The 72,089-nt window shown below is 50.2% G+C and overlaps 1 protein-coding gene across 1 annotated transcript; it reads left to right on the top strand.

Moving 5' to 3' along the window:
- The first annotated feature begins 42,154 nt into the window (after positions 1–42,154).
- Positions 42,155–71,758, top strand: MXRA5 (matrix remodeling associated 5). Its single transcript, XM_052663183.1, has 7 exons — positions 42,155–42,201; positions 45,634–45,852; positions 48,870–48,999; positions 49,858–50,248; positions 51,527–56,521; positions 61,015–61,915; positions 69,749–71,758. The coding sequence occupies exons 1-7, from the start codon at positions 42,155–42,157 to the stop codon at positions 71,655–71,657; spliced, it is 8,592 nt and encodes a 2,863-aa protein (XP_052519143.1). The 3' UTR covers positions 71,658–71,758.
- The last annotated feature ends 331 nt before the right edge of the window (positions 71,759–72,089 follow it).

Genomic DNA, 72,089 nt, shown 5'->3' with positions numbered 1-72,089 from the left:
TTGGACTCTGGGCTTCCACTGCATTGAACGTGGGTTCAGGCCCTGGTCAGGGAACTAAGATCCCACACGCTATGTGTCACCGCCGGAAAGAAAGAAAGCAGTGCTAACTGGAGTACATTTTTCTTACAAGGAAATGTATATCATTCAATTGCTTCTCTAAGAAAAGTGATTTGGAAATAGAATTTCAGAGACTGGAAAAATACATGGGGGAACTTCTGACCTGTTAAATTGAGTTTGTTCAAGTATTCTGTGCTGGGAATCAAAATGGATACACTGCAATTTTCTGTAGACTCCTTTGCAGCTTTTTAGACTTAGGATGAGGAATTTTAGAGGTCAGCAGAAATTTCGGAGAAGGGATATAAGTTTCCAGAATTTGACTGAACGGCCTCTGACTTAGAATCAACCAAAATAATACGAAACCTGGTCTTAATTTACCAGCAGATATTTTACGTAAGAGTTATTTTTTTGTTTTTAGCTCAAAGAAGGAGCCCGGAGCGTTTTTATCTTCTGCTCAACTACAGTGGTTTTCTAATTGCTCATCATGTGTGTAACTTTGAGGCAATTGAGTAGAACTGTGAAGGAAGAAAGCCTTGTTTTGGTTTACTTGGCAGAAGATGGATACGGTTTAATTTTATGATTATGTCTAAGCCCAAGTAAAGAAAGCTGGAGCAAAAAAAAAAAAAAAGAACTTTCCCCAAAAGGGGGCACGGTTATAGAACGAGGGAAAGAGAGCAGAACAGAAGAGCAAAATTCACTTGAGTTACAGAGTTGTTTGTTTTGTAATTTATTTGTTTGAATCAGAGGCTAATTACTTTACAATATGGTAGTGTTTTTTGCCATAGACTGACATGAATCAGCCATGGTTATAGATGTGTGTCATTGATTTACAAAGTTTTAAGGCAGGCACATGGGGCGTCCCGAAAGAAAAGAACTAGAGAGATTGGATCTTGCCAGTGGCTAGTTGGAAGTCACCTTGACACGCATCGCTTGATCTTCTGCCAAAGATGACGACGAAACAGCTCAGAGAGCAAGCTGCTCTGGCCGAATGTGACTAATATTCTTTTCCAGTAAGCATACTCAGCCTCCACCGGAGACCATGAGCTGGATTTCAGGGAACAACCCGAGAATATTCCACATTTCTCCTAGGATATTCCCAGCAGAGCACATTCCCAGGTCTGGAAGCACTTAACCATCTCTCGCTTACTTGAGAAAAGTCAGAAAGGATTATGAAAACAGATTGGAATGTTGAACCGAACTTGTCACTGTTGCTGAGCGGTGTTTGTGAACCGAAGAGAAAAAAAAAAAAAAAAGACGCTGAAACAGGAGAAACAGTGATCCTGGGAACATAGCTGAGAAAGCAGTTCCCCGCTCCCACAGGGGAAAGGAGTTGTGAGTATTTCAGAAAACAGAATACGTTGGCCGCTGACAACCAAGAAAATACGAGAGAGAAGTTGTCCAAAGAAAATACAGTTAACTTTCTCCTTGTCTTCATTGTTCAGTTGCTGAGTCGTGTCCGACCCTTTGCAACCCCACGGACTGCAGCACACACCAGGCTTCCCTGCCCTTCACCATCTCTCAGAGTTTGCGCAAACTCATGTGCGTTGAGTCGCTCAAACTCATGTGCATTGAGTCGGTGATGCCATCCAACCACCTCATCCTCTGTCGTCCCCTTCTCTTCCTACCTTCAGCTTTTCCCAAGATGAGCAGCGGTTCCATTGAGTTTGGAGGGCTAGGAAAAAAAAAAAAAGATGGGAAAAAAAATGAAACTGAGAACTCTTACTGTTATTGATGTCCGCTCCTTGGGTGAATGTGAAGTGGATTCATTCATCACATAAGACAGGGCTTGGAATTCAGCACATCAGTTGCACAAATACCGTTTGATCACCTCGGGCATACAGGACAATGTACTGCTTGTGGGCAGCAGTTGAGTAAAAATGGAAACGAGATCTCAAGGGGTTCCCAGATGGCGTTAGTGGTAAAGAACCCACCTGCCGGTGCAGAGAGCGTCAAGAGACACAGCTTCTTCTGTCCCTGGGTTGGGAAGATCCCCTGGAGAAGGCAGTGAGAACCCACTCCAGTGTTCTTGCCTGGGAGACCCCGTGGACAGAGGAGCCTGGCGGGCTACAGAGTCTGTGGGGTTGCAAAGAGTCGGACAGGACTGAGCACACACAGCACTTCTGTAGGAAACAGGAACATCCCGTGGATGCTTGAACCGTGTTGAGAGTAGGACACGTTCTGCTTCGGGAAAGGAGACAGCCCTCAGGTGAGGTGGTGGTTCATTTCTTGGACACAGTCCTGCAGGGGCCATCTCAAGTCAGGTGGTCGATCAGATAGCCCCTCGGTTCTGCCCATGCAGACTTGACATGGTATGGTTTTTTAAATTATTAATTTATTTATTTTGCCTGTTGCTAGGTCTTCACTGCTGTGTGCGGGGAGCTTTCTCTGGTTTCGCTGTGCAGGCTTCTCTTTGCGGTGGTCTCTGTTGCTGTGGAGCTTGGACTGTAGCTCCAAGTTGCCACTCCCAGGCCCCAGAGCCGAGGCTGAACAGTTGCGCTGCACGGATTCAGTTGCTCCGAGGCAGGTGGGATCTTCCTGGACCAGGGATCGAACCTGTATCTTGCTATCTTATCTACTGAGCCACCAGGGAAGCCCACATTACCTGATGAAGATTAGTATTCCACCTGTAGGGAACACTCTAGAGGTGGGGTGGGCTTCCCTGGTGGCTCAGCTGGTAAAGAATCTGCGTGCAATGCGGGAGGCCCTGGTTCAGTTCCTGGGTTGGGAAGATCCCCTGGAGAAGGGAAAGGCTGCCCGCTCCAGTATTCTTGGGTTTCCCTGGTGGCTCAGCTGGTATAGAATCCACCTGCAATGTGTGAGACCTGGGTTCCATCCCTGGGTTGGGAAGATCCCCTGGAGAAGGGAATGGCTAACCACTCCAGTATTCTTGGGTTTCCCTGGTGCCTCAGCTCGTAAAGAATCTGTGTGCAATGAGGGAGACCCTGGTTTAATTCCTGGGTTGGGAAGATCCCCTGGAGATGGGAAAGGCTGCCTGCTCCAGTATTCTTGGGTTTCCCTGGCTGCTCAGCTGGTAAAGAATCCCCCTGCAATGTGTGAGACCTGGGTTCCATCCCTGGGTTGGGAAGATCCCCTGGAGAAGGGAAAGGCTACCCACTCCAGTATTCTTGGGCTTCCGTGGTGGCTCAGCTGGTAAAAAATCTGCCTGCAATGTGGGAGACCTGGGTTCGATCCCTGGGTAGGGAAGACCCCATGGAGAAGGGAAAGGCTACCCATTCCAGTATCCTTGCCTGGAGGATTCCATGGACTGTATAGTCCACGGGGTTGCAAACATGCAGACGCGACTGAGTGACTTGTGCTCCACATCACTTCACTAGAGGTGGAAGATTTGAATTCCTGCTGCAGCGAAGCGCATCACAACTTTTCGGATGCAACTGGACAGGGAGAAATTAGGAAATAAGACGTGACGATCTCACATTCAGAGGTTACTCAGTGCAGTGCAGTTCAGTCGCTCAGTTGTGTCCAACTCTTTGCCACCCCATGGGCTGCAGAACGTCAGGCTTCCCTGTCCATCACCAACTCCCAGAGTTTACCCAAACTCATGTCCATTGAGCCTGTGATGCCATAGTAAGGACAAAATTGGGGGTAGACTCAGTTAAGGTCTGGCAGGAACGCTTTATTCGTGAAAGCCTGGAGACCCCTCTTTATGGGAAGTCCAAGGGTCCCCAGACGAACCCTGCTAGCTCAGTGTCAACTCAAAAATTCTAGTGTCCAACGAGGAACTTCCAAGAAAAATTTCACGTAGGGAAAGAAAGTGCACATCAGAAAAGAGGGGTTTTCTTGGAAATCTTTCTGTTAGGAAAACACTCAGATGCAGATTCGCAAAAGTAAAACTAGGTACTTTTTTTTTTTTTGTATCCTGAATCAAAAGTTATTTTCCTAGACAATAAAAAGTGTGGTTCTCAACTCACTCCTGTCAGGGAACTTTAAAGCACTTTTATTCTAAAGTCACTCCCGTGCTCCCAGGGAAATTCTAAAGCTGAGTTTCCTTCCTGCAATTGTCAGAGAAATTACATTAGGTGGGTATGAATCAGAAGTCGTGACAATCAGGTATTGTTTCTCCATAACTCTTAGATGTATATTTTAACTTTTTTTTTTTTTCCCTGCATACATTGGTTTAAATATAGTTGTTTGTTCCAAAGATGGTGGTAGCTTGAAGATGTAAATCACAGGCTTGTCGCCTCCTGCAAGGGAAGCGGTCGTTTCCTGCACACGCAGGGAAGGTCATTCTTTTCCTGGCCCCTGGGTCCTGAATGGCGCTCCAGGTGTGTGTCACAGACAAATGGAATGCGAAAAGCAGCTGGAGATTGAGGGAGGCGTGTCCGCATCAGATATGTTGCGTTGTACTTAGCTTCATGCATTTCTTGCATACGTACTAAGTCGTGTCTGACTCTTTTGCGGCCCCAGGGGCTGTAGCCCACCAGCCTCCTCTGTCCATGGGATTCTCCAGGCAAGAATCCTGGAATTGGTTGCCATTTCCTCCTCCAGGAGATCTTCCCGACCCAGGGATGGAACCCACACCTCCTACATCGGCATTGGATTCTTTACCACTGAGGCACCAGGGAAGTCTTCAGGTTGATGCATACCGATGACCAGATGGTTCATGAGGATATTAGGCTGTACAGTGGTCACTGCAGTTTCAGAAAACTCAGGCCAGATCCAGCTGGGGGCATCACAGCCATTGGGTGTCCCCATTCCGAAAAGGAAGGCCGTGGGCTTGCATGTCCCGTCCCCTTCCTATGCTGTGCTCAGTTGCTCAGATGTATCTGCCTCTTTGCGACCCCGTGGACTGTAGCCCGCCAGGCTCCTCTGTCCATGGGATTCTCCAGGCCAGAATACTGGAGTGGGTTGCCATTTCCTTCTCCAGGGCCTCTTCCTGTACACCTGGGAAATTCTTTAGGGTTGACCTCCACTATTCTTTGAAGTTGTGTGTAACTCACACTACAGAGTGCTTAACCAAAATGGAACCTGTGTATGTGAGAGCTCCAGTTGACAACATACTGAAGCCATTTCCACAGCAGTTATGATACATGACCAACAGGTGGATGGGCAGATGAGAGATTAGCTGAGTAGGTGATAGATGAATGACAGATGCTAGATAGATGGTGCTGAAACAGTGAAAGCGAATGTCGCTCAGTCGTGTCCGACTCTTTGCGGCCCCGTGGACCATACAGTCCATGGAATTCTCCAGGCCAGAATACTGCAGTGGGTAGCCTTTCCCTTCTCCAGGGGATCTTCCCAACCCAGGGATCAAACCCGGGTCTCCCACGTTGCAGGTGGATTCTTTACCAGCAGAGCCGCAAGGGAAGCCCAAGAATATGGAGTGGGTAGCCCATCCCTTCTCCAGTGGACCTTCCCGACCCAGGAATCAAACTGGGGTCTCCTGCACTGCAGGCGGTTTCTTTACCAACTGACCTAGCAGGGAAACCCAGATATATGATAAATCCTTAATAGATGATAAATAATGAAAAGATGATATCTGAGACAGATGATGGACAAAGAAGTATATAGATGATAGATATAGGTAGATGATAAAATAGAGAGATAGTTGATACATACATGTTAGAATAGCTAAACAGAGAAGCAGAAAGATAATGGAGATGATAAGTAGGTAGATGATATTAATAGATAGGTAGGTATTGATGGATAGATGGATGAATAGATAGGTGAATACATGGATATATGAACGGGTGGAGAAAGAGGTGAAGCATGGATAGATACATAGATACGGATGAGTGGACAGATAGATAAATGGATGAAAAACAGATTAATGGATGGATGAAGGGATAGATTATATGGAGAGAGAAAGCAGGTAAATAGATCAAGGTAGCTAGGTGGATACTGAGATGATAGATATCTATACATCATTTACCTATTATCCATCCATCATCTAAGTATGTATCTACCTACCCTGATTTATGTACCTATCTTCTCTCTCTCTCTCCATGTAATCTATCCATCCATCCATAGGTACATAGATACATGGACATGATAGATAGGTAAGCAGATAGAAAGACAGACACATAGATAGATGTCATAGGTAGGCAGATAGAAAGATACAGAGATGGATAGATTGTCGTAGGTAGGTAGGTAAGATCCATAGATAGATGTGATAGGCAGGTAGGTAGATGGAAAGGTAGATACGATAGGTAGATAGGTAGATAGACATAGATAGATGTCATACGTAGGTAGGTAGAAGGATGGATACATACATCAGTTCAATTCAGTTGCTCAGTCGTGTCGACTCTTTGCGACCCTATGGACTGCAGCACACCAGGCCTCCCCCCAACTCCCAGAGCTTGCTCAAACTCATGTCCATCAAGATGGTGATGCCATCGAACCATCTCATCCTCTGTCGCCCTCTTCTCCTCCCGCCTTCAGTCTTTCCCAGCATCAGGGTCTTTTCCAATGAGTCAGCTCTTCACATCAGGTGACCAAAGTATTGGAGTTTCAGCTTCAGCATCAGTCCTTCCAATGCATGTTCAGGACTCATTTTCTTTAGGACAGACTGGTTGAATCTCCTTGCAGTCCATGGGACTCTCAAGAGTCTTCTTCAACACCACAGTTCAAAAGCATCAGTTTTTCACTGCTCACCTTTATGGTCCAACTCTCACATCCATGCATGACCACTGGAAAAACCACAGCCTTGACTAGACGGACCTTTGTCTGCAAAGTAATGTCTCTGCTTTTTAATATGCTGTCTAGGTTGGTCATAGCTTTTCTTCCAAAGAGTAAGCATCTTTTCATTTCATGGCTGCAATCACCATCTGCACTGATTTTGAAGTCGAAAAAGATAAAGTCTGACACTGTTTCCACTGTTTCCCCATCTCTTTGCCATGAAGTGATGGGACCAGATGCCATAATCTTCGTTTTGTGAATGTTGAGCTTTAGGCCAACTTTTTCACTCTCCTCTTTCACTTTCATCAAGAGGCTCTTTAGTTCCTCTTCACTTTGTGCCAGAAGGGTGGTGTCATCTGCGTATCTGAGGTTATTGGCAATCTTGATTCCAGCTTGTGTTTCATCCAGCCCGGCATTTCTCATGATGTAATCTGCATACAGGTTAAACAAGCAGGGCGACAATATTACAACCTTGACGTCCTCCTTTCCTGATTTGGATCCAGTCTGTTGTTCCATGTACATACATAGATAGGTGTCATAGGTACGTAGGTAGAAAGATAAGATACTTAGATAGGTGTGATAGGTAGGTACGTATGATCGGTAGGTAGATAGATGTCATAGGTAGGTAGGTAAATAGAAGGACAGATAGATATGACAGGTAGGTAGATAGATACTTAGGTAGGTAGGTAGATAGGTAAGTAAGTAGCTAGGTAGAGAGATTAGATCAGTAGGTAGGTAGATATTATTGGTAGGTAGGTAGATTGATAGGTAGGTAGGTAGATATGATCAGTAGGTACTTAGAACGATAGATAGATACAGATAGATAGTAAGTATTTTCTAGGTCTCTCTCGTGCTGCTGGGTTACTTCCTTTGGAGCCAGGCACGCATTATATATTGAAGCCATGCTCATTAAAATTTGAAACGTGAAAACGCGAAGTTCATGCAAAGTCCCAGCAGGTCCGTTACACGTAGGGTTACGTTCGTCCAGAACTACAACTCCAGCACAGCATGGCAGCCGCACAGGGTCCCTGAGCCCTTTCTCTCTGTGACGCTGTCCTCTTGCGCCATTAATCTTTCAAATGTCAACTCTGGGAGCACCCGATTAGAGGATCCCCTCCCACCGTGAACACAGCACGGCGCTCACACCCGCCAGAGCAGCGGGTCAAAGCCTGACGGGGTCTAGGCAGGTGGAATTAATTGCAGAATGTCACCCACCCCAGCACCCACACAAAAGAAACCAGTGAGACACACATTCACTGGTCCTCTGGGCAAAAGCAAACGCTGAAGAATGAAGAAACACAGCCTACACATGTTGCTGGGAGCTTTCCCTTGCTCCTGGGGGTGGGGCCAGAAGCCCACCCCAAACATCGTAGTCAGGGACACTCAGAGTCTCCGCAAAGCCTCCCTGCCAAGCTAGTAAAAGGTGAAGTGTTAGTCACTCAGTCGTGTCCGACTCTTTGCGACCCCACTGTGGACTGTAGCCCGCCACGCTCCTCTGTCCGTGGGATTCTCCAGGCAAGAACACTGGAGTGGGTTATCATTCTCTCCTCCAGGCGATTGTCCTGACCCAGGGATTGAACCCAGGTCTTCTGTTTTGCAGGCTGCAGCCTGCTTGTCTCCTGGTTCTTTGTTCCAGGCGGTGCCAGCCGCGGGCCCCTTCTGCCACATCCCCCATCTGGTTCTGACCTGGGTACTGTCTTTCACCTTGGTGTGCCTGGTTGTGTGTGTGTGTATGTATGTGTGTGCACATGTATTTGTGTGCGTGTGTGTTTGCATGCATGTGTTCCGTTTGTGTGTAAACGTGTGTACACGCATCAGTGTGCATCTGTAGACGTGCGTGTGTTTCTGGATGTTTCTGAGTGAATGCATGCCTGTACATGTACCGGTGTGTCAGTAAGCATGCGTGTCACGGCATGACATTATCCATGTATGTGTTCATGAACATGTGTACGTTTACCTGTCTCGTGTATCCTCGAAAACAGTGCCGTGTCTCCTGAAGGAGAAATATGGTATGACATCCTTTATATATGGAATCTAAAATGACATGATGCTAAGTAACTTACCAAACAGAAACAGACTCACAGATTTAGAGAGTGAACTTGTGGTTTCTGGGGGAAGGATGGGGGAAGGGATAGTCAGGGAGTCTGGGATGGACATGGACACACTGCTGTATTTAACACGGAGAACCAGCAAGGACCTGCTGGACAGCACAGGGGACTCTGCTCAGTACTCTGTAATAACCTTATGGTTCCCGGGGGAAAGGGTGGGAGAAGGGTTGGGGGAGGGATAGATAGGGAGTTTAGGAAGGACATGGACACACTGCTGTATTTAACATGGAGAACCAGCAAGGACCTGCTGGACAGCACAGGGGACTCTGCTCAATACTCTGTGATAACCTATGGTCACCAGGGGGAAGGATGGGGGGAGAGAGAGTCAGGGAGTCTGGAATGGACATGGACACACTGCTGCATTTAACACGGAGAACCAGCAAGGACCTGCTAGACAGCACAGGGAACTCTGCTCAGTACTCTGTAATAACCTAATGGTTCCCGGGGGAAAGGGTGGGAGAAGGGTCGGGGGAGGGATAGATAGGGAGTTTAGGAAGGACATGGACACACTGCTGGATTTCACATGGAGAACCAGCGAGGACCTGCTGTCCAGCACAGGGAACTCTGCTCAATACTCTGTGATAACTTTATGGTTCCCAGAGGGAAGGATGAGGGGAAGGGATAGTCAGGGAGTTTGGGATGGACACACTGCTGGATTTAACATGGAGAACCAGCAAGGACCTGCAGGGAACTCTGCTCCATGTCACATGGCAGCCTGGATGGGAGGGGAGTTTGGGGGAGAATGGATACTTGTATATGGACTACTTAGACCCTTGACTGCCCACCTGAAACAATCACAACATTGTCAATCAGCTGTACCCCAATACGAGATAAAACGTTTTCAAAAAGCAGCCTCCTTCTCACCTCCATTTATCCTGCATGCTTTTCCACTCCCCAAATGCCATTCCAGATAACAAGGAAAAGAACAAGCTCATTAAAATGTCCCTCTGTGAAGCTCACAGCACATCTCAGCAGCATTTGCTTTTACGTTGAGAATAGACACTTTTGAAAGGACGCCGTGAAACATTTATGTTAAATCCTGAGTTACTCCACACCTTCAAATATATTTCCAAGAGGGAAAAAAAAAAAATGTTTATGCAGATAAATGTCTGACAGATAAATGAAAACTTTACTTCAGTGCCTGGAGATCGTATCTGAAACTTCAGGCAGTAAACACATCCACAAGCAATGGGTGTCATCAAAAATATTATGAGATTGGTATTGCCAACGGGTTTCTCTTCACGGCATTAAGAAGACATTGGATATCTCACGTGCATGCTGGTTAATCTCGTCTAAAATGAACACTGTCTCATAAACACACAGAGATACAGAGAATGTTGAGGCCCAAATTCATCGCTTCTATCGACCATCCTCCTGTAGCTCACAGTGACCTCTGAGAAAGATGAGGAACAGATTCTATGCCCTTCCAAATGTAACATGTGGTTAAACTCAGGGCCAGGAGATCCATGGTGCGAAATGGAATATTTCCTGCCGTATCACTAAAGAAAGGGTGTCACAGTCATCAGAATTGATGCTTTTGAACTGTGGTGTTGGAGAAGACTCTTGAGAGTCCCTTGGACTGCAAGGAGATCCAACCAGTCCATCCTAAAGGAGATCAGTCCTGAATATTCATTGGAAGGACTGATGCTGAGGCTGAAACTCCAGTGCTTTGGCCACCTGATGAGAAGAGCTGACTCACTGAAAAAGACCCTGATGTTGGGAAAGATTAAGGGCAGGAGGAGAAGGGGACGACCGAGGATGAGATGGTTGGATGGCATCACCGACTCAATGGACATGAGTTTGGGTGAACTCGGGGCATTGGTGATGGACAGGGAGGCCTGGCGTGCTGCAGTCCATGGGGTCACAAAGAGTCGGACACGACTGAGCGACTGAACTGAGCTGAGTCATTAGCTCTTGCAGCCACCGTGGACGGTGAGCCAGTGAGCCCTGAGGAAGCTCAGGATTCGAAGACACAGGATACTGGCCCCACGTAGCTGTGTACTCAGTCGTGTCTTACTCTCTGTCACCCCAGGGACTGCAGCCCACCAGGCTCCTCTGTCCATGGGATTCTCCAGGCAAGAACACTGGAGTGGGTTGCCATTTCCTCCTCCAGCGGATCTTCTGGACCCAGGGACCGAACCCGTGTCTCTTGTGTCTCCTGCACTGGCAGGCGGACTCTTTACCTCTGAGCCACCTGGAGGCTCCTCGGCAGCTGTGGTACAGATCGAAGGAATGATTCCAGCGAGCCTAGACCCTTACATCTTCCTGTAAACAGAAACACACTGCATCCCCTAACGAGATATCTGATCTTCCTTCAGTTAAAAATAATCGTTTGATGTTCAGACTACCTACCCTTTCTTGCAAAACTTCTCTACCATCGGATTCCTCCCCTTGCCTCCTTGGAGCAGTGCACTCAGGGCCATTTGAGATGCCGCCTCTCAGGCTTAAAGTCCTAAAAATTCCCGCCAAATGAAGCATTAGCTCTCAACTCTTACATTGTGAATGTTTGTTAAGTCCTCAGTGGGTAGCTCTGTCTCACTGCTCACACAGCTTTGCATCAGGGCTTCCCTGCTGTCTCAGTTGGTGAGAAATCAGCCTGCCGTGCAGGAGACCCAGGTTCAGTTCCTGGGTTGGGAAGATCCCCTGGAGAAGGAAATGGCAACCCACTCCAGTATTCTTGCCTGGAGAATCCCATGGACAGAGGAGCCTGGTGGGTTGCAGTCCATGGGGTCGCAAGAGTTGGACACAACTGAGAAACAAAACCAGCTCCTGGCAGAGGTATATTTGGGGCGGGGGTGGGGTTGGGGAATGCAATTCAGATCCAAAGGAAAAGCTGCATCACGACGACCATTATTTTGCATGTAGGTCCTAGTCAGTTACGGCTACCGTGCACAGCTGTGTTAGAGTTCCCCGTGTCAGCTGCAAACTGACACCTCTACAAAGATTAAATCAAGCGCTGCTGCCGCTGCTGACCTTCAACATCCCCTGAAAGGAGTTGAGGCTGGGTGGCGGGAATAAGGCATTTGTGCTCCCGGAAAACCTGGCATGAGAGGTTTTCAGATATTTAGATGTTTTTCAGGAGCTAATTTCATGAGCCCAATTCTTGTATCTCATCACATCTAGAAAAAAACACTAAAATCCTTCATGGTGATGATTCCTCCTTGTGACTAGCACAAATTTCAGAAGACCCACAAAAACTTTCTACAAAAGTTGTTATTGCGTGAACTTCCCCCTTGGCCAAAATCATACATGTATTGACCTTCCTCCCCTGCCTCTTTGGAGCGGTCTCAGAACTGTGTGAGGTGCTGTCTCAGCCCTCATTTTGCCCCTCACACCTGATGGCAAAGAACCAACTCACTGGAGAAGACCCTGATGCTGGGAAAGATGAAAGGCAAGAGAAGAGGGTTGGCAGAGGATGAGATGGTTGAATGGCATCACCGACTTGATAGACAAAAGAGTTTGTGCCAACTCTGGGAGGAAGTGAAGGACTGGGAAGCCTGGCGTGCTACAGTCCATGGGGTCGCAAAGGGTCGGACACGAGTGAGCAACTGAACAACGCCAACAGTAAAAACTGAACTTGCAACTCTTGCCTTTTTTAAGTCACCCCCGCCTCCATCTCCACAGAAACACAGTCCTTGAAAGTCACGAGGCAGGAATGAGTTCTTGCCTGGGACGGATGGTGCCGGCAGACAGCTCAGGTATCAGACACAGTAAGCTTGGAGATTTATCATCTTGGAGGTTTGCACTCTGCTCTGTGCCTCTGGGCAGACAGCTGCGTCCCAGCCCTTCCAGGGGAGGTGACGTAACTGGGTCTGGAAAAGGCAGGCACAGCACTGCTAAGACTGAAGCCTGTGGTGTCTGCAGAGAGTTGGGAGGAGATCTTACACCCTTTATCGCTCTTATCTACCGCCTTTGTAGCAAAAACCCTCCCTGGGGGCGTTCATATTGTCCTTGTAAAATCTCCAAATATCACCAGCTTTGTGAAGGGGGGTGGGGGGCGGGCATGGGGAGGGGATACGTAGCCTGTCGGAAAATGTTTTTGCAAAAGCATCCTCTTTTAAGATAACGCGTTGGAGCGACAGAGGGTCTCCCTGGCAGTCCAGACTTACTCATTTCTCTGGAAAAAGAAAAAACTTGGAAAGATAAAAAAAAAAAAAAAAAAACACAGAGAAGTTTCCCAAACTGACGCCGGGAGCATCTGTCATGCTTGGCCGATGGGAAGTGCAGCGGAGCTATTGTTAGAAGGCCTCCTGTCAAGTCATTTCCTGGGGAGTGAAGGAAGGGTCTATGGTGACCGCCTGTACTTCTGCCAAAATCGGCGGGTCTTGCTGCGTCCCGGGGAACGCTGTTTTCTTGGCGATGAGCTGTAGCACAGCTAAGGAAGGGGCAACTGTGCTTAGATGTCTGGGCAGTTGATCGGACTCAGGGATTCCTGGGGAGAGAGACCAGAGCTTACGTTTTCCACCCTGGGTGCATGTTAAGCTCAGTTCAGTTCAGTTGCTCAATCAAGTCTGACTCTGCAACCCCATGGACCTCAACACACCAGGCCTCCCTGTCCACCACCAACTGCTGAAGCTTACTCAAACTCATGTCCATCGAGTCGGTGATGCCATCCAACCATCTCATCCTCTGTCATCCCCTTCTCCTCCTGCCTTCAATCTTTCCCCAGCATCAGGGTCTTTTCCAGTGAGTCCGTTCTTCACACATTAGCTTTCATTAAAAAAAAAAAAAAGAAGAAACATTTTCAAACACTTAACGATAATTTCTGGCTATGACACTAATGCTAGGTACGCGTCAGTCGCTCAGTCATGTCCAACTCTTTGCAACCCCCTGGACTGTACCCTGCCTGGCTCCTCTGTCCATCAGGATTCTCCAGGCAAGAATACTGGGGTGGTAGCCATTCCCAAGGCTTTTCACTGTCATGCATTGGAGAAGGAAATGGCCACCCACTCCCGTGTTCTTGCCTGGAGAATCCCAGGGACGGCGGAGCCTGGTGGGCTGCTGTCTGTGGGGTCGCACAGAGTCGGATACGACTGAAGCGACTTAGCAGCAGCAGCAGCAGCAGCCATTCCCTTCTCCAGGGGATCTTCCCCACCCAGGGATCAAACCGGAGCCTCCTGCATTGCAGGCAGATTCTTTACCATCTGAGCCACCTGGAAACCCCATGACCCTGACATAAAGGCAACAGAAGAAAAATAAAGAAGTAAATGGGACTGCACCCCAGCTAGAAACTGGTGTGCATCAAAAGGCACTCAGGAGGGAGAAAGACAACTCCCAGAATTGGGGCAAAATATTTGCACACTGTGGATCTAATTAGAGATTCATATCTACGATATGTAAAGAACTTCTCCAAGGGAACAACAACAGCTAAACAAAAGCAACCCAATTTTTAAAAATGGGCAAAGGAGTCCAATAAGTGTTTTTGCAAAGGTGTATGAACGGTCGATGAATCTGTGAAAGTGAAGTCGCTCAGTCGTGTCCGACTCTTTGCGACCCCGTGGACTGTAGCCCACCAGGCTCCTCCATCCACGGGATTCTCCAGGCAGGAGTCCTGGAGTGGGGTTGCCATTTCCTCTTCCAGGGGATCTTCCCGACCCAGGGGTGGAACCCGGGTCTCCTGCTCTGCAGGCAGACGCTTTACCGTCTGAACCACCAGGGAAGCCCCCAAACACGTGAGAAGATGTTCAGCAGCCGTAGGCGTTAGACCAAGCAGATAAAAAAGCACGGTGAGGTACCACTTCACACAAAACCGAACAAAAAAGAGTGGGAGATCAGAGTTGTCGATGAATACGGTACAGATGAACCTGCCTTCAAAGCAGAAATAGAGACGCTCTATAGAGAACAGACGTTACGGAGCCCAAGGCGGGAACGGGGTGCGTGGGGTCCACTGGGGGACTGGAATGGACACACACACGCTATGGATGCTGTGGATAAAACAGGTGAGTAATGAGAACCGGCAGTTCAGCACAGGGCGCTCTACCCAATGCTGTGTGGGGGCCTCACGGGAAAGGAAATCCAAAATAAGAGGCGATGTGTGTATATATGTGAAGCTGATTCACGTCGCGCCACAGGAGACGCTAACCCAGTGTGGTCAAAGAACTCTACTCCAATAAAATAATTTTAAAAAAAAAACAACACAATGGAGTATTACTCAGCCATTAAAAAGAATGCATTTGAATCAGTTCTAATGAGGTGGATGAAACTGGAGCCGATTATACAGAGTGAAGTAAGCCAGAAAGAAAAACACCAATACAGTATACTAACACATATATATGGAATTTAGAAAGATGGCAATGATAACCCTGTATGCTCAGTCACTTCCGTCGTGTCCGACTCTGTGTGACCCCATAGATGGCAGCCCACCAGGCTCCGCCATCCCTGGGATTCTCCAGGCAAGAACACGGGAGTGGGTTGCCATTTGCTTCTCCAGTGCATGAAAGCGAAAACTGAAAGTGGAGCCACTCAGTCTTGTCTGACCCTCAGCGACCCCATGGACTGCAGCCCACCAGGCTCCTCTGTCCATAGGATTTCCCAGGCAAGAGTACTGGAGTGGGGTGCCATTGCCTTCTCCCAATAGCCCTGTATGCGAGACAGCAAAAGAGACACAGATGTGTAGAGTGGACTTTTGGACTCAGAGGGAGAGGGAGAGGGTGGGATGATGTGGGAGAACGGCATTGAAACACGTATACTATCATGTAAGAAACGAATCGCCAGTCTAGGTTCGATGCAGGATACAGGATGCTTGGGGCTGGTGCACGGGGATGACCCAGAGGGATGGTATGGGGAGGGAGGTGGGAGGGGGGTTCAGGATTGGGAACTCATGTACACCCGTGGCGGATTCATGTTGACGTGTGGTAAAACCAATACAGTATTGTAAAGTCATGATCCTCCAATTAAAAAAGAAATATCGAATATTTCTGCATCTGTATGGAATCTGAGAGCCAGGTGTGGGCAGGGCCGGACTCTCTCCTGGGCGTGTAGACGGCCGTCTGCTCCCTGGGTCCTCAACATGCTTGTTCTTAACGTGTGTCTTGTCTCCTCACCTCTTATAAGGACCCCAGCCCTATGGGGTCAGGACCCACCCCTGTGACCTCATTTGACCTTCATCCCCTCCCCCGCCGCCCGTTTAAAGACCCCCATCTCCAAATACAGTCACATCCTTAGGTCCCTGGGGGGCGGGAATCAGGATTTCAACCCAGGAATTTGGCGCAAAACCTCAGTTCAACCCACCCGTCTCCACGGGGAGTTGGGGTTTGTACAGACCCACTGGAGTCAGCACTTTTTCAATTCTGGTCTCCCGTCAAAGAATGCAACCCTCCCCTCTGGTGATCGTTCCGGGGGCCGGAGAAGAATTTACTTGACGCTTGCCAGAGGAAGCCGAAACTGTGCTCGCATGTTTTTTCGTCCTCTGCACTTCCCTCCCAAGAGTGTGTTCTTGAGTCTGCCGGGGATCCCGGGAAAGACAGGGACGGAGGGAAAAGCTGGGGTGAGGGCAGCTCTCACTCCTCCTGGCTCAGGGGTGCGTCTCTTCCTGTGGTTATTGTCCCATCGAGAGACGTCACCTAGCACCTGCCGTCCCAGGCTGTGAGGGACTTGGGGACACGTTGTCATCTCACACGAGTAGCTCGTTCCTAAGACAGAACGTATTGGAAGGTCAGCGATGGAGACGCAGACAGGGAACACAGTTGCAGGCCTAGATGGGGAAGGGGAGGGCAAGATGAATTAAGAGAGAGCCGCGTGCAAACATACACATCGCGACTCGTAAAACAGATGGCCAGGGGGAATTTAAGGCTTCCCTGGCGGCTCAGACGATGAACCATCTGCCTGAAACGCAGGAGACCCAGGTTTGATGCTCTGGTCTTTTTTTTTTTTTTTTTTTAAGAGTTGGTTTCTTTTTATTCTGCAATAACTAGGCCTACTTTCCTTAATGTGGAAGATGACCCGTGAATGTTAAGAATCCGTACTCAACCCTGTAGCTTGCTTTTAGTTACAAAACTGTTAGAATTTCTTTTCCTAAAATGTTCACAGCTGAGGTATTCGTTTCACTTCTAGTTACTGCCGGGGTTACAGGGATTTTTGTGTGAGGAATGGACCCCATGGGTATTATGAACCCAACACGGAGATCTGGAATTGGGATAGAACGTGGCTTGTGGCCATATCTTGCAAAGTGCTGAAAGCTCAGCCTAGGACCTTACAGAAAACTAAAATCGTGACTGCCGGACTGGGTCACATTATAAACCACGGTTCCTACTCCCTCCTCCCCCAACACCAATTAGCCTTCTTGTGAAGACAATATAAGAAATGGTCTTCGACCCCACAGACAGCAATGTAGGCGTTCTAAACAGGGAGGAAACCTCAAGGTCTGGTTTTGACGGGGGAATAGTGAACGAGTTCCAAGTTACACAAGACTCCAAAAACTCAGGAAGAAGCTGATCTGAAAGGGAAGAAGCTACGTAGCTGGTATTTTGTGGTTGTCGCTAAGTTGTATCCGACTCTTTGTGACCGCACGGACCGGAGCCCACCAGACTCCTCCTCCGTCTATGGGATTTCTCCAGGCAAGAATACTGGAGTGGGTTGCCATTTCCTTCTCCAGATACCCGGGCCTTTGACCGTCCCTTTTTCTCATGAAACACGACCCAGGTTTTACTCTGAAATAAGCCCACGTGTAAGATTTCCACTTAGCATCATTAAGTGGGTGGCTCGTTAAGTCTGTACTTGACCGTACAGGAACAGAGATTATGATACATTCTCATTCTACTTTGGGAAAAGGTACAATTATTTTTACATGCTGTGTGCTGTGCTAAGTTGCCTCAGTCGCGTCTGGCTCTCTGTGACCCTGTGGACTGTAGCCCACCAGGCCTTTCTGTCTGTGGGATTCTCCAGGCAAGCGTCCTGGAGTGGGTTGCCATGCCCTCCTCCTCCAGTGGATCTTCCCAACCCAGGGATCAAACCCAGGTCTCATATCTCCTGCCGCCTGCCAAAGCAGGCGGGTTCTTTAGCACTACCAGTGAAGTCGCTCACTCGTGTCTGACTCTTTGCAACCCCACGGACTGCAGCACGCCAGGCCTCCCTGTCCTTCACCATCTCCCGGAGCTCGCTCAAACACCACCTGGCCGTCTCAGCCTCTGTCGTCCCCTTCTCCTTCTGCCTTCGGTCTTTCCCAGCGTCAGGGTCTTTTCCAAGCACTCGACTCTTTGCATCAGGTGGCCAAAGTGTTGTGGCTTCAGCTTCAGCGTCAGTTCTTCCGAGGAATATTCAGGGTACATTTGCTTTAGAATTGACTGGCTTGATTTCCGTGCGGCCCAGGGGACTCCCATGTATTCTGTACAGAATGCAGTAAGTTGAGAAGCACATCGCAGACACAGGCCAGAACAGGAACCATAGAAAGTAACGGAATTTGTATATCCATCTTACCAAATTCATCTGGACATCACCTCAGAAGAAACGGTAATGAAAGACGGCGCGTTTTGGGTCTTAACCTCCAGCATCAAAATCCCACCATTTACAAAATCTATCCACTGCACGCCTAGGAATGAGGTGTTTTCTCCAAAAAATGACTCTTTTTATTACCGTAACCCATATATACATTTGTCCTGATTCTTACAAATACTTTTGAATAGGAAAAACTATTTCTGTTTATACCTGAGGACATTTTTAAAAAAAATAATGGTTTTAACAGATATGGATTGCCTAGAATAGCTCATTTATTCACAGTATCGGGAAAGGATTTCAATGGAAGCTGCAAAATAGGATTTTTGTTCTAAACACAGTATTTGGTGCTTGTGGTATCAGAGCTTCGATCACTGAAGGTATTTTATTACAGTTTCAGGGGTAAATTGAACAGCAATCCATTTTACTATCCTTTTAACATCTCTGAGAGTCCCTTGGAGTGCAAGGAGATCCAACCAGTCCATCCTAAAGGAAATCAGTCCTGGGTGTTTGTTGGAGGGACCGATGCTAAAGCTGAAACTCCAAGACTTTGGCCACCTGATGCGAAGAGCTGACTCATTGGAAAAGACCCTGATGCTGGGAAAGATTGAAGGTGGGAGGAGAAGGGGACGACAGAGGATGAGATGGTTGGATGGCGTCACCGACTCAACGGACATGAGTTTATGCAGGCTCTGGGAGTTGGTGATGCACAGGGAGGCCTGGCGTGCTGCAGCCCACGGGGTCACAAAGGGTCAGACACGACTGAGCGACTGAACTGAACTGAACACCTCTTCATTTTACTGTTTCGTGTTTTTGCAGTCGCTCCGTGAGGCAAATAAGCCGATGACAGGCATGCAGAATGTGAAACTTGCTTGAGACTAATGGAAGTCGAATTCCATTCCAAGAGCACGTTCCTAGGTGCACTTTGTTCATAAGTGCAACAAAGTTGCCTGCATACCCAAAGTAATAGGAGACGGAGGGCAATCTGTGATGTCACTCATTCCTGACTTTGAGGAAGTGCATGTTTGAATCTTTGAAAGTTCGCAACTTGAAGGTTCATGTGTAGGGGACTTCCTGTATTTCAGAATTGAGTCTTGGGCTTGGCATTAGAACATAGCTACCCATCTTCTTCTGGAGAAGACTCTTGAGACTGCCTTGAACTGCAAGGAGATCCAACTTGTCCATTCTAAAGGAAATCAGTCCTGAATGTTCATGGGAAGGACTGATGCTGAAGCGGAAGCTCCAATCCTTTGGCCACCTGATAAGAAGAACTAACTCGTTGGAAAAGACCCTGATGCTGGAAAAGATTGAAGGCGGGAGGAGAAGGGGACGACAGAGGATGAGATGGTTGGATGGCATCACAGATTCAATGGACATGACTTTGAACAAACTCAGGGAGACAGTCAAGGACAGGGAAGCCTGGCGTGCTGCAGTCCACGGGGTCATGAAGAGTCAGATATGACTTACCCACTGAACAACAGCAACAACACCTCCCGAATCAGAACACAAGCTCTGTGTGTATTTGAAGGTGATATAGAAGAAATGACACCTGTGAAAGCTTTGAATTGAAGGCGGTAAACAGCAACTTACGTGAAAGCTTTGAACTGAAGGCGGTAAACAGCAACTTATTTTCGCACAGTAAAAAAAAAATACTTTCCAAAAGATAAAAGTTAAAAACTATATGGCAAATCTCTCTCTCTCTTTTTTTTCACTTGATAGTGATTATCATTGTAGCTTTATCTAGATATCTTCAGTGCTGTTAAAGACATTTATTAAAACCAAAGGAAGCTCTGTTTCCATTCGCATGCCCTGAAGGCCGAGTTCCTACGTGTCCCTGACAAGCAGAGCTTAACGCGGGATATTTCTGTAGCTTTTCCGTCCTTAGCACAGAGGCCTAGTGACATGATGCAGAACTAATGGGTGCCCTATATAGCAGGGCAAAGCTCATATCCTGTCCACACGGGACGTGTGAAACCTGGAACCTCTAAGACTCCGTGTCAGTGAGCAATTTAAGCAGAATGCCCGTGGCTCCGTCTTGTCACCCGGTGCAAAGCAGGCTTTAACGTTCCATGAAACACAGAATCGGGTCCTGTGCAGAGACCTCGATGGACCCAGCGTCTGTCACACAGAGTGAAGTCAGCCAGACGGAGAAAAACATAAAGATACCGTATATTAATGCATATATGTGCAAGCCGAAAAAAAATAGGTATTGACGATCTTATTTGCAAAGCAGAAATAGGGACACAGAGGTAGAGAAGAAAGGTATGAGGGGGTGGGATGAATTGGGAGATTGAGACGAACATATCTACACCATTGATACTCTGTATAACATAGAAAACTAACCAAAAGCTACTGCACAGCACAGGGAACTCTATCCTCACTGCTCTAAATTCAGTTCAGTTCAGTCGCTCAGTCGTGTCCGACTCTTTGCGACCCCATGAATCGCAGCACGCCAGGCCTCCCTGTCCGTTACCAACTGCCAGAGTTCACGCAGACTCGCGTCCATCGAGTCCGTGATGCCATCCAGCCATCTCATCCTCTGTCGTCCCCTTCTCCTCCTGCCCCAAGTCCCTCCCAGCATCAGAGTCTTTTCCAACGAGTCAACTCTTCGCATGAGGTGGCCAAAGTACTGGAGTTTCAGCTTCAGCATCATTGCCTCCAAAGAAATCCCAGGGGTGACCTAAATGGGAAGGAAATCCAGAAAAGCGGGGAGATGTGTGTTCATGTAGCTGAGTCTCTCTGCTGTACAATGAAAACTGGCAGAATACTCCAAAGCAACCATGCCTGCATGTGGGCTAAGTCGCCAAGTCATGACCCTCTCTTGGCGACCCCATGGACTGTAGCCCTCCAGCCTCCTCTGTCCATGGGGATGCTCCAGGCAAGACGACTGGAGTGGGTTGCCATGCCCTCCTCCAGGGGATCTTCCCCTGACCCAGGGGTTGAACCCGCCAGACCCGTAAGATGCGTCTCTTACACCTCCTGCCTTGGCAGGCAGGTTCTTTCCCACTAACACCACCTGCGAAGCCCAAGGCTGTTATACTCCAGTGAAAATTTTTTTACAAAATTAACTTCCATGGACAAAGCAGCTCCTTTTTCTAACCTGACACCACCTGGCTTCATCAGTTCCATGTCACATCCACCCGCAGAGAACACCAAAATATAGAATTGCAGAAACCCATCTAAACTGTGTGTTAAAAAAAAAAAAATTTATCTCAGTTTTAAGGTAGCAATCTGACCAGGGCTTTTTAAAGATTATGCAGCGAAACTAATACTCCTGTTTTGTGAAATGCCATCAAACCATTATGAGCATTTATTATGTTCTGAAAGCTCCATTAAACGCTTGGCCACCGGCTTCCCTGGTGGCTCAGTGGTAAAGAATCCACCTGCCAATGCCGGAGACGCTGGTTTGGTCCCTGGATGAGGAAGATCCCTTGGAGGAGGCCAGGGCAACCGGCCCCAGTATTCTGGCCAGCAGAATTCCGTGCACAGGGGAGCCTGGCGGGCTACAGTCCGTGGGGTTGCAAAGGTTTGGACACGACTGAGCTTGCGCACACCCACACACGTTTACAGCTACTCCAGGAAGGACTTTTGTTCTTAGCCCCATTTGAGGACGATTTGGCCTTGTCAGGGCAATTGAGGCGACGACTGCACCGTCCACCGGTCTGTCACGTGGGGCCCACCATGGGTTCCATCTGATGGGTTTGCTTCTTCAGAACAAGAACGAGCAAGGTCCATACTTGAATGTTGATGTGTGAACGCCCAGCTCCTGCCAGCCTCACGGGCTTCATGTCTCAGTGTCGTAGGTGATAGCTCTCTAGACACACGTGTCAGATTTGGGGGATGACCCCGGAGTTGGTTTCTGACCAGGATGTCTCTGGGCTTCCCTTGTGGGCTCAGCTGGTAAACAATCCTCCCGCAATGCGAGAGACCTGGGTTCCCTGGGTTGGGAAGATCCCCCTGGAGACGGGAAACCTACCCGTTCCAGTATCCTGGCCTGGAGAATCCCATGGGCTGTGCAGTCCGTGGCCCATCTCTGCCAACAGAAACACACTTTCTGCTCTAGCTGAGACTCAGCTACTTCGTACTAGTAAGAAACATTTACCGAGATGAAACATTTAACAGCAGTTCGTTAAGACGCCACTTGGCTTCCAAACACTTAGCTGTTGTCATGACCTTGAGTCTGTTTACTGATGAAGAAGAATTAAACCAGGCTGCTTTTTTTTTCCCTCTCTCTCTCTCTCTCTTTTCCTAGATTAAAAAGACTGTAAAAGAAACTTTTTATCTAAGAGTTAGAGTTGTCAAAAGGCATGTGCATTCGTTTACTGCGAACGGAATCCAAACTCTGAATTTTCATCTTCCCCATCCTAATTTTTTTTTTTTCCTTTCCAGCTCTTGGCTTGGTGTCACCTGTTTTTCTTTTTGGTTCCGAAGGCATGTCCAAAAACCACTCCCAGAAAATAATTTTACGAGCTTTCTCTTCCTAAAGTATTTTCATCATCTATCGTGTCAGTGTGCCTTCTTCTTAAATTTTATTTCCACAAAGAAAAAAAAATACATATATATGATGTTACTGGCACACAAAGTGACGTTAAGACTCATGATCGTAATAAAGTACACCTACCCCAAATGCCAGAGGAATGAAGAAAACAGATTCTTGTGTCTCCGGTAACCTTCGAAATGCATTCAGTTATTTTTATGGCTCCTCTGGGCCAGCCGAGCATGCAAATGGTATTCAGGTTGGGTCGTTAGGATTGTTAATGTTTTGTGAAGTTTGTAAAAACTCATGCCTGTTACCCCTCACTTGTCTTGGATGTGTGTGCGTGCGTGACAAGTGGTTTCAGTTGAGTCTTAACTCTTTGCGACCCTACCGGCTGTAGCCCGCCAGGCTCTTCTGTCCATAGGATTCTCCAGGCAAGAATACTGGAGTGGGTTGTCATGCCTGCCACCCCTGTGGAGTCTTTGATTTCATGAACCCCAAATCATCTTTCCCCTGACGTCCCTCAGCTCTTCCTTCTCTGGGGTCACACCTAGGATGCTTTCAAACTGTGGTGTTGGAGAAGACTCTTGAGAGTCCCTTGGACTGTAAGGAGATCCAACCAGTCCATCCTAAAGGAAGTCAGTCCGAGTGTTCTTTGGAAGGACAGATGCTGAAGCTGAAGCTCCAATCCTTTGGCCACCTGATGCAAAGAGCTGACTCATTGGAAAAGACCCTGGTGCTGGGAAAGATTGAGGGCAGGAGGAGAAGGGGGCAAGAGAGGATGAGATGGTTGGATGGCATCACTGACTCCATGGACGTGAGTTTGAGCAAGCTCCAGGAGCTGGTGATGGATGAAGCCTGGCGTGCTGCAGTTCTTTGGGTCGCAAAGAGTCAGACATGACTTAGCAACCAAAAAACAGCAACAAATGGCAAACCAGAAGAGTCTTGGCAAAAGTGCCCTGGTAGAGTCACTGATCCTCCATTAAAGCCTGAACTAAATCTCAAGGGACTGTTTAAAGTTGGCAAGCCACTTAAGCACTGTATCTTTATCATCGTATTGAAAGTGGAATTAGTTAGCAATGGTATGCCCTCGGTGAGCTTCCCTGACAGCTCAGCTGGTAAAGAATCCGCCTGCAATGCAAGAGACCCCGGTTCGATTCCTGGGTCAGGAAGATCCCCTGGAGGAGGGACAGGCTACCCACTCCAGTATGCTGGGGCTTCCCTTGTGGCTCAGCTAGTAAAGAATCTGCCCGCAATGCGGGAGACCTGGGTTGGATCCCTGGGTCAGGAAGATCCCCTGGAGAAGGGAAAGGCTACCCATTCCAGTGTTCTGACTTGAAGAATTCCATGCACTGTATAGTCCATGGGGTCACAAAGTATTGGACATGACTGAGCAACTTCACTTTCACGCACTGAAAACATAGTTTCACTTTCTTTTAAGACTGGGCTCTTGAATTAGTGGCAATATTTGGATGAAATTAAGATTTAGACAATAAAAGAATTGTCTTCCGAAACGTGGATTGGGTGAGAGGCACACGCACATGGTTCTATGTATCCTTCCCTTGCAATGATTAGTTCAACTTCCAGAGAATTCATTCTTCCGGATTTCTTAACCCTGTTAGACAGGAACTCCAAGAAACAGAGCAAGGCCATATGCATTTTCGTTCTTAGGGGATCTTATCCTTTTGAAAGCCATTACCCGAACGTGGAGGAAGCAGAATTAACCTCTCCTGGAAAAACAGGTGTACCTGCCATTAAGCATTTTTCATCAGTTGCCTGTCTTTTACGGCTGTTTTTCATGTTCTTAGAATTTGCTGAGCACTGAAGCGACTTTTACTTCAAGATTATAAAATATAAGACAAAATCGAGACCCGTCTTCCCCAGTTTACAGGCATTTGTGCATAAGCTCATAAAGAAAATGTCTTTTGGTGAGTGGTAAGAGTTGGACACGACTTAGCGACTAAGTAACAACATTGAGTTTGTTGACCACCTCAAATCGAGATATGTTCTGGAGGGCTGAATGGCCCGCAAGGCTGAATCCAGGAGTAACTCTAAAGGTACAAATAAAATTGCAAGCTAGAGACCTTCTATTTATCCGGTGGCTATTTCTAGCAATGTGTTTGTGTGTGTGTGTATCCAGTGTCTGAGTCTGGGAAATTAATCGGGCGACTTTGGGGTGGTCCAATAGTTAAGAATCCACGCTTCTAGGCAGGGGACACAGGTTTGATCCATGGTTGGAGAAGTAAAAGCCCCGTTTGTGTGTGTGTGTGTGTGTGTGTGTGTGTGTGTGTGCGCGCGTGCGCATGCACGCTCAGTCATGTTCAACTATTTTGTGACCGCGTGGACTGTAATCCAGGCTCCTCTGTCCGCGGGATTCTCCAGGCACGAACACTGGAGTGGGTTGCCATGCCCTCCTCCAGGGGAGCTTCCCGACCCAGGGATCAAAGCTGCATCTCCTGAATTGGCAGGCAGATTCTTTTTTTTTACCACTGAACCACCAGGGAAGTCAAGATCCCCTTGGTACAGCCAAAAAAAATTTTTTTAAATAAATGGGTCAAGGACCATAATGTTTATAGAGAAGAAGGTTACTGTGGGCTGAATTCTGTCCCCTGTAAAATCCTTACGTTGAAGCTCTGACCCTCCGTACCTGAGAATCAAACTGTATTAGGAGATGAGAGTCTTCAAAGCGGGGATGAAGGTGAAATGAGGTCACTGGGGTGGGCCGTGATCCCATAGGACTGGGGTCTTTATAAGAAGAGTACCTGGAGTCTCTGCTCCATAGCAGTGATATGCCTGCCCACCCCAACTAGAGCATAGGCCCCACTCACCGCGACTAGAGAAAACCCCACAGCAACGAAGACTCAACGCAGAAACAAACAAAAAAAATCTTGCATGGAGAAAGACTGGAAATTATCTCTTTAAGGAACAAAAATTTCCCCAGAAAAATACTTGCAGTTCATTGCCAAGGTAAATACAGTTCTTCAAATCTTGAGACGGGTAACATTGGCAGGCACTCCTTTTTGCCCTGAATGCATTCATTGACTGATTTGCATTGATTGAACTCACGTATTAATTAATGTATGGGCACCACCTGGCAAATTTGTTCATTACTCCCAAAGGGACTGTCGAGAGAAATTCACAATCACGACCCTGGGAAACAAACAAAGCTTGTCCCACCTTCAAAGGATGGCCTGTGTTAGCAGATGATTGATTTTCACGGTTGGTTGTGTCAGTGAAAAAGAAAATCCCTCTGTGACAAAGATGAAACCACCGGGCTCTCTCCCATCTTGCAGAGGATTAGAATAGATACTTCTGCAGGAGTAGGCTTGCAACGTTCATGTTACTGTTGCACCGAAAACAGAAATGACTGAACAGCTCTTTTTGCACACACCAGCCAAACATGCTTGCAAGTGTTAAACAATTTTAGTCACTTTTTTTAGCTATTCCCCAGGGGTCTCAGTGGTAAAGAATCCGCCTGCCAATGCAGGAGACCTGGGTTTGATTCCCTGGGTCAGGAAGGTCCGCTGGAGAAGGGCATGGCAACCCATTCCAGTATTCTTGCCTGGAGAATCCCACGGACAGAGGAGCCTGGCGGGCTACAGTCCATGGGGTCCCAAAGAGTCAGACATGACTGAGGGACTGAGCAGGCACACACACACACACAGATACACACACACAGACACACATGCAATATTTGATTGTATATATGTACCACAACTTCTTTATCCATTCATGTGTTAGATCCAAACCAAACACAAAAACACACATTTAATGTTGATGGAATTCCATATGCAAATAGGCGTATACATTCCACCGCCGTTTTTCATCTGCTACGTCTTCCCAGAGTCACTAACATACCTCCGTGGAAGCAGTTGAGGAAATGGAAGAATAGGAGCCCATCATTTCAGGATCTAACCGGAAGGCTGCTGCTGCAGCTGCTGCTAAGTTGCTTCAGTCGTGTCCGACTCTGTGCGACCCCATAGACGGCAGCCCACCAGGCTCCCCCATCCCTGGGATTCTCCAGGCAAGAACACTGGAGTGGGTTGCCATTTCCTTCTCCAATGCATAAAAGTGAAAAGTGAAAGTGAAGTCGCTCAGTCGTGTCTGACTCTTAGCAACCCCATGGACTGCAGCCTACCAGGCTCCTCCATCCAGGGGCTTTTCAGGCAAGAGTGCTGGAGTGGGGTGCCATCGCCTTCTCTGATGGTGGATCAAAGTTGTTTTCCTTTTCAAAGAATCTGAAAAGGAATAAAAGACCATACAAATGAACTTATTTACGAAATAGAAACGGATGCACAGGCTTGGAAAGCAAGTTTCTGGTTACCAAAGGCAAAGGAAGGGAAAAAGTCTTAGTCACTCAGTCATATCTGACTCTTTGCCCCCTGGACTGTAGCCCACCAGGCTCCTCTGTCCTTGGGATTCTCCAGGCAGGAATACTGGAGTGGGTTGCCATGCCTTCCTCCAGGGGATCTTCCCAACTCAGGGATCAAACCCAGAATTTGCATTGTAGGCAAATTCTTTACCATCTGAGCCACCAGGGAAACCCAAAAAGGAAGGGAGAGAGGGATAAATTAGAAGTTTAATTAGAAGATACACATTACTGTATATAAGATAGATAAACAACGTGATCCTACTATATACTACAGGGAACTATATTCCGTATCTTATAATAACCTGTATGAAAAGAACGTGTGTGTGTGTGTGTGTTACTTGCTCAGTCATATCCAACTCTTTGCAACTCCCGTGGACTGTAGCCCACCAGGCTCCTCTGTCCATGAGATTCATCAGGTCTCCAGGCAAGAATACTGGAGTGGGTAACCATTCCGTTCTCCAGGGGATCTTCCCAGACCCAGGGATCGAACCCATGTCTCCCACGTTGCAGACAGATACGTATATCCTTAACTGAATCACTTTGCTGTGCGCCCGAAACTAACACAACGCTGTAAATCACCTATTCTTCAATTGAAAAATCTACAGAAAAAAAAATTAATCCATTCGAGCTGAGAAAGAATGTTCGCCGTTCATTAACTACCTCACTCCAAGTCAGGCATCTTGAACCCGACTCCTGGCAGCTCGAGAAGACGGATCCCAACACGCTCGTCAGCCCTGAGGCATAAACAGAATCAGGCAGTTATTAATTAGCATTCATAGCATTTGAGACAAGCACAGCGTTGATCCTTTATGCTCCGGATGCCAGTGTTAAGATGCGAAACAAAAAGGCATTAAACACAGTGCGTTTCCACGGGTGGAGTAAGGAAGCCCTTCAGACGCCGTCACGAACTGTGGAGTCTGAGCTTCCCAAGTACGTTCTCTGCTCTTGAGAATCATCGCCAGGGGCCCCAAGAGCAGCTCCCGAGGGACGCAGTTTCCTGCTTAACTTTCTCGTCCAAGACAGGCAGTTCCTGGTAGCGAACTCTTTCAACAGCTCTGCGGCGCAGTCCTTGTATGTATGAGATTCTGGTTGCTTTTGTTAACGTGCCTGCTCGATGCCAGATCCAAAGCTAGGTGGCTGGGGTTACGAAGTGAGCGCGACCAGACTCATTAGAACATCAGATGAGTCGACTGTGGTAGGTGCTGTGAGGCGAATAAACAGGTTGCTGGGAGACAATGTGTTAACAGAGAGAGGGGGGGTTGGTCCGGCCGGTCGGAGATGGGTGTCCCACGGAGGATGCAGTGCGTGCAAAGATCTCCAGCGGATGGAGGTGAAAGGGGAAGGAGAGACAGAATGACTGGAGGCCACGGCCAAAGGGGAGATGGGTTAGAAAAGTGAGACCGGGGATGGAGACAAGGACCACAATTTAGGACCTTATGCCTCGAGCCGACGATTGCATCCTTTGGGAGCCAGCGCTATCATCCATTGTAAGAGCCGCGGCAAGCTGTGAAAAATCTAAGGCAGGAGAGCATCCTCATGCAGAAGAGAATTTTGGCCAAGTGACTGCCTCTAAAAATCAAGTGCAGACAGTGACTGCAAGCTACGAAATTAAACAAACAAAAACAAACAACATGCTTGCTGCTTGGAAGGAAAGCTATGACCAACCTAGACAGCATATTAAAAATCAGATACATCACTTTGTCGACAAAGGTCCATCTAGCCAAAGCTATGGTTTCTCCAGTGGCCATGTATGGATGTGAGAGTTGGACCATAAAGCAAGCTGAGCACGGAAGAACAGATGCTTTCAAACTGTGGTGTTGGAGAAGACTCTGGAGAGTTGTTTGGACTGCAAGGAGTTCTTCAGGGTTGATTTCCTTGAGGATGGACTAGTCGGATCTCCTTGCAGGCCAAGGGAGTCTCCAGAGTTTTTTCTCCAACGTCACAGTTTAAAAGCAGCAACTGCAATCCAAGGGACTCGCAAGAGTCTTCTCCAGCAGCACAGCTCAGAAGCATCAGTTTGTCGGTGCTTGGCCTTCTTTATGGGGAAGGTCCTTGCTGCCCCCCAGAATCTGTTCATGGGAAGCAGTTGTTACCCAGATGAACCTGCCGGGGTCAGCAAGTCTCGGCTCAGCAGCTGAGCTGCAAACACGCTTTACACCCCGAGCCTGCTGACCACGCTCTGGAGAACTTCTTGGCCAAATGCTTCAGGCCATCCATCTGCTGGTGTGGCCGGAGTGTGGACAGCAGCCAGCCCTCCTGGGGAGGAAAAGGGGCAGACGAGCTGGTCCAGGGAGGGGAGGACAAGGAGTCAGCATCCGCCCCTGCCCCCCGACCGCCAGGGAAATCCCAGAGGAGCTGAGAGAGATCCATCTTTCCTAAAAGAACTTGACAAGGATTCGCGTTGTGCACCGTGGTCTCCTGGAGGCCACAGGAAATGTTGCGGGCGAGAATCTGGCGACTGTCAGCGGGACCGACTTTGCTGGAGCGGAAACTCGCCTCCCACGCGGTGGACAAAAGCATGCAAGGGGAGCGATCAGAAGCCCCAGGGAGGGTGGCCCAGGGAAACGCGAGAATTCCGGTAGCAGGAGCAGAAACGCTGTGGTCAGTGTCTCCTGGGACCCTGCCCGCCTTCCCGGGGTGACCCCGTCGCGTCTCCTCTGCCGTGTACCATCCTCACCCCTGGTCTTTCCCTTCTCTCCCTCCTGTCTCCCTCCTCAGTCTCTCCTGCCATCCTTTTTATTTTTCCGTTCATCCTCCTCCCGGTCTCCAGTCTCAGAAAAGAACTCTGCATCCAGCCACCCGACAGCTTCCCGTGTTTCATCACTGTCTGTTCTTTAAATATAAGACTGTTAAGGACCTCCCGGGTGGGTCAGCGCTAAAGAACCTGCCTGCCATACAGCAGATGTCACAACAGACTACAAGATGAACCGAGGTCAAGCCGTGAGTGGGTTTCCATTTCTGACAGATACACCCCACACCAATAGAGCGTGAAGAATACGATAGAAACAGCCCATAAAGAAGGCTGAACACTGGAGAACTGAAGTCTTACAATTTGTGCTGCTGGAGAAGACTCTTGAGCGTCCCTTGGACTGCAAGGAGATCCAACCAGTCAAGCCTAAAGGAAATCAACCCTGGCTATTCATTGGAGGGACTGATGTTGAAGCTGAAACTCCAGTACTCGGGCCACCTGATGCAAAGAGCTGACTTGTTAGGACAGAATGTGATGCTGGGAAAGATTGAAGGCGGGAGGAGAAGGGGACGAAAGAGGATGGGATGGTTGGATGGCATCACCGACTCGATGGGAACGAGTTTGAGCAAGCTCCGGGAAATAGTGAAGGACAGAGCAGCCTGGCGTGGTGCGGTCCACGGGGTCGCAGACAGTCAGACACGCCTGAGCCGCTGTACACACAGAGCTGGCAGATAGGACCAACCCCACCCGAAAAAAAATCCCTCCAAGATGAAGCAGACAAATGAAACTCCCCTGCCAGGGAAATATGTTCCCGGCTTCCAAAGAAGCCGTCCTAAGCTGTTTTCCTGCGTCTGCTGGAGGTGAGCTAGGGCAGGCGGCCTCTTGAGCCTGACGTTTGCAGCTGGACTCCCTACAAAGATCCCGCGCTGGGTTCTAATCAGACCGCTATCTCCACGTCTAGACCGTGTGTTTGGCTGCGCTCACACAGATAGCGTGGGCTGGCCCCCGTCAACCCTGGGTCTTTGACCACAAAGCCGGCGACAGACGGCTCTGTGGTACGAGACAGATGACGTCCCTTCCGTCACGTCCCCTTATTTTCTTTGTTTACATTGAGGTATAATTGCTTTACAATGTCGTGTGGCTCTGTGCTGCACAACCCGAGTGAATCAGCCGCGTGTGGACATGGATCCCCTCCCTCTTCACGCCTCCCTCCCACCCAAATTCACCTTTTGCTTCCCCTCGCCCCAAACACATACACTGGATATATTTCACTGAGAAACCTCCCACACACGATTTACCTAAAGCGCCGCTTGCGTGAGGTCATTTTTGGCGAAAGCCCCGAATACTAATAAATCATTATTTTCTGCTTTTCCTATTGCTGGTCCTTTTTTTTTTTCCCTGGCATCTGTTATTCTGCTGATTCTCCAGGGATGTTTCCACATCTCCACGGCGGCCCCTCCTGTGTGTTCACACGTATCTTAAGTCATCCCAACGTCTTCTCTGTAGGCAGCATGTCTGGAATGCTAAGAAGAGGAATAAAGAGCTAATTGTTGGATAGGTGAAACATCAAGACAGCGATGAACCGACTTCTGAAAGTGTTATGAAAGTCACCGCGGTGGTAGCTTCTGAGAGTCCTCTCTGTGTGTGATCGGTCCTGGGCTGATGGCTTCAGGGAAAATTATTTTTTTGGGAGCCAGGGCTCTGAGGATGATCCAAGTGGGAACTGAAGCCTGAATGCAGGGTTTGGCTTCCGTCTCTTGAGTGCTTAAGCCACTTGTCTACACAAGAAAGCCTTTCAGAGCTCAGCATCATCATTATAAGTGGGCTGCTTTTTCTTTTCTTGTGTTTTCACATCAGGATCTTGGAGTTCTTTCAACACATAAATAAATGTGGATTTTTGTGTGTGTGTGAAACAAATTTTTTGCTAGAAATCTGTTTTTTTTTCTTTGCTTTTTTTCTATTTCAGCTCCCTCCAAGGAGAAGACTGTAACTCAAAGTGGGGGAAGCGGGGCGGGTGGTGGAAAACCAAAATGATGATCCAAGTAAGAATAGTTTATGATGGGGCAGGGGGGAGGTACAGACAGTTAATGCATTTCTGTTCCACCATAAAGCCAGTGGCTCAGATGGTTAAGGGTCTGCCTGCAAAGCGGGAGACCTGGGTTCCATCCCTGGGTGGGGAAGATCCCCTGGAGGAGAGCATGGCAACCCACTCCAGTATTCTTGCCTGGAGAATCCCCATGGACAGAGGAGCCTGGCAGGCGGCAGTCCATGGGGTCAAAAAGGGTCAGACACCACTGAGCGACCGACACGGCAGGAGTGGGACCATATCAGAAACCCATTCCTATTCATGCCCTCCAGTTTGAAACTGGAAGTGTCCTTTCCTGGTGCTTCCCTGAAGGGCCAAAGGATATTTCTCTCTTTTTAAACAGATTTGTAAAGTCCCCTTTTATTTCTGTAGAAGGACACGTGGGATGTCGGTTCCCTGACCCGGTATCAAACCGGTGACCCCGCATTGGAAGCGCAAGAGTCTGAACTACCGGACCACCAGGGAACTTTAACAAAGGACATTTCTCTGTGTGCGGTTTCTCAACAAGAGAACCTGTGCAAACCTGTTTCTTAACATTCTGCTGCAGCGCTCGAGGCCGTGAAAAAGAAGTCACTTCTTTCTGGAAGGACAGAGTTTTCGGAGGGCCCCTGCCTTTTTTAGTCCTGCGCCATTTAGCTGCAGAGAGCGAAGGCGGCTTCAGTTCTGTGGCTTGCTTTTCTCTGGTTGTGGTGTGTGGACCTCTCGCTGCGGTGCCTTCTCTTGTTGCGGAGAACTCTGGGCTCTTAGGGCGTGACGGTTTTAGTAGCTGCAGCTTCCAGACTTCATTGCCACATGGCACGTGGGAATCTTCCGGGACCAGGGGTCGAACCTGTGTCTCCTGCATTGGCAGGCGGATTCTTTACTACTGAGCCACCAGGCAAGCGGCAATGTCGTTTTTACACCCCGGGCTACGTGGTCAGGTGGCCTGGGGAGCCGAAGAACAATTCCACGGCTAGGTTCTCAATCCAGGAGATTCCGTTTCAACGGATACGCTGCTCAAAAACTGCGGTCCATGGATCCAGACCACCAATATCACCCGCGAGGCATTGGCAATGCGCAATTTGGGGCCAACTGCTTCAGATACGTCTAGTAAGAATCTCTTGTTGTGTCTGACTCTCTGCGACCCCATGGACTGTAGCCCTCCAGGCTCCTCTGTCCACAGGATTCTCCAGGCTAGAATACTGGAGTGGGTTGCCATTCCCTTCTCCAGGGGATCTTCCTGACCCAAGGATCGAACCTGTGTCTCCTGCATTGGTGGGCACGTTCTTTAGCACCAGAGCCATCTTTGTTCAGTCGCTAAGTCGTGTCCGACTCTTTGCGACCCCATGGACTGCAGCACATGAGGCCTCCCTGTCCATCACCAACTCCCGGAGTTTGCTCAAACCCATGTCCATTGAGTCAGTGATGCCATCCAACCATCTCATCCTCAGTCGCCCCCTTCTCCTCCCGCCTTCAGTCTTTCCCAGCATCAAGGTCTTTTCCAATGTGTCCATTCTTCACATCAGGTGGCCAGAGTATTGGAGTTTCAGCTTCAGCATCCATCCTTCCAATGAATATTCCCAAATAAGAATGTGTACTGTACCAAGACCCCTGGGTGACTCAAAAGAACGTTGAGGCTTTAGAAGCAGTAACCTAGTAAGATTTCTCCGACCCATATGTTGTGGGGTCTTGCAAAGCATGACACGTAATACTGTATCTCCTGAAATAAGAAAGACTTTTTATTTTAAGAAGCTCTTACCAGGCGGTCCATCCATGAGAACATTCTCCCCGCCCCCAGCACCTCCTTCACTAGACTTGAGACACACAGCATCTGCATTTTTATTTGATTTTTAGATCTCTTTAATAGATGCTTGCCCTCAACCCTTTAATTTAACACAGTATCCATGATGAGCCAGAAACAAACCTGAAACCTCTTTTCAAAGTCAACAGTGTTGAGAAAGAATCTTTTGACGCTTCATCATTTCTTTGTTTTCCCCCTAGACCGAAGCTAACCATCCCCTCAAACCATCCACTCCCATTCCAGGGCACCATGGAACTCTTAAAAACAAATTACACGTAAAAAATTCGCCACCACAAATTCCCAGATGATTGGTAACGGGGCACAGCTCACAAAGAAGAAAGAAAAAAAAAATTGTGGGGGTGGGGTGGGGGAAAGGAACCGTTCTTTCCGTGATGGCTTTATTTTTTTAATTTGGAAATTGGCTTCCTTTTTGAATTTGTCTTCCAAGATGTACAGTGGCTTAAGCGGCGGCCCCTTGCCATCTGTTGTACTCAATTTAAAACTCCTCTCATCATGTTATTTTTTTGACCACCACTTTCTCTGTGATTTTCATCTACCTGCTCCGTGACAGTGAAATTGTGCGTTTGTTCTGAACAGCTGCAGTTTTCAAGGTCTTTTGCCAGAATCATCAAAGCGGAGGCATTTGCTTCTCTTTATTAAGTTTAAATTTTCTTTTTTTTTTTTTTCCCTTTACACACTGACACGCTGTAGTTTGGGGATGATTCCATTCATGTCTGGTTCTCGTAATGAATCTTCACCGTTTGCATTTTCGAAGCTCCACCGTATTGCATCGTCTTATATTATATGAGGGGGGCTCAAATGGTGAAGAATCCCCCTGCAATGCAGGAGACCTGGGCCCGATCCCTAGGTCAGGAAGATCCTCTGGAGGAGGGCCTGGCAACCCACTCCAGAACGCTTGCCTGGAGACTCCCGTGGACAGAGGAGCCTGGCGGGCAACAGTCCACAGGGTCGCAAAAGAGGATACAAGTTAGTGAGTAACACTGACACTTTCCATACAGTAAAAACGTGGCAGATTTTTCTGTGTGTGTTGTGGTCCCTCTGTGAAAACAATTCCAATGAAAATGTCTCAAAATGTCAGTGTCCTCCCGCTCTTTTGCATGTAGTTGAATTAAAGATTCAACGTCCGTCTGGAACATCAAAGGTGACCTCTGACTCCAGAGCTAAAACAAAGACGTTTCCAACCTTCTGAAAGGATGCCGCTTCGATTTTCCAAATGCTGGTCCCCTAATAGTTTGCAAATGCAAAAGGCTTCCTTTAAAAACACCCAGAAGGCAGGGGCCCGAAAGTAATCAAAGCAGCATAGGATGCTTACGATGGTGTCACACGCGGGGAGGAAAGTTTTAAAATACTTTCAGCCGCATTTCTGCTTTCAGAGAAGAGCCTCTGTTTCCTGTGGGTTTAACGATTTGTCTGTTAGCCTCCTGACCGGGAGACGGGAGAAGGAAGGAGAAACACGGGCCAGCAAGCAGGTTTATTTTGAATGGATGATTCCTAACGCAGTGGGGTTTGAGCCAGATGGAGAAATTCTTCCATCAAAAGACAGCAAGAAAACAATAATAATGCTAATGCTATGTATCATTGCAATGTCTATATAAATGATATAATGTACTACTATATATGATTACCATATATAATATATAATATACTACTATATATTATTACCATATATAATATGTAATAATACTATATATTATTACCATGTATAATACTATATACTATTACCATATATAATATATAATCATACTACTATATATTATTACCATATATAATAACACTATATATTATTACCATATATAATAACACTATTATTACCATATATAATATATAATATACTATTATATATTATTACCATATATAATCATACTATATTATTATCATATATAATATATAATCATACTACTATAATTAATACCATATATAATATACTACTATATATTATTACCATATATAACATATAATTAACTACTATATATTATTACCAAATATAATAATATATAATAATACTATATATTATTGCAATATATATACAATATACTAATAATACATTATAATACATATACTAATAGTATATATTATTTCAATGTATATATGATAATGTAATACTATATATTATTACAATGTACATGATAATATATAACAATAATACTATATAATATATATATTATGTAATAATACTCTATTATAATGCATATATAATTACAATGTATATATAGCAATATATAATACTATGTATTACAGTGTGTTATAACAGATATAACAATAATATACATATATTACAATGTATATGTGATAATATATAGCATATTATATATTATTATTATGTATACATAATAATATACTATATATTATTACAATGTGTATATAACTATATAACACAATAATGATGCTATGTATTATTACAATGTATACTATATATAATTAATAATATATATTATTAGAAGTATATATGATACAGTAATATATATTACAATAATATGTATTACTATATATTATTGCAATAATATAACTACTCTAAACGTTATTATATAGAAAGTATTATATTAATTATATAATGTACTATATTATCAACAATAATTTTTTTTTACACTGTTGTCTTTCCTGGAAGAATTTCTCCATCTGCCTCAAATAACTGTTAGTTAGTTAAGCCGCTCAGTCATGTCCAACTCTTTGCAACCCCGTGGACTGTAGCCCACCAGGCTCCTCCGTCCATGGGATTCTCCAGGCAAGAATCCTGGAGTGGGTTGCCGTTCCCTTCTCCAGGGGATTTTCCTGACCCAGGGATCGAACCCAGGTCTCCCGCCTTAGAGGCAGACGCTTTAACCTCTGAGCCACCAGGGAGGCCAAATAGTAATTATTCTACAAAGAGAATAAGCCCTATTACTGTTCTATTGATGCAATAATTATTATTATTCTGTTGGCACCAAAGAGTCTGATATTCGGTCTACTTACAACCTGTGCGTGCGTGCTAAGTGGCTTCAGTCGTCTCTGACTTTGCAACCCCATAGCCGGGCTCCTCCGTCCATGGGACTCTCCAGGCAAGAATCCTGGAGTGGGTGGCCATTCCCTTCTCCAGGGGATCTTCCCGACCCAGGGATGGGACCTGGGTCTCCTGCATTGCAGGCAACTGAGCTGCGAGGGAGGGCCTCCCCGCTGGTTACCATAAACTTATCTTCTATGCCTGTGAGTCTGTTTCTGTTTTATGAATGAGTTCGTCTCTGGCCTGTTTTACAGGCCGCATCTAAGTGGTCTCACATGATATTAGTCCTTTTCTGACTTCCTTCACTTACTGTGACACTCCCTGGGCCCAGGCATGTTGCCGCACATGGCATCACTTCATTCTTTTTTTATGACTGAGTAATAGTCCATCGTATACAGCTAGCACGTCTTCTTCATCCATTCATCTGCCGGTGGACATTTGCATTGTCCCCATGTCTCGGCTGTTGTAAACAGTGCTGCTATGAACATTGGGATGCGTGTAATTATGGTTTTCTCTGGATATATGCCCAGGAGTGAGATGGCTGTATCACATGGTATCTCCATTTTTAGCTTTTTAAGGAACATCCATACTGTTCTCCACAGGGCCTGTAGCAATATACATGCCCACTCTGTTTTTAATTATTCTTGTATCTTATCTTCAAATAGTCAAGTCGTCTGAGGGTATTTTCTTCATACACGTCTTCTGCCAGGCTTAACACTAGGAAGGGGTATTGAGGACTTTTATAGAAGTGGTTCAAAGAGGGCGTAGGCAGCTCATGGACGTTGTTCTGACTGATTAAGTGTTAGGCACTCAGCCGTGTCTGACTCTCTGCGACCCCATGGACTGCAGCCCGCCAGGCTGTCCATGGGATTCTCCAGGCAAGGATACCGGAGTGGGTTGCCTTGCCCTCCTCCAGCGGATCTTCCCCACCCAGGGATGGAAACTGGCGTCTCTTGTGTCTCCTTTATTAGCAAGCAGACTCTTTCCCTCCTAAACCATCAGGGAAGACCTGTTTTGAAAGAATGTAGAAAAGCAACGGCTGGTACGAGGGTTTTAACCAAGACATGCGCAGAAGTGTATTTATTTCTACAGTAAATAAAACACAGGAAGCATAGGGTTTTGTTGTTTTTTTTTTTTAACATTTAAAAGACAGCCAGGGAGAGGAACACTCATTGAAAAAGAGTGATGCTGGGAAAAACGGAAGGCAGGAGGAGAAGGGACGACAGAGGATGATATGGTTGGATGGCATCACTGACTCAATGGACATGAGTTTGAGCAAGCTCCGGGATATAGTGATGGACAGGGAGGCCTGGCAAGCTGCGGTCCACGAGGTCACCAAGAGTCGGACATGACAGAGCAACTGAACGGCAACAGGGAGGTAAAGTACTCCTAGGTGTCTCACACGTACCCTGGGGGCAGGCATACCTATGACCCACGAAGGTTACAGAGACATGGATTTATAGGGCTGAATGTAACGAATCTTGGCCTGCCTCTCAAAGACTCAAGCCCGTATCGTGGGAGGCGGGCAACTTACGTAGTCTGGCTGGGAGCTTGGCAGGAATGGTATGGAATTAATGTAACCCTTGATGAGGTGATAAAATCAGATGAGAACTATATAAGCAGGTAGGAAGCTGCCCACTGTTGAATTTTATTTCCTTTTGAAGCACAGTTAACCTGTTCTTCCAAAGGTTCCTGCACACCAGCCGTCCTGAGTTCAGCCCATGGGCTGTCTATTCACGCTGGGAAAGATTGAGGGCAGAAGGAGAAGGGGACGACCGAGGATGAGATGTTTGGATGGCATCACCGACTCGATGGACTTGAGTTTGAGCAAGTTCTAGGGGTTGGTGATGGACAGGGAGGCCTGGTGTGCTGCAGTCCATGGGATCGCAAAGAGTTGGATATAACTGAGCAACTGAAGAACAACCCTATAGGTCTCCTAACCACTAAAATTACAGAAGGATCCAGGTCATCTCACTTCCTCTGGGTCTGTACCATCCCCCACCCCCATCAAGGTTGAACTTGCTATTGAACAGTGTATTACTTTTCCAATTAACTTAGCCCAGCGCCTCCTCCCCCGCCAAGTATACACACAGACTGTTGTTTCTGGGGGCTTCCCAGGTGGCGTTAGTGGTAAAGAATCCGCCTGCCAAAGCAAGACACGAGTTCAATTGCTGGGTGGGGAAGATCCCCTGGAGAAGGGCATGGCAACCCACTCCAGTATCCGTGCCTGGAGAATCCCATGGACAGAGGAGCCTGGTGGGCTGCAGTCCATGGGGTCACAAAGAGTCGGACACCACGGAAGTGACTGTGCAGGCATGGACTGTTTCCAGATGTGGAAACTGTAAATCGTACCTGTATTCCTTCACAAAACATACTGTATAGCGATATATATATAATTCTGCAGGTGTCAGGGTTGAAATTTACATATGATCATGTCCCTTGCTTTTTTTTTTTTTTTTTTACTTCCTTCACCATTGGGAAATGTTTACTCTGTCTCAGAAAGACGGTTACCTAAGATCGCAGCCTGAGGTGTGTCACTTGAGGGTACAGGATGTTGAGCTGAGTAAACAGAGTCAGCTCTCCTGAGAGGCTTTTGAAGGATGCCTAGGGGAGAAGGTGGGTGGTTTGTTTAGAACACGAATCTCAGGACTTTGCCTGTCGGTCCACCGTCTCGTCTGTTTGTCCGAGTGACTTGGACGACTCTTTGGAAACTCATGCCTAAGTGAGCCTGCTCATCCCAGTTCAGCAGCTTCCCCGATGCCTCAATGGCTGATAAGTCCACCTGCAGTAAGGGAGACAGAGGAGCTGCACCTTTGCTCCCTGGGTCGGGAGGATCCCCTGGAGGAGGGCTTGGCCACCCACTCCAGTCTTCTTGCCTGGAGAATCCCCAAGGATAGACGAGCCTGGCGGGTGACAGTCCATAGGGTCACAAAGAGTCAGACACGGACTGAGCAATTATGGCAAAATCGTTTCCATTTTCTCCAGAAATCCCTTTTCGCATAAGCCCCGCGATGATGGGTCACTCTTGGGTTCACGTCCTTGCGTGGCTACCCTCTGGGTTGACCAGGAATTTCTCCAGCCTGTTTGGCAGAAATAATTCAGCTGAGCTCGGGCGATCTGGGAGGTTCCCTCTGATGGGTCCTTCTTCTTTTCTATTTTGAAATACGCAGTTGAGAAAAATCTGGAAACATTTGAGTGAACGCCATGGAACGGGAGACTTCCACCGACTGTGGTATGAACGAAGGAAGAAACCCCAAAATAACCCCTCATTCTCAGAGCCAGTAGCTTGGATTCTCATTTGAGGCTCCCCCCTAGACAGACGGCGGGCTGGGGGGCAAGTTTCACATGCAACATTGCTCAGTCTCTTTCTGCTCAAATAAAGATGCTGTTTCCCCATCAGATACCAGTGCACCCCTGGGATTCCGCGGCTTGGGCAAGTACACATTGCCTGTGCAGGCTTCTTTTTTCCTTCACCCCCTTTTGTTTCCACTCACCCTAGAATATTGAGGGTCAGTTGTCCCTCTGTTGATGGAGGGTGAGTAGTGGTCGTGGAGGCAGGATTCACTTTTACAACCCCCGTTAAGCAACAGGACTGAAAATCGCTCAGTCCTGTCCGACTCTTTGCAACCCCCTGGTCTTTACCGTTGATTCCGTGTCGTGTCTACCGTTAACAGGGCTGCAATGAACATTGGGGTCCATGTATCTTTTTGAATTATGTTTCTTCCCCACCTCCCCGGGTGGATGCACAGGAGTGGGATTGCTGAGTCATATGTCCATCAACATAGGGATGGATAAAGACGTGGTGATGTGTGCTAAGTCGCTTCAGTCGTGTCTGACTCTTGGTGACCCCCTGGACTGTAGCCCGCCAGGCTCCTCTGTCCATCGGGATTCTCCAGGCAAGAATACTGGAGTGGGTTACCATGCCCTTCTCTGGGGGAATCTTCCTGCTCCAGGGATTGAAGCCAGGACTAAGTCTCCTTAAGAGTCCAAAAAGAACCTGGAGTCTTTAAAGAAGCTGACAGGTAGGTTCTTTAGGACTGTTGCCACCCGGGAAGCCCAAAAACCACTAATGTGTGTGTGTCCAACTCTTTGGGACTCTTTGGGACCCCATGGACTGCAGCACGCCAGGCCTCCCTGTCCATAGCCAACTCCCGGAGTTTACTCGAACTCACGTCCATTGAGTCGGTGATGCCACCCAACCGTCTCATCCTCTGTCGTCCCCTTCTCCCGCCTTCAATCTTTCCCAGCATCAGGGTCTTTTCTAGTGCATCAGCTCTTTGCATCAGGCGGCCAAAGGATTGGAGTGTCAGCATCAGTCCTTCCGATGAATATTGAGGACTGATCTCCTTGAGGATGGGCTAGTTGGATCTCCTTGCAGTCCCAGGGACTCTCAAGAGCGTTCTCCAGCACCACAGTTGGAAGGCATCAGTTCTTCGGATGCTCAGCCTGTTTTTCTCTCTTCCCAGTGACTGCCCTTGCCCTGCCTTACCTCTGCCCAGGTGGTCTCACTGCTGATAGCCCTCAGCTGACCCCTTGCCCTTTTTTCCCAGTTCTCCTTCCTCCTGGAAACCAACACAGGTCTTTCTCTCCCCTCTTCCTTGCTCTTCTGCGTTACAGACAGCACTGTCCTCTCCAGCCTTGATTTCCCCAGCCCTCCATCTCACTTGCCCCCGCCAGTACCTCGGGGCTCCACAAAGCGCTCATCCCGGCCCAGCCCCTTCAGGGTCTCCAAACCGGGACGAGGAAAAAAAAAGAAAGCATTCCACCTTTTTTTTTTTTTTTGGCAAAAGGATTCAGGCTGGAGGAGGGATGGTGGCTGCCAGGAGCCACAGGAGAGGCGGGAGGGCGTGGCCGGGGGCTCTGGTTGCAGCCTCGCCTACGGCTCCTCCGGAGATGCCGGCGGGCGCCCCCGGCTGCCTGCAGCCTGCACTCGGGGTCCGGAGGCGCCGCCAGAGAAAACTCCAGCCCGCCTGGGGGAGCGCAAGCCGTGTTCCTTCTCTCTTCCCCCCACTGAAAAGAAAGACACAGTCCTCCTCCAGGTCTTGCTGGGAAGGGCGCTCCGGGCGCAGACCTCGGGGCTGTGCGCTCCCGGGTATCTCTCCGTCCCTCGGGTACCCCCCGGAGTTCCTCTCGGGGGGTGAAGGGGCCCGGATACTTCCCCACCCCCGACCCCCGCACCAGCCCCTCCAGCTTCCTCCAGCCGGCCGTGTGTGTGCGGGGCACCAGCGGTTCGCCCCACCGCCGTGGACGAGGCGTGCCCAGCCGGGCCGTGCGCGGCGCCATGCGGAGCCGAGAGGAGGGCTGAGCGCGCGGCGGCGGCGCGGCCAGGGTCCCCCGCGCCCCGTCTCCCCGGGGTGGGGCAGGGTGGGGCTGGGCCGAGGCGTGCTCTCGGGGAAGGCTCTCGGCGACGGGAATAAAAGGGCGCCGCGCTGGGAAGCCGAGCCGCCTTGCCTCGCCCCCCGGGCAGCAGGACATGGCCCCGGCCGACCCCCGGCGGTGACTCGCGCGCCCCGGCCCAGTGGATGCTCTGGGCGCCCCGCTCCCGTGGGTCGCGGCTTCCGACGGACAGGTGAGGATCGAGGGCTGCCGGGGCGCCCCCGGCGGTTGCTGGGGAGGTGGGGGGCGGGGGGCGGCTCTGTCTGCAAGGGGTGGAGAGAGTTGGAAAGGGGACCGGTGTTGCGTTGGGGGGAGCAGGGGGCGAGGGCAAAGAAGACTTCTGGAAATGTGTCCTGGCGCTCCGTTAAAGCTCCAGCTACCATCCAGAACGGGCTTCCTTGGTGTCTCAGCTGGTAGAAGAATCTGCCCGCCATGCGGGACACCTGAGTTCGATCCCCGGCTGGGGAAGATGCCCCTGGAGAAGGAAATGGCAACCCACTCCAGTATCCTGGCCTGGAGAATCCCATGGAATTCCGTGGGGTCGCCAAGAGTCGGACACGACTGAGCGGCTAAGCACAGCACCGCACCGTCCAGCACAGAAGCTGACGGAAATCATGCCGGAAGATGCGCAGAGTGGGTCTAAGGTCCCCTTTCCAAAGTGGCCTCGCTCCCCTCCCCCGGGGACCCCCGACAAGACCCTCAAGTGTAACCGGCTGCGCTCCTGCGTTGGTGGCGAGAGGCAAGTCACAGTTGCGGGGCCGTCTCCCCAGTTTCCCCAGATCCCTAAGACTCTCCACGCCCAACCCCCCGCCCGCAACCCCCTTCCTCTGCCAGGGGACGGGGGTTTGGGGTGAGGGGAGTGTCTGAGCCGCCCGCAAGCTGGGGAAGTCATGATTTGGGGGAGAGCCGCCCTTTGGTGTCCGAGTCTCTGGCCTCGGAGACCTTCGGGGTAACCCGAGACGCGCTCCGGGAAAGCTTTGTGAAGTCACAGCGCAGCCTGCCCGGGCGCGTCCGGAGCGCGCGCTGGAAGCCGGCCAGGGGCGTAAGGCCGCGCGCCCGGCCCCTCCAGACTCTCCCCGGCCGGGTGGACGCCCGCCGACCGCTTCGCGCCCCGAGTCCAGCTTCCCGGGGTTCGCCGGGCGTGCCCGGAGATCGCGCAGACTCAGGGAGGCTTCCCCGCGAGGCCTCGGGATCGGGCTTCAAAGGGGAGCGGGGGCGCGTCCCTGCGGTCTTCTGGGGGTGCCCTGGGTAGAGAGCCGGGAGCGAGGCTTCGGGACGCCGGGGACCAGGTCCGCCTGCGTGCACAGGGCTTGGGCATGAGCCCGTGTGGAGTGTCAAGCGCGCGGGTGAGGGGCCTGGAGAACCGAAAAAAGCTCTGCAGAAGCCGGTCGGTTCCAAGGCGGAGAGGAGGCGCTTGGGCTCGGTGTTTGCAAAGCTGCTTGCACCATCAGCTCTTTAGGAGCAGCTGAAAAACGAAACGCGTTAAGGGTTCAGAAAACGTCTGTTCCCAGGTCCCCTAAGGGGCAGCAAACGCTGTGCGTGCATCTGGGGTGTCCCTACAGCGCGGGAGCAAATGCAGTGTTTGTGATCAGAAGTCAGGGTTCGCCACCGTCGGAAACGGGCACGTTTCTCTAACCGTGTTCCGTGTGTTGTTACTTACTGATCCATAAACTTCAAGCAGGAGTTGGCGAAAGCGTGATTTGATGAAGGCATGACTGATGCATGAAGAAATAGTCACTGACTTTCTAAAGGAGATAGCGGCTGATGCAACCTAATATTGTAACTCATCTTTTCCTTCTCTTTCTCTCTTTTTTTTCTCTTTCCCTTTTATCTCTTCTGACCTCCCTTCTTTCCTATCCTTTCTCCTTCCTCTCTCTGTGTCTTTTTTTGGTCTTACTGACCTTTTTTGTTTCCCTCAAGATTCTTCATCAGGCTATTCCGTGCCTCTTTCTCTCATGGCAGATTTTTCAGACATTTCTCCAAATTTGCTCCCTGATAAAGAGTGATGTTTTTCCCTCTCAACATTTTGGTTCTTCCAAGGTGTGTGTGGGGGGGGGGGGTGCGGAATTAAAGAGAGGAGACAAATTCACATACAATGGAATACATTCTGCTTTAGTGAACATCCCTATAAAGCCCTTGAAGACGGTCTGAGTAAAACTTTAAGGAATGCCGTTAAAAGAAGGAAATACTTCTGGTCATAATGGATTTCCTGAGAAGCTTGTTATTCAGTTATATAGAGTATGTACGGCTGGAGATAAACATCGGAGGTGGACAGATAACAGTTACTTTTCTGAGTTGAAACATGAATGTATCTGGCATCCAAGTATGTGTGGGTGTTAGTGGCTCAGTCCTGTCTGACTCTTTGCAACACCGTGATCTATATAGCCCACCAGGCTCATCTGTCCATGGAATTTCTCATTGCTATATGTAAGCACAAATGTATATATACACATTTATACAAGTATATACTTGTGTGTATATATACATTGTTGTTCAGTTGCCAAGTCATCTCCAACTCTTTTTGTGACCCCATGGACTGTAGCCCGCCAGGCTCCTCTGTCCATGGGATTCTCCAGGCAAGGATGCTGGAGTGGGTTGCCATTTTCTCCTCCAGGGGATCTTCTTGACCCAGGGATTGAACCCCGTGTCTCCTGACTTTCCTTCATTGCCAGGCAGGTTCTTTACCACTGAGTCATCTGGGAAGCTCTTATATATACATTTATATAAATACATATTTACATATACATATATTTGTACATTTGTGTCTATATATATACATTTTTACAAATACATATTTATGCATATAGGACTTCCCTGGTGGCTCAAACAGTAAAGAATCTGCCTGCAACGCTGGAGGTCTGGGTTTGATCCCTGAGTCAGGAAGATTACCTGGAGAAGGAAATGGTAACCCATCCCAGTAGTCTTGGCTGGAGAATTCCATGGACAGAGGAGCCTGGCGGGCTACAGTCCCTGAGGTTGCAAAGAATCGGACATGACTGACTAACCCTTTCCTTTCACCTTTCATATATTTATACAAATATATATATATATATATATATATATATATATATATACACCCTTTTGTGTATTTGTTGGTATGTACAGGGCTTCCCTAGTAGCTCAGCTAATAAAGAATCTGCCTGCAATGCAGGAGACCCTGGTTGGCTTCCTGGATCAGAAAAATCCCCTGGAGAAGGGATAGCCTACCCACTCCAGTACTCTTGGGCTTCCCTGGTGGCTCAGCTGGTAAAGAATCTGCCTGCAACGCGGGAGACCTGGGTTTGATCCCTGAGTTGGGAAGATCCCCCTGGAGAAGGGAATAGCTACCCACTCCACTGGGCCTGTCAATTTCATACCCTCCCTTACAACACAGCAACATTTCCAAGTCGTAATATTGATGTCAGGAGTGAAGGCTGTATTCTACAGTTGTATTAAACTGAGTGGCAAACGACGATTTAAAAAAAATTTTTTTAACTTTTGTGTTGCTCCACACACACGCTTTGCGTCACTCAGATGTCCCACGCTGACGCCTTGCGAAGCTTAGCGTCGTGAGGCACAGTGGAGGTGAAACCAGCTGGCAGTACGGAAGCGGTCTGACACCTGGCTTTGTGTGGTTCCCCGACAGGTGTGCCGGGATGGCCCACCCGGACGAGATGCCGATGACATGGGCGCGGTGGCGAGCCCTCTCCATGGTGCTGATTCTGCTCTGGGGACGCCCCCACGTGGCCCTGGCCTGCCCCCACCCCTGCGCCTGCTACGTCCCCAGCGAAGTCCACTGCACGTTCCGCTCCTTGGCCGCTGTGCCCGCTGGGATCTCTCCACATGTGGAAAGAATCAATCTGGGGTTTGTACCACATTCCTTCTGAGCCATCTCAGCCTCCTCGCGAGCGGCCGGGCGGGTGGGTTTCGTCTTTCGTGTACGGGTGTGTGAGCACGTACGTGACGGCGGGTGTGCATTCGTCTGTGGGTCACCGTGCCTTGCATGATGTGGGCCTAATTAAGAGGACATGTATAACTCTACTAAATGTGGTCCTTTGGGGGCCAGTATCTGAATTAATTAATCAGCACAAATCTCTGTCACAAAGCTTATGACCCATCAGAGACAGCTTCAGCTCCTTCATAAATTTCCATTAATAACAGTTCTTTAATCCACTGCAGATGCGGAATATATGACGCGTGCATAAATATGCTGATAGCGTTTAAATAGATTTCAGCAGTTATTACAAAGTGATAAATAGAATGAGGGAGACATCTTTGACCCTGTAAATTATCCGTATAACTCAATCGTGACTTTGATGAAAGAAGAGTTCTTTCAGGTTTTGCCTATTTAAAATATTAATGTCTTTTAAGCAGTTTTTTTTTTTAATATATTTATTTATGTGGCTGCATCAGGCCTTGGTGGCAACATACAGAATCTTTAGTTGTGTCAGCCCAAGTCTTAGCTGAGGCATATAGGATCTAGTTCCCAGACCAGGGGTTGAACCTGAGCCCCTTCCATCGGGAGGAGCATGAAGTATCAACCACTGGACCATCAGAAAGTGAAAGTGTTAGTTGCTCAGTCGTGTCCGACTCTCTGCGACCCTATGCACTGTAGCCCACCAGGCTGTCCTGCCCATGGGGATTCTCCAGGCAAGAATGCTGGAGTGGGTTGCCATTGCCCTCCTCCAGAGGATCTTCGCAACCCAGGGATCAAACCCCCGTCTCTTACATCTCCTGCATTGGCAGGTGGGTGCTTTTCCCCTCGCTGCACCTGGGACCACCAGGGAAGCCCCCTAAACAGATATTTCAGTGCAGCATTTCAGGTAGAATTTTTATGTTTCAGTTTTCTTGTATACCCATATATACTTTCTATACCTAAGTGTCCATTTCCGTGAATTATAGGTACTCATAAAATTTTCATACTAAGCCCTCATTTGCACAATTCTAATAGTAAACAATCATTTGGAGTTCTTCAGGAAAATATGCTAGCTACTTCCTCCCACGTATAAAACAACACAACTATTTAGGGTTTGATGAATAGACATTTTAGTTAAGACAAAGTCCTCTTTGAGTACAGAGCCTCGAAAATTCTTGCCTTTACCGATTACAAGGTCCAGTAGAAGAGTGAAGGAATGGGCAGTTTAGAGAGTGAGATAAACACTTTGCAAATCCATAGCAATGGACCATGAAATAGCTCTCTCAAAAAAAAAAAAAAGAAAAAGAAAAAAAAGAGCTTGGCAAACTTGACTGAAAAAAAAAAAAATCTAACCACGATGATGATCACTCCACAGGGAAGAGACGTTGGCTTTGCCAAAAGAGAGAATAGTAACCGTTTCCTTTTTATAATCTTTAAATCGTTTGACAATTTTACAACCAGCTTCCTTTTCACAGTCTTCCAATTTATGCAGAAGAGGAACTTTAGTTTAGCTTTAGCTGTTTGATTCAGGGTAGAACGGGCACTGCGAGTTTGTAGAAAGGAAAACAGAGTTGATCTGTGATCACTCTTGTCTCTTGGGCTTTCCCAGTGGTTCAGTGGTAAAGAATCTGCCTGCCGTGCAGGAAACGCGGGAGACGCAGGGTCATTCCCTGTGTCGGGAAGATCCCCTGGAGGAGGGCAGGGCAACCCACTCCAGGATTCTTGCCTGGAGAGTCCCATGGGCCGAGGAGCCCGGAGGGCTACACTCCGTAGAACTGCAAAGAGTGGGACGACTTAGCAAATGAGCACGCAAAGACTTTGCCAGCGGAAGCAAAGACAGATATCAAAATGACTCTTTTCCCTACTTCCGCCAACAGTATCCTGAGATGGTTTTCTGTAATGTTCAGTTCAGTTCAGTCGCTCAGTCGTGTCCGACTCTTTTTGACCCCATGAACTGCAGCACGCCAGGCCTCCCTGTCCATCACTAAGTCCTGGAGTCCACCCAAAGCCATGTCCATCGAGTCAGTGATGCCATCCAACCATCTCATCCTCTGTCGTCCCCTTCTCCTCCCGCCCTCAATCTTTCCCAGCATCAGGGTCTTTTCCAACGAGTCAGCTCTTCGCATCAGGGGGCCAAAGGATTGGAGCTTCAGCTTCAGCGTCAGTCCTTCCAAAGAAGAAAAACTAAAAAAGACCAGGAGTAGTTTCACGGCACCGACGCGTAATACTTCCCTCTGGCTTAACGTGTAACTTGATTCAGCGTACCATGGTTTTATTGTCTGATTCGTGTTGCTGTATGGCAGAAACCAGTACAATGTTGTAAAGCAATTATCGTCCAATTGAAAATTTAAAAAGAAAAAATTAAGTACACATAGTAGAAGAATATCACTCATAATATCACAGCACTGTTTCTCCATAGTGTCAGCTGCTCAGCCGTGTCCAACTCTTGTGACCCCGTGGACTGTAGCCCCCCAGGCTCCTCTGTCCATGGGATTCTCCAGGCAACAATACCGGACTGGGTTGTCATTCCCTTCTCTAGGGGATCTTCCCCACCCAGGGATCAAACCCGGGTCTCCTGCACTGGACGTGACTTCTTCACCGTCCGAGCCACCAGGGAAGTCCAGCCTCAAAGGAGATAACAAGGCTGGCATGGTGCATTTTGTTGGGGAAAAAAGGAAAAGAGAAAACAGCAGTGTCTACCGCAGATAGAACCCAGGGTCTGCGTTGCCTGTTAGCAGTCTGCAAAGGGTTGAAAACCCTCGGGGAATGACCGATTATTGGCAGAGCGCTCCTGATTTTCATTCCCACACAGATGTGTTTTTCAGGGTTCTCATTCAGCATTGAAAGAAACAGAGTGGCTCTTTCCTGTTTTGAAAGAAAGAGTTGTTCTTTCCTGTTGGGACAGCCCCAACGATTTTTTTTTTTTTTTCCAGAAATGACTTTCCATTTTTTTTTTTCTTTTTTAGGTTTAATAGCATACAGGCTTTGTCAGAAACGTCGTTTGCCGGACTGACGAAGCTGGAGCTCCTCATGATCCATGGAAATGAAATCCCCAGCATCCCTGACGGGGCTCTGAGAGACCTCATTTCGCTCCAGGTAAACCAGGCATGGCGGTTTCCCAGGTGGCTCAGTGGTAAAGAATCTGCCTGCCAGTGTGGGAGACACGGGTTTGGTCCCTGGGTCGGGAAGATCCCCTGGAGGAGGACATGGCAACCCACTCCAGTGTTCTTGCCTGGAGAATCCCATGGACAGAGGAGCCTGGCGGGCTACAGTCCATACGGTTGCAAAAGAGTCTGACACGACTGAGCGATTCACAAACACACACACACACCTTTCTGGGAGACTCTCTGGGTGGGGAACCCTAACCCTAATCCTGGAGGAGGACATGGCAACCCACTCCAGTGTTCTTGCCTGGAGAATCCCATGGACAGAGGAGCCTGGCGGGCTACAGTCCATGGGGTCGTAGAGTCGGTCACAACTTAGCTACTAAAAACAAACTGGGCAAATAAGACCAGCACTAATTGCAACCTCTAACCACCAGCCGTGGAGAGGGAAAGCTTTAAAATCCTCCTTCACGATGAATGAAACGGCCACTTTTTCTAAACGTGAAAAACGAGCTTCCTGTCTGTCCTTCCCTGACCTTTGTTCTGCTTTCTGTTCCTGTTTGTGGTGTTTTATTTAAATTATAAACAGGGCTTCCCTGGTGGCTCAGCTGGTAAAGAATCCGCCTGCAATGCAGGAGACCCCGGTTCAATTCCTGGGTTGGGAAGATCCCCTGGAGAAGGGATAGGCTACCCACTCCAGTATTCTTGGGCTTCCCTGGTGGTTCAGCTGGTAAAGAATCCGCCTGCGATGCAGGAGACCGGGGTTCGATCCCTGGGTTTGGAATGTCCCCTGGGGAAGGGAAAGGCTGTCCCACGACTGAGAGACATTTTCCACTTCTGGTCTTTGTAGGTTTTCAAGTTCAGCTACAATAAGCTACGCGTCATCACGGGCGAGACCCTGCAGGGGCTGTGGAACCTGGTGAGGCTCCACATGGACCACAACCAGATTGAGTTCATCCACCCGGAAGCGTTCAGGGGCTTAACCTCCCTGAGGCTCCTCCACTTAGAGGGGAACCTGCTTCACCAGCTGCACCCCGCCACTTTCTCCACCTTCGCCTTCCTGGACTACTTCAGGCTGTCCACCGTGAGACACCTCTACCTGGCCGAGAACGCCATCAGCGCTCTCCCCGCCGGCATGCTGCAGAACATGCCGCTTCTAGAGAACCTCTACCTGCACGGCAATCCATGGGCCTGTGACTGTGACATGACCTGGTTTCTGCAGTGGGACGCCAAATCCAAAGGTAGGGACCGTGCAGGCAGCTCGGACGGTTAAGAATCCACCGGCAGTGTGGACAGAGGAGCCTGGTGGGGCTACAGTCCATGGGGTCGCAAAGAGTCGGACACGACTAAAGCGACTTGGCCCGGATGAATACAGAAAAGCCGAGAGAGACGTTTAGCAGGGAGGAAAATGTAGTTTGATTCTGTAGACATCAGTCTGAGGAGCATTAGTACCATTTGACGGGCTTGTCAAGTAGGGCGTCGGTGTGCCTCTCCTAGGATGGGTTTGGAATGGAGAAGCATAGACGGAACTCATCGTCGGCCAGTAGACGGTAATTGAAACCACCCGCGTGGGCAAGACCCTCAGTGACAGGGCAGGGCAAGAAGGGAGGGGTGTTAGACCGAGTCCAGGAATCGTTCATCCATAATGAGTTGGGCAGAGAATCGCTGAAAGCGTCAGTGTTGGCCAGAGAAGGACAAAACTCTGGAGGATTGAGTGTCCAGGAAGCCAAGAGTAAGAATGTGAATCCAAAAAAGAAAATACTGCCTGAGATGAAAAATTGTTGCAAAAGAAACTAGTTATGAAAGGTCAGTATGAAATGAGTTATGCCAGCAGTTGGTTCTGAAGTGTTAATCACTCAGTCGTGTCCGACTCTTTGCAACCCTGTGGACTGTAGCCTGCCAGGCTCCTCTGTCCGTGGGATTCTCCAGGCAAGAAGACTGGAGTGGGTTGCCATTTCCTCCTCCAGGGGATCTTCCTGACTCAGGGATCGAACCCCAGTCTCCTGCATTGCAGGCGGATTCTTTACCACGTGAGGCACCAGGGAAGCCCCACAGTTGGTTCTAGCACCTGGAAATACGTTCATGGCTTGCAGAGACTTACATAGGTTCTCCTGAACCTTCATAAAAGGAAAATTGCGTCCTATGTATGGAGACAGATTCCTTGTCAACTTAAAAATGTCTTTTCCTTGCCGCATGTGGGATCTAGTTCCCTGACCAGGGATGGAACCCAGGCCCCCTGCGTTGGGAGCATGGAGTCTTAGCCACTGGACCACGAAGGAAGTCCCTAACAATATCTTTTTAAAAAGTACTCCCTGTCAAGAACTTCCCAGACCCTTGGTTAGCACACACAGGGTTAAATGGATTTAAGCTCCTAGGTGACATCAGGGACACCAGGTAGGTAAGGTCTTGAATCTTGGCTGAGATGCACCCAGGTGATAAAGATACAAATAGAGGCTTCATCCTGTGCCCATTCTTCAGGTCCCTGACTTAGAGCTCATTCGTCTGCTGCTGTGTTTCAGGGGTCCTCAAGTGTAAGAAGGACAAAGCGTACGAAGGGGGTCAGCTCTGTCCCACGTGCTTCAGTCCCAAGAAGTGGCACCGACAGGAGCTTCGGAAGCTGCAGGACGTCCGCTGTCAGAAGCCTTCTATCGAGTCCCCGCTGAGACAGAACCAGAGCCGGAGTAGCGAGGAAGATCAGGACGAAGACGAGGATGCCGACCACCCCTTCTCCCCGGACGGGTTCCAGTTCCCCGGGTGGAACGTGTCCGTGAACATGAGCGATGAGCACGGAAACACGGTCCACCTGGTCTGCGACATCAAGAAGCCCACCGACGTGTACAGGCTGCACTTGAACCACACGGACCCCCAGGAGGTAGAGATCAACGCCACAGTCGCCTTGGACTTTGAGTGTCCCATGACGCGGCAGAGCTACGAGAAGCTCTGGAAGCTGATCGCCTACTACAGCGAGGTCCCCGTGAAGCTCCACCGGGAGCCCGCGCTCGGCAAAGACCCCAGGCTCGGCTACCAGTACACGCAAGATGCCGACGATGACACCACGCTGTACTACACGGGCGTCAGGGCCCACATCCTCGCCGAGCCGGAGTGGGTCACGCAGCCGTCCATAGAGCTGCAGCTCAACCGGCGTCTGAGCTCGGCCAAACTGGTGGTGCTGTCCTATTCATCTCAGCACGCCCTGGTCATGTCCGCCAAGGACGCGAGGCTGTCTCGGAGCAGAAGCTGGGTGATGATTGAGCCCGGCAGAGCCGTGCAGAGAGCCCAGACCGTCCTGGAGGGGAGCTCCTGCCAACTGAGCTGCAACGTGAGGGCCTCCGAGAGCCCCTCCATCTCCTGGGTGCTCCCGGACGGGTCCGTCGTGAAAGCGCCGATGGAAGACCGCGACGGCAGGTTCTCCGTCCTCACCAGCGGCTGGCTGAAGATCAGGTCGACGCAGCCGTCGGATGCTGGTCTTTACCAGTGCGTCGCTCGGGTGAGGGATGAGACGGACCAGATGCTCTACAGGGTCCTGGTGCAGCCGCCGGTTGTTCAGCCTCCTGACGCATATACGGTGACCGTTCAGAAGAACCCAGGGGAGCCCGTGATGCTGCCTTGCCAGGCACTGGCCGTACCGGAAGCCCAGATCAGCTGGATCCTTCCAAACAAAAGGCTGCTGAACGCGATGGCCAACGCCTCACACGCCTACGTGCTGGCCGACGGCACTCTTTCCATCCCCAAGGTTCAAGGCAGCGACAGCGGTTACTACAGATGTGTGGCAGTCAACCGGCGAGGGGCGGATCATTTTACGGTGGGGGTCCAGGTGAGCAAGAAGGGGTCTCCGAAAAGACGCGGGCGCCCAGGAGGCAGGATTCTTCCTGGAGGGCGAGGCGGGATCGTGGAGGATGAAGGCGGATCCGGCATGGGAGATGAAGAGAACGCATCAAGGACGCCCCTCCACCCGCAGGACCAAGAGGTGTTAATCAGAGCAACAGATGACGCCGGCGGCGGGGGTAAGAAGACCAGGAAAGGGCGCAGAAAGCTGAAACCCTGGAAGCACCCTGCAAAGGAGCCGGAGACCAACGTCGCTGAAGGCCGCAGAGTCTTCGAGTCCAGGCGGAGGATAAACGTGGCCAACAAGCAGATTAATCCAGAACGCTGGGCAGATATCTTAGCCAGAGTCCGTGGGAGAAATCTCCCTAAGGGAACAGAAGGACCGCAGGTCATCACAGTCCGCTCACCTTCACTGACGAGGCAGGAAGTGACGCCACCTCCGCCCGCCGTCGCTCCCGGCTCAGCATCGCCTGTGCAGACCACGAGCAGTGCAGAAGAATCCTCGGGAGATATGTCCGTATTTGGTGAGGAAGAGCAGGTTTCCAGTGCTGTCTCCTCCCCTAGGACTGTTCTGCTCCAACCTGGCCACGACGGAGTCATTCGTAGTGAACCCAGAGTGACAAGCACTCCCGCGGAAGAATTTATCGACGAGGACTCTTCTGAGAAGACCGTGGGTGCAACTCCCACTGAAATTGACTCCAACCAAACCCCAGCCACAACACCGGCATCTGTACTTTATGAATCTTCTACTCTGCAGACCCTGGAAATGGAACACAGAGAGCCCACCGAGGAAAACGTAGCCACAGACAGCTGGTCTACCCTCCATGCTGGATCCGTGCCGGACTCCACATCCCCTGAGGGTGAATCTCCGGTGGATGCCGTACCCTTGGCTGAGTCTGAGACTGTGACCTACTTTTACCCCGACCTGGGGACAAATTCACAACCAGCTGAGAAGACCGTGAAAGAGCAGGCCTCCACACGCTTCACGCCAACTCCCGCCTCGTGGGTTGCTGAGGCCAGGACGTCTGAGCCTTTTGAAGACCCCACCTTAGGGGACCCTGACGTCCCAGCTGAAACGCGCCTCCAGGAACAGACAGACAGCCAGCAGCTTGTGAAAACTGGTTTAAGCACTCCAGGCCACCCACTGACTCCCGAGGACACGGAGGACACTTCTCAGACACTTCAGGAAGGGGGTACGCTAGAGGCTCACCCCGCAGACTCCAGAAGCGTCGAGGGAAATGGGCAAGCCGCAGACCCGACCACTCCGCTTGACTCGACGCTGGAAGTGGTGAACAGCGTCACTGATTTGCAGCCTCCCGGGGAGTCCACGCTTGGCGTCGTGTTTGGCAAGGACACAACCACGGCACCTGTGACCACACCAGCCCCAAAGGACACTTCACCGTTGGCACCGACCACTCTTCCTTCTCGAAAGAGGCCCCACGGGAGGAGGCGATTCCGACCCCACAAATTCCGACACCGCCATAAACAGACCCCGCATACGATGTTGGCCCCAACAGACGCTTTCTCGACTCCACCGACCCAAGTCCCCGAAGTGAAGACTCCAAGCCTTCACGTGGCAAGTTCTCTGGTTCCTACGACCTGGGTTAACAGTGCTTTAGGTATCGCCGGACGCTTGGACACGGAGGACCACGCCGAACCCGTATCCAGGGGCAGCCCACACAGGAGACAGGGCAAGAGGCGCAACAGACACCGATACATCACTTCCACCCTGAGCTCTGTGGCTTCTGCGTCCAAGCCCAGCCTTTCTCCAGAAGATAAGCATAAAACCTCTTTCCCCCCCAGTTCCCGAGCTGCGCTTTCCCCTACCACCGTCTCTTTCACTACTGGAGACCCACGGGAGATAACCAGCGTGGAAGCTTATAGCACAGCCAGCATCAGCAAAACGCATTCATCTCCTGGCAGATTCCGAGAGACCGTTCCAGTCACACGCGAGCCCGTGTCAGACGGAGAGGAAATGAAAAAGCATGGTGTCACAGACCTCGGGGACTATCAAACCGTGGTCCCTGGAGGCTCACTCACTCACGCGGCATCACCTTCTGTGGCCGAGGTCTCCCATACGAGAGGGTTTAAGGAGGCGTCTCTGACGTCTCCCTTTCCAAAAACGACGAGCTGGGATGGGGCATCCCAGCCTGGGATGGAACACACAGACCCACCTGTTACCAGCCCTTCGGAAGCTGTTACAGAATCACCCTCTGAGAGAGAGTCGGCGGATCTAGCTTTGCTTACTGAGTTTTCTCCTTCAGCAGCGGTCTCTACGCTGTTTCAACCCCACCGGGTGGCTCCTTCAACAACTCTCCCCGTCCTGAAAGTAGAGGCATCCTCGAGTCTGGCGGAAACCAGCATCCGTGATCAGAGAGGCCGTGAAACCACTCAAGCTACCGTCCATTCTGAAATCGCACCCCAGAGTCGCGTGTCCACTCATGCCCTGGTGGAGGAGCCAGAATCGCCATTCCCACCCACAACTTTGATGCCCTTCGCAGAGACCACCACAGAGCCCACACCACCTCTTACTTCAGGGACGTCCCCAGCCTGGGAAGCTTCCAAACACCACGTCTCCTTCCATTACGTGGGTACCCCAGAAACCAAAGCGCCTTCCGTGAATAACGAAGTCACTCGGCATCTGGTGAAGCCAGACCAGTTATCCACGCCCTCTTCCGAACAGGACAGGTTCACCTTGACCCCAGAGGAGGCGTTAAGAAAGGAAGCGTTTGATGGTACAATGAAAAACGTGCTTCCCCGTGCTCCAGACGGTCCAGACGAGGCTGGGAGGGTCCCGGTTTTCCACCAACCAGCCAGAGTTCCCGCCACACCGATCCCACCGAGAGGAACCGTGAGACCCCCGCACGAGGTCACACAAAGCCCCTTCAGATACTCGGTCACCTTCCAGCCCCCTCATCACCTGAACCGCAAACTGGGAGTCACCGCGTACCCGTCGAGGGTTTGGCCGGAGGGCAGGCACACGACGACTCCGAGATCACCGAGTTATCCGACGACTCCCGTGGTGGTTTCGTGGCCTGGGTCCAAACCTAGCGTTCCGAGTACGGTGACCGGCCAAGAAGCTGACCGATTCCAGGGCAGCTCGAGATCGTTTGCAAATAACCACCTGCCCGATCTAAGAAGAGACCCCGTGGGCAAGCTTCCGAATTCGAGAACGCCTCCTCTTCCCGGCGGAAGATTCCCTTTCTTTATCAACAGGACCGTCTCTTTCCCCCAGTTAGGAGGTACCCCAAAACCTCAGGGACCCAGCTCTCCAGCCCCAGCGTTGAGAGACAGGAAGGTCGATGTAGGTCCTTACACTAGAATACACTCTCAGAGCATCTTCCACATGGACCTGGGGCCCCCAGCGCCTCCCGTCTTGCACCCCCCCAGGACCACAGCGCTCCCGTCCACCAACGTACGGACCATCCCCCCAGTCTCCTCCACCCGGAGTTCCATCCCCTTCGCGATGTCTTCCGCCCCGCCCTCCAGAAGCTTCCATCACGGCAGCGGAAAGCTCCTCTCTGCCGGAGGGCCGCCTGCGTCCAAATTCTGGACGCTCGGGGAAAAGCCGCAGATCGTCACCAAATCCCCGCAGGCCATGACCGTCACCGCAGAGACGGACGTCACATTCCCCTGTGAGGCCACGGGGAAGCCCAAGCCCTTCGTGACTTGGACCAAGCTGTCCACAGGTAGGGCCTTTACACATCGGGCGTCCTAAGCGGGGCTGGTAGGTGAAGAGGGGTCAGTTCCTTGAGCATAAGAAGTCCACGTAGAAGCAGAGACTCTCAGAAGAGGACAACAGGTAGGCGTGATGGGAAAGGACTCCAGAGAATCTTATCGACGGGTGTATCCCTTCACAGAGACGGGGGAGTAAAAAAATGAACAAGGGTGTGAGGTTTTTTTTGTTTTTTAAAGCAGCCGTGGAAACACGTAGCACTCCTAAGCGGGACTTAGGGCTTCCCGGGGGGCTCAGAAGTAAAGAATCTGCCTGCCAGTGCAGGAGACGCGGGTTCCATCCGTAGGTCGGGAAGATCCCCTGGAGAAGGGCATGGCAACCCACTCCAGTATTCTTGCCTGGAGAATCCCACAGACAGAGGAGGGTGGCGGGCTACAGTCCACGAGGCCGCAAAGCATCAGATGTGACTTAGCGACTAAATGATGAGAACCCGAGGCTTAGAAATGTTCCGCACAGGAACCTCTTGCCTTATCCCCTTAAGGTTCGGTACAGAAGTCATCCGCAAGCCATGAGGGGCTTGCAGGAAGGGAGGGTGAGGGGAAGCCCGCTGCATCCCCCCACTGGCTTGGAAGGTCGCTGGAGTTTGGTCTCAGCTCGGCGGGCATTGGTTTGCTTTGAACCTAGAGCTGTGATTTCAATGAATCAGCTCCGTCTGCCATCACTGAGCACCCTACACGGGGCGGCTGGAGCAGCCAACTTATTTTCTGACCGTTTGGGAGGTTGGAAGTCCAAGATCCAGGTGACAGCAGGGCTAATTCCTCCTGAATCCTCTTCGGCGTGTCAGTGGCCTCTCCTCACGTGATCATCCGTCTGTGTGTCCTCATGTCCTCTTTTTATCAGAACCCCAGCCCTATGGGATCAGGACACATCCTCGAAGACCTCATTTTTTACCTTCATCCCCTCTTTAAAGACCATCTCCAAGCATAGCTGCATTCTGAGCTTCTAGGGGCAGCGGTGGGGGGCAGGGGACGGGTCCAACTCCAGCATAGGAATTGATGGCGGAAGGACAAAATTCAGCCCATATAACAAGGGTCCGTACAACGGTCTCTACTTGGCAGGCCGGGGTGCTGCAAAGACCACTTTGCTTCCTCCAAAACGACCCATCTGCTTGGATGTCCAGATTCTAGGCGACGCGAGGAACTAAACATGATGACCGCCCCTCTAGGTCATGGCAGAGCACCGAGCTGAGGTCCCTGTGTTATTTAGAAGCTTGCCAGTCTCTGTCTGTATTTTACACGTGTGGGGTATATATGTCAGCGTTCCTTTCTCGGCTCATCCCACCGTCTCATTTCTCTGCTGTGTCCACAAATCTGAGTTTCTATTTCGGCCCTGCAGTCTCCGTGAACGTACCTCCCTTTTCCTCTTTGTCTTCCCTCCTGTCTCGAGCACAGCGGTGTCCTTCAGGCTTGGATTCGGTTCAGGAGCTTGGGTTTTGTTTTGTTTTTTTCCCCCTCCATCTGCCATGTGGATAACCCAGGAAGTGACCGATGTCTCTGCTAACCTCGCGTATGCTGGACGTTTTCCAGTTGTGAGAAGAGGTGCTGGGCGCAGGCGGGTTACTGACATCTCTGGTAGGCTCCGTGCCGGACGCCAAACGCTTCCCTAATGATTTAATGAGGAATTTGCTGGAGGAAGCGAGCGGGGGACACCGCGGGGTTTTTCATTCTGAAAGGACTCTGCCTCGGATGGAAGGCGTGTCCCTCCACTGAAGAGACCCCATTTGCATTCGTCCTCAGCGTCCTCTGTACCTTGTTCCATCGTAGAGTGTCCCTGGACCACGCCTCCTCCCGAGACCATCATGCATCTTCTTCTACCTGACCGGGATTCTGCTTCTTAGCACCAGCTTTTCCTTTGGAGCAGGGCACGGCAACCCACTCCAGTATTCTTGCCTGGAGAGTCCCCATGGACAGAGGAGCCTGGTGGGATACAGTTGACGGGGGTCACAAGGAATCCGACACGACTGAGTGACTAACGCTGTTCCTAGTTAGCTCCACTTTTTTTTTTTTTTGAATATAATTGCTTTACATAATTCTGTGTTGGTTTCTCCTGTACAGCAATGTGAATCAGCTATAAGTATCCATATATCTGCTCCCTCTTGAGCCTCCCTCCCTGCCCCCAGCCTCCCATCTAGGTCGTCAGAGAGCCCCGAGCTGAGCTCCCTGGGCTACACGCCAGCTTCCCTCTGTCTGTCTGTCTCACACACGGTCGTGTGTGTATCTCAGCGCTGCTCTCCCGATTCGCCCCACCTTCTCCTTCAGCCGCTGTGCCCACCTGTCGCCCCTTCTCTCCATCTGCACCTCTGTTCCTGCCCTGCAAACAGGTTCATCAGGACCGCCTTTCCAGATTCCATATGTAGGCGTTAGTATTACCATATCTGGTTTTCTCTTTCTGACCTCCTTCCCTCTGTACGACAGACTCTAGGTTCCGCTGCATCTCTGCAGCAGGCTCAGCTTTGTTCCTTTCCGTGGCTGAGTAATATTCCACTGTGTGTGTACCACACCTTTATGCACTCCTCTGTGGATGGACACTTAGGTTGCTTCTGGGTCACGGCTCTTGTCAACAGTGCTGCAGTGAACACCGGGGTGGCTGGGTAACGGCTTCCCTGGTCGCTCAGCTGGTAAACAACCCGCCTGCAATGCAGGAGACCCCAGTTCAGTTCCTGGGTTGGGAAGATCCCCTGGAGGAGGGATAGGCTACCCACTCCAGTATTCTTGGGCTTCCCTGGTCGCTCAGCTGGTAAACAACCCGCCTGCAATGCAGGAGACCCCAGTTCAGTTCCTGGGTCGGGAAGATCCCCTGGAGGAGGGATAGGCTACCCACTCCAGTATTCTTGGGCTTCCCTGGTCGCTCAGCTGATAAACAACCCGCCTGCAATGCAGGAGACCCCAGTTCAGTTCCTGGGTCGGGAAGATCCCCTGGAGGAGGGATAGGCTACCCACTCCAGTATTCTTGGGCTTCCCTGGTGGCTCAGCTGGTAAACAACCCGCCTGCAGTGTGGACGACCTGGGTTCAATCCCTGCGGTTGGGAAGATCCCCTGGAGAGGGGAAAAGGCTACCCACTTCTAGTCTTCTTGCCTGGAGAATTCTTGGGACTTCATAGTCCACGGGGTCGCAGAGAGTCGGACACCACTGAGTGACTTTCACTTTCTGACTTACTTCACTCTGTATGACAGACTCTAGGTTCATCCACCCCTCTACAAAGGACTCGATTTCGTTCCTTTTCATGGCTGAGTAATATCCCATTGTGTGTGTGTGTGTGTCTGTGTGTGTGTACCACGTCTTGTTTATCCGTTCATCTGTCGATGGACACTCAGGTTGCCTGCATGTCATTACTGTAAACACTGCTGCGTGAAGGCTGTGGTCCATGTGTTTTTTGTTCGTTTGTTTGTTTTGAGTTATGGTTTTCTCGGGGTATATGCCCAGGAGCGAGATTGCTGTGTCATATCTAGTTCTGTGTTTCGTTTTTCAAGGAGTCTCCATGCTCTTGTCCATAGTGGTTGTTATCAGCTTCCATTGCCACCGACACCGCAAGAGGCGTCCCTTCTCTCCACACCCTCTGCAGGATTTATCATCCGTCACTTCAGTTCAGTTCAGTCGCCCAGGCGTGTCCGACTCTTTGCAACCCCATGGACTGCAGCACATTTTAAGGGGGAAAGAAATACATGGCGTAGTAGTGCTAAGTCGTGTCCAACTCTCTGCGACACCAAACAGCAAAGGCAAAAAGACCCACCCCCAGTACCTCCACAATCGCGTGCGTTCTGGAGGGGTGGGTCTTTTGCTCTTTGCTGTGTGGACCTAAAGGGGAGAAGTCAATAAATTAAAGGGCTTCGCACGTGTCTTAGTGGTAAAGAACCCCCCTGCCAGTGCAGAAGACCCCAGTTCGATCCCTGGGTGGGGAAGATCCCCTGGTGAAGGGCCCGGCAACCCAACTCCCGTCTTCTTGCCTGGAGAATCCCACGGACAGAGGAGCCTGGCGGGCTGCAGTCCACGGGGTCACAGAGAGTTGGACACGACTGAAGTGACTTAGCACATGCACACAAATGAGATTAGAGCAAGTCCTGGGGATTGGGCCTTTTGCTTTTTTTTTTTTTTTTTTTTTTGCTGTTTGGACATAAAGAGGAGCATCAGATTAAAGGGTTTCCGTGATGGCTCAGTGGGAAAGAACATGCCTACCAATGGAGGAGACTCAGGTTCAGTCCCTACGTGTAGAAAATCCCGTGGAGGAAGGAAATGGCAACCCTCTCCAGTGTTCCTACCTGGAAGAATCCCACGGACCGAGGAACCTGGCGGGCTACAGTCCAGTGGGGGGGTCGCAAAGGGCTGGACACGACTTAGCGCCTGGGCAGCTGCAACGCACAGATCCATTAACTAACACTCTTTATTCCATCCTTGTGGAAAGGGCTCAGTGTACATTGCATGTGACGGCAGCTATTTTTTGAATTCCAGGCGCTCTGATGACGCCCAACACCAGACTGCAGCGGTTCGAGGTCCTGAAGAACGGCACTTTCGTCATCCGGGGCGTCCAGGTGCAGGACCGCGGGCAGTACATGTGCACCGCCAAAAACCTGCATGGCGCCGACCGCAGGGTGGTCCTCCTGTCGGTCACGGTGCAGCAGCCCCAGATCCTGGCCTCCCACTACAAGGACGTCACCGTCTACCTGGGCGACACCATCGCCATGGAGTGTCTGGCCAAGGGGACCCCGGCGCCGCAGATCTCCTGGGTCTTCCCCGACGGGCGCGTGTGGCAGACCGTGTCCCCCGTGGAGGGCAGGGTCACGCTGCACGAGAACCGGACGCTGAGCATCAAGGAGGCGTCCTTCCAAGACAGGGGCGTCTACAAGTGCGTGGCGAGCAACGCGGCGGGCGCCGACAGCCTGGCCATCCGCCTGCACGTGGCGGCCCTGCCCCCGGTCATCCACCAGGAGAAGGCCGAGAACATCTCGCTGCCGCCCGGCCTTAGCATCCACATCCACTGCACGGCCCGCGCCGCGCCCCTGCCCAGCGTGCGCTGGGTGCTCCGCGACGGCACCCAGATCCGCCCCTCGCAGTTCGTCCACGGCAACCTCTTCGTCTTCCCCAACGGGACCCTCTATATCCGCAGCCTGGCACCCCAGGACAGCGGGCGCTACGAGTGCGTGGCCGCCAACCTGGTGGGCTCGGCGCGCCGAACCGTGCAGCTCCTGGTGCGGCGTGCGGCCGCCAACGCGCGCATCACCGGCGCCTCCCCGCCGAGGACCGACGTGCGCTACGGCGGCACCCTCCGCCTGGACTGCAGCGCCTCCGGGGACCCCTGGCCGCGCATCGTCTGGAGGCTGCCATCCAAGCGGATGATCGACGCACTTTTCAGGTACGTACGTACGGGGGCGCTCCGGACTCGCCTTCATTCCCCGGGCACCTCCGCGCGCCCCCGGGAACACCTACGCGCGCCTCCCCTTGCAGTTTTCTTCTTGGGACGCCTCCCTCCATCTCCAGTTGGAATTTTGTTGTTCAGTCGGTCAGTCGTGTCCGACTGTTTGCGACCCCATGCACCGCAGCACGCCAGGCCTCCCTGTCCATCACCAACTCCCGGAGTTTACTCAAACTCAAGTCCATTGAGTCGGTTATGCCGTCCAGCCATCTCCTCCTCTGCCGTCCCCTTCTCCTCCCGCCCTCAGTCTTTCCCAGCATCAGGGTCTTTTCCAATGATTGGGATCTGGGGAGACACCTTTTTGTGGGGTCAGACAGAAAAACGAACAACTCCTTGTCTGGAATGAATGGGCTTCGCTGGTAGCTCAGTTGGTGAAAAATCTGCCTGCAATGCAGGAGAGACCCTGATTCGATTCCTGGGTGAGGAAGATCCGCTGGAGAAGGGACAGGCTACCCACTCCAGTATCCTTGAGCTTCCCTGGTGGCTCAGCTGGTAAAGAATCCGTCTGCAATGCAGGGGACCTGGGTTCACTGCCTAGGTCGGGAAGATTCCCCTAAGAAGGGCGTGACAACCCAGTTCAGTATTCTTGCCTGGAGAATCCCACAGACAGAAGAGCCTGGCGAGTTTCAGTCCATGGGGTTCCAGAGTTGGACACAACTGATCGACTCAATAGCAACAACTCAAGAAGAGATAAAAAGCAGTTTCCCTTCTTTTTCTATAATCGAATTTCAACAAAACACATAGACGCTCCAGATGTTATGTTAAAATGTATCAACAGAACGAAAGGAGGGGAAGAAAGACTGAAAGGCACTGTGGCAGCAGAAAGGTCGCGCATTTGAAATCCTTGGAGTTCATTTTGGCTACAAGGAAATGCACCTTGCCTTGTTGCCCTGTCTTCGAGCCCCACATGTACGAATCTGGAGAGATGGGTCTGAACCCAAGGGGGATTTTGTGCCCCCGGGGAACTCTGGGCAATTTGGAGAGCCATTTTTGGTTGATGTGACTTCAGCAGCGGGGAAGCGGGGCTCCCGGCACAGGGTGGGTGGAGACCAGGGGCGTTCCTCCACACCGCATGGTGCCCAGGACGCCCCACATCAGAGAGCCGGCCAGTCCGGGTGTCAGGTGGGCTGAGGCTGAGAAACCCTCAGCTGGCACGAGAGACTGTCTAATTATCCATCCGTACATCTCTCTGTCCAACCATCCATCCATCCATCCATCTATATATCTACACATCCATCCATTTATCCATACATCCATCCATCTATCCATACATACATACAATCATACATACATACATACAATCATACATACATACATATATATGCCTGTCTACCCATCCATCCGTCCAACCATCCATCCATCCATCTATCCATACGTCCATACATCCATCCATCTATCCATCCATACATGCATACATATATACATCCATCCATCCATCCATCCATCTATCCATACATCCATCCATCCATCCATACATACATACATATGCCTGTCTACCCACCCATCCATCCAACCATCCATCCATCCATCTATCCATACGTCCATACATCCATCCATCTATCCATCCATACATGCATACATATATACATCCATCCATCCATCCATCCATCTATCCATACATCCATCCATCCATACATACATACATACATATGCCTGTCTACCCACCTATCCATCCAACCATCCATCCATCCATCTATCCATACGTCCATACATCCATCCATCTCTCTATCCAACCATACATGCATTTATGTATCCGTCCAACCATCCATCCATCCATCTATCCATACATCTATACATCCATCCATCTATCCATCCATACATACATACATCTGTCCATCTATCCATACATACATACATACAAACATACATACATCCATCCATCCGTCCATCCATCCATATGTCTGTCTACCCATCCATCCATCCATCCATCTATCCATACGTCCATACATCCATCCATCTCTCCATCCATACATGTATCTAACTATCTGTCCAACCATCTATCCATCCATCTATACATCCATCTATCTATCCATCCATCCATCCATCTATCCATACATACATACATACATCTATCCATCCATCCATATGTCTGTCTACCCATCCATCCAGCCATCCATCCATACATCTATACATCCATCCATCTATCCATCCATACATGCATACATATATACATCCATAGATACATACATCTGTCCATCCATCCATCCATCCATATGTGTGTCTACCCATCCATCCATCCATACATCCAACCACCCAACCACCCATCCATCCATCTTTCCACACAGTCATCCATCCATCCATCCATACATGCATACATCTGTCCATCTATCCATACATACATACATACATACATCTATCCATCCATCCGTCCATCCATCCATATGTCTGTCTACCCATCCATCCATCCATCCATCTATCCATACGTCCATACATCCATCCATCTCTCTATCCATCCATACATGTATCTAACTATCTGTCCATCCATCTATCCATCCATACATACATCTGTCCATCCACCCATCATCCATCCATCATCCATCCATCTATCTCTAGCTGTGGTTCTCTACCAGGGATGACGTGGCCCTGAAGGGACATCTGACAATATCCAGAGACATTTCTGGTTGTCACAATTTGCCAGGGGGTGCTCCTGGACCTGGTGAGTAGAGACCAGGGATGCTCCTCCACACCCCACAGTGCAGAAGATGCCCCACATCAGAGAGTGGGGAGAAAACCAGGCTGAGAAACCCTGACCTAGCTTAAGTGGCTGTCTAATTATCTATCTATTCATCCATCCATCCATGCATACATCTATCTATCTGTCCATCAATGCATACATACATACATCTATGCATCCATCCATCCATGCAGCTATCTTTCCATACAGACATGCATACATCTATCCACCCATCTATCCATCCATCCATCCATCCATCCATCATCCATCCATCCATCCATCCATCTATCCATCCATCCATCCATCCATCCATCCATCCATGCATACATCTATCTGTCCATCAGTGCATACATACGTACATCTTTGCATCCATCCATTCATGCATCTATCTATCCATACTTACATGCATGCATCCATCCCTCCATCCATCCATCCATCCATCCATCATCCATCCATCCATCCATCCATCGTCCATCCATCCATCCATCCATCCATGCATACATCTATCTGTCCATCAATGCATACATGCATACATCTATCCCTCCATCCATCCATCCATCTATCCCTCCATCTATCCATCCATCCATCATCCATCCATCCATCATCCATCCCTCCATCTATCCATCCATCCATGCATACATCAATCTGTCCATCAATGCACACATGCATACATCTATCCATCCATCCATCTATCCCTCCATCCATCCATCCATCCATCATCCATCCCTCCATCCATCCATCCATGTCTATTTACCCATGCATCCCTCTATCCATCTATTCATCCATCATCCATGCATCCATCCATCCATCCATCCCTCCATCCATCCATCTATCCCTCCATCCATACATGCATACATCTATCCCTCCATCCATCCATCCATCCATCCATCATCCATCCATCCATCCATGCATACATCTATCCCTCCCTCCCTCCATCCATCCATCCATGCATACATCTATCTGTCCATCAATGCATACATGCATATATCTATCCCTCCATCCATCCATGTCTATTTAGCCATCCATCCATCTATCCGTCTATTCATCCATCCATCCATCTATCCATCTATTCATCCATCCATCTATCTATCCATCCATCCATCCATCTATCCGTCCATCCATCCATCCCCCCATCCATCCATCCACGTCTATTTACCCATGCATCCATCTATCCATCCATCCCTCCATCTATCCCTCCCTCCATCCATCCATCCATCATCCATCCATCCATCCATGCATCCATCTATATATCTACACATCTATCCATCTATCCATACATACATACAATCATACATACATACATACAATCATACATACATACATATATATGCCTGTCTACCCATCCATCCGTCCAACCATCCATCCATCCATCTATCCATACGTCCATACATCCATCCATCTATCCATCCATACATGCATACATATATACATCCATCCATACATACATACATCTGTCCATCTATCTGTCCATCCATCCATCCATCCATCCATCCATGCATACATCTATCTGTCCATCAGTGCATACATACGTACATCTATGCATCCATCCATCCATGCAGCTATCTATCCATACAGACATGCATACATCTATCCACCCATCTATCCATCCATCCATCTATCCATCCCTCCATCTATCCACCCATCTATCCATCCATCCATTATCCATCCATCCATCCATCCATCATCCATCCATCCATCTATCCATCATCCATCCATCCATCCATCATCCATCCATCCATCCATCCATGCATACATCTATCTGTCCATCAATGCACACATGCATACATCTATCCATCCATCCATCTATCTCTCCATCCATCCATCCATCTATCCCTCCATCCATCCATCCATCATCCATCCCTCCATCCATCCATCCATGTCTATTTACCCATGCATCCATCTATCCATCTATTCATCCATCATCCATGCATCCATCTATCCCTCCATCCATCCATCCATCATCCATCCCTCCATCCATCCATCCATGTCTATTTACCCATGCATCCATCTATCCATCTATTCATCCATCATCCATGCATCCATCCATCCATCCATCCCTCCATCCATCCATCTATCCCTCCATCCATACATGCATACATCTATCCCTCCATCCATCCCTCCATCTATCCATCCATCCCTCCATCATCCATCCATCCATCCATCGTCCATCCATCCATCCATCCATCCATGCATACATCTATCTGTCCATCAATGCATACATGCATACATCTATCCCTCCATCCCTCCATCCATCCCTCCACCCATCCATCCATCCATCCATGCTGCTGTTTAATTAGTGCAGATCAGGCGAGCTGCCCCAAACCCCGCCGTGCGCAGGACGCCCCCCGTGGACAGGCACCCAGCCCCTGATATCAGTAGTGCCGAAGCTGCAAAGTCCTGGGCTAGCTCCTCCCAAAGCCACCGTCTCTTTGTTCAGTGTTTCAAGCTGCAGAGGAGAGAGACAGTGGTTGGCAGCAGGGAGGCAAAGCCACGCCCATGACACCGTGTTGAAACCCCCCCTTCCCCGGCTCTTCAGCCTGCAGAGCCGGGCAGCTCGGTGTGGGTTCCTCCCCGGGGACAGGACCAAAAAAAAGCAGCATCCAGGGTTCTGTGCAGCCGTCCAGTCTCCTTCCAGTGCAGGAAAATGTTGCCGTCGCATTCTCCCAGCCTGTATATTTTAACTTCAGGCAGCTGGGTGGTACCTCGCGAACTTTTGCACAGTCGATCTGGAATACCACGTACCCAGTTTTCCGCAGAACATCTTCCAGCTGGGCCGGTGTCCTGCCACGCAGAGGCCTGTTTTCCATTGACATTGGCAAGGCTGAGGCAAGTGTGGAACGGACGCTGAGATGAAGGATGGTCATTCCAACGTCGATGGGGGCCGTTCTGCAGCTTCTCGCTGTAAATCATAAACGGCGGTCTCTGTAGCTTCATTATTCCCAGCTTCTGGCTAATTACATTCTCAGAAGAAAAAAAAAAAAGTGTCATTAAACAGCCCATGGGAGTTTTATAAAGGAGCAGGCTCTCTGCCCTGCCTACACGCTGGGATTGTTTAAAAAAAAAAAAAAAAAAAACAGATATTGGACTTTGGCATCTTGAAGCCAAGTCTCCTGTGCGGTGGAGCCAGGCGCCTTTTTCAAGCTTGCCCTGTTGATTCTGATTGTGACCAAGGCTAGGATTTGCTGCCATAGGCGTTTCTAAATGTTTTTCAGCCATGTGCTACTGTATACATTTCTGGAGTCTGACTCCAAGACACATTAAAACATCTCTGTCTTCACTGCTCTCCAGTGACCGACGAATTCACGTAGACTTGACTCTCTTTCTCATGGCCAGAAAAAACAGTTGTTTCGGTCCTTGTCAATAGGTGCTTCTAGCTCAGTTGGTAAAGAATCTCTCTGCAGTGCAGGAAGAGCTGGGTTTGATCCCTGGGTCGGGAAGATCCCCTGGAGAAGGGGCATGGCAACCCACTCCAGTATACTTGCCATGGGAAATCCCATGGAGAGAAGAGCCTGGCGGGCTGCAGTCCCTGGTGTCTCTAAGGAGTCAGCCATGACTTAACAACAGCACCAATGAGGTTGTCAGGTTGAATTCCATCATAGGCATTTTTTTTTAAATTAACCATTCCATACATGCTATGAGAATGAGGCAGTGTACAGGAAGTATTTAAGGGTGAATATTCAAGTTCCCCCTACAGAAGCCAGAATGGTCATTTATAAGTAATTCGGATGCTGGACACTTTTAAAGTAGCAACTTCCCAAATGTCTTAACCCGTTATTTGTAGCATTAGCTTTGCACTGCTGGCGGAGATGCCAATATATGTTTATAAAAATGTCCTGTACCTAGGGTAACTATTTCCATCTTTCTTTCCATGTTGCCCCTTTATGCTGAAAAAAATTTTTTTCTTACATAATAACTCAGCAGCGTGTGAATGTAGGTCTACTGCGTGGAGAAATGTGGGGAGTGAGAGCTGGTGAGGGTCTGTAAGCTTTATGGAGAAGGAAATGGCAACCCACTCCAGTATTCTTGCCCGGAAAATCCCATGGACAGAGGAGCCTGGCGGGCTACAGTCTTTGGGGGTTGCAAATAGTCAGACATGACTGAACCGCTTAGCACACTGACATTGACACATTGTAGAGAAGAAACCACAGGCCAACAGCATCAAGTTCTGAAGCATCCTACCTTAGCGTCGAAACTCTTCAGATCACCACACCTCCGTGACCCATGGTGTCACCGCTTTGCTTCCCTGTTTGCCTCACAGTTCAGTCCAGCAGCATAAGAATTGTCAACGGTAGAAATCGTCCGTAAAGTGCTTTCTTTAGGAAAAATTTCACCTCTTCCTAAGGTTAATGCATATTCATTCTGTCTGTGATTGTAGCATTTGATCTGATTTTATCATTCCCCTAAGCACCACACTGGCCAGCATGCAAATATTTGACCCACACACACACACTAACAGGGTTGATGTCGTAGGCTGCATTTCACATCTCTGAATCCGTGGCTGGGCCAGCCAGAGGGCAGGCTCCACCGGGAAGTTCTTATTCATGGTAAATAAATTGCTTCTGTGTTTGGGTCGTGTCCCCTCTCGGCTGCAAAAACCATCTGACGTTTTGAGTGGCAGCCTTGTGTACTGATGGAGTTTCCCTGGTGACTCAGCAGTAGAGAATCCGCCTTCCAGTGCAGGAGATGCGAGTTGGATCCCTGGGTGGGGAAGATCCCCTGGAGAAAGGGCATGGCAACCCGCTCCAGTATTCTTGCCTGGAGAACCCCACAGAGTAGGCGACTCAGAGGTAAAGAATCCGCCTGCGATGCAGGAGAGGCGGGTTCGATTCCTGGGTGGGGAAGATCCCCTGGAGAAGGGGCATGGCAGCCCCCTGCAGTCTTCTTGCCTGGAGAATCCCGTGGACAGGAGAGCCTGGCAGGTGACAGTCCACAGGGTTGCAAACAGTTGGACATGACTCAGTGACTATCAACAACCAGCCTGAGCATCGGTAATTCTCAGAACCCCAAGTTTCTGTCAGGCTTTGATGCTCTCAAGCCAGGCGAGAGGAAGCATTTGGGAGACTGACTTTCTTCCTCCTTTTCTTCTTCCCTCCCGTCAGCTTCGACACCAGGATCAAGGCGTTCACCAACGGGACGCTGGTGGTGACATCGGTCACCGACAAAGACGCGGGGGATTACCTGTGCGTCGCCCGGAACAAGGTGGGCGACGACTTCGTGGCGCTCAAGGTGAACGTGCTCATGAAAGCCGCCAAGATCCAGCGCAAGGAAGCCAACGACCACCAGGTCCTGTACGGGGGCGACCTCAAGGTGGACTGCCTGGCCACGGGGCTCCCCAACCCCGAGATCTCCTGGAGCCTCCCGGACGGGAGCCTGGTCAACTCCTTCGTGCAGGCGGACGACAGCGGCGGGCGGGCCAAGCGTTACGTGGTATTCCACAACGGGACGCTCTACTTCAACGAGGTGGGCCCGCGGGAGGAAGGCGACTACACGTGCTTCGCCGAAAACCAGGTCGGCAAGGACGAGATGCACGTGCGCGTCAAGGTGGTCAGCGAGCCGGCCGCCATCCGCAACAAGACGTACGCGGTCATCCACGTGCCCTACGGGGACGTGGTCTCCGTGGCCTGCGAGGCTCGAGGGGAGCCCGCGCCCAGGGTCACCTGGCTGTCTCCCACCCACCGGCTCATCCCCGCCTCGTCCGACAAATACCAGGTCTACGAGGACGGCACGCTCCTCATCCAAAAGGCCCAGCGCTCCGACAGCGGCAACTACACGTGCGTGGTCAGGAACAGTGCCGGGGAGGACCGGAAGACCGTCTGGATCCATGTCCACGTGCAGCCACCCACCATCAACGGCTACCCCGAGGCCATCACCACGGTGCGGGAGGTGGCCCCCGGCGGGAGCCGCAAGCTCATCGACTGCAGGGCGGAAGGCGTGCCCGCGCCGCGCGTGCTCTGGGCCTTCCCCGAGGGCGTCGTCCTCCCCGCCCCCTACTACGGAAACCGCATCACCATCCATCGCAATGGAACCCTGGACATCAAGAGCGTGCGGATGAGCGACTCGGTGCAGCTGGCGTGCATCGGGCGCAACGAGGGCGGGGAGGCCCGCCTGGTGGTCCAGCTCACCGTCCTGGAGCCGCTGGAGAAGCCCGTCTTCCACGACCCGGTCAGCGAGAAGATCACAGCCATGGCCGGCCACACCATCAGCCTCAACTGCTCGGCCACGGGCACCCCGACGCCCGCGCTGCTGTGGGCCCTGCCCAACGGGACGGAGCTGCGCAGCGGCCAGCGGCTACACAGGTTCTTCCACAAGGGGGACGGCCGGCTGCACGTCAGCGGCCTCTCGTCCGAGGACGCCGGCGCCTACCGCTGCGTGGCCAGCAACTCGGCGGGCCACACGGAGAGGCTGGTGTCCCTGAAGGTGGGGCTGAAGCCCGAGACGAGCAAGCGCTACCACAACCTGGTCAGCATCGTCAATGGGGAGACCCTGCGGCTGCCCTGCGTACCCCCGGGCGCCCGGGGGACGCGCCCCTCCTGGACGCTGCCCAGCGGCGTGGTGCTGGAGGGCCCGCAGGTGCGGGGACGCTTCGCCCTCTGGGAGAACGGCACCCTCACCGTGCAGGATGCCTCCGTCTTCGACCGGGGCACCTACGTGTGCCACGCAGACGGTGAACACGGCCCTTCCGTCGTCAGCGTGCCGGTGATCGTCATCGCCTATCCTCCGCGGATCACCAGCGAACCCACGCCGGTCATCTACGCCCGCCCCGGCAGCGTCGTCAAGATGAACTGCATGGCCATGGGTATCCCCAAAGCCGAGATAAGCTGGGAGCTGCCGGACAAGTCTCATCTCACCGCGGGGACGCAGCCGCGTCTCTATGGCAACAGATTCTTGCACCCGCAGGGGTCCCTAACCGTCCAGCAGGCCACCCAGAGAGACGCTGGATTCTACAAATGCACTGCGAAAAACCTCCTGGGCAGCGACTCTAAGACCACCTACGTCCACATCTACTGAAACGCCACGCTGGGCGGCGAGGCCTCCACCTAGGTCGCCTGAAAGCGAAAGTGTTCATGTTCAGTCCTGCGGGACTCTCTGCAACCCACACCCCTTGGACTGTAGCCTGCCAGGCCCCTCTGTGCATGGGATTCTCCAGGCGAAAATATTGGAGTGGGTTGCGATCGCTTAGGAAGTTAAAATGAAGCCTGCTTTGGGTGGGGGGGGGGGGGGGGTGTCACAGCTGGGGCCAGAAGGTCAGAGCTCGAAAAGGGTTTGTCTCGGGCTACAGTGGAGTGACAGGAAGACTGAAAGCTAAAGAAGAAGAGGGTGACAGAGGATGAGATGGTTGGATGGCATCACAGACTCAATGGACATGAGTTTGAGCAAACTCCGGGGAGATGGTGAAGGACAGGGGAGGCCTGGCGTGCTGCAGTCCATGGGGTTGCAGAG

This window comes from Budorcas taxicolor, chromosome X, assembly GCF_023091745.1.
Source record: "Budorcas taxicolor isolate Tak-1 chromosome X, Takin1.1, whole genome shotgun sequence".
Taxonomy (NCBI): Eukaryota; Metazoa; Chordata; class Mammalia; order Artiodactyla; family Bovidae; genus Budorcas; species Budorcas taxicolor.
The sequence above is the reverse complement of the archived record's forward strand: the minus strand, read 5'-3'. Positions and strand labels throughout refer to the sequence as shown.

Excerpts from the sequence above, each read along its gene's own strand:
- MXRA5 (XM_052663183.1), top strand. The coding sequence starts at position 42,155 with ATGCTCTGGGCGCCCCGCTCCCGTGGGTCGCGGCTTCCGACGGACAG. Across the intron at positions 42,202-45,633 it reads TCGCGGCTTCCGACGGACAG|GTGTGCCGGGATGGCCCACC; the intron begins GTGAGGATCGAG and ends GTTCCCCGACAG. Across the intron at positions 49,000-49,857 it reads GAGACCTCATTTCGCTCCAG|GTTTTCAAGTTCAGCTACAA; the intron begins GTAAACCAGGCA and ends TGGTCTTTGTAG.